The 72,089-nt window shown below is 35.7% G+C and overlaps 1 long non-coding RNA gene across 1 annotated transcript; it reads right to left on the bottom strand.

Moving 5' to 3' along the window:
- Positions 1-16,292: 16,292 nt before the first annotated feature.
- Positions 16,293-47,788, bottom strand: LOC140503057 (uncharacterized). The gene is made up of 4 exons (XR_011966692.1): positions 47,736-47,788; positions 38,207-38,277; positions 37,188-37,220; positions 16,293-17,912 (listed from the first exon to the last, which is right to left on the bottom strand). It is a non-coding gene; the product is annotated as an uncharacterized lncRNA (long non-coding RNA).
- Positions 47,789-72,089: the final 24,301 nt, after the last annotated feature.

Below are 72,089 nucleotides of genomic sequence, written 5' to 3'. Positions count from 1 at the left end.
GACATTAATGCACTGTTGGTGGAGTTGTGAAGTGACTCAACCATTCTATAGAGTAATCTAGAACCATACCTAAAAAGCTATAAAACCATCTATACCCTTTGGCCTAGCAATACCTATCAATCAGTTCTGTGTCCCAAAAAGGATTTTTTTTTTAAAAAAAAAAAAAGGGGGAAAGGACCTACATGTACAAAATTATTTATAGCAACTTTTTTTCTGGGGGTAAAGAATTAGAAATTGAGGGGATGTCCATCAATTGGGAATGACTAAACAATTTGTTGTATTTCATTATGGTAGAATACTATTTTACTATAAGAAATGATGAACAACATACTCTCAGAAAAACCTGGGTTGTCTTGAGTACAGAATACAGAGTACAGAGTAACGACAATGGTGTGGGATGATAAGCTGTGAATGACTTAGTTATTCTCTCAGTACAATGATCCAAGATAATTGTGAAGAACTTATGACAAAAAAAAAAATGCTACCTATCCCCAGAGAAAAAACTGATGGTGTCTGAATACAGATTGAAACAAATTTTTTTTTTTAATTTATTTATTTATTTCACTTTTAACATTCATTTTTACAGAATTTTTGGGCTCCAAATTTTCTCCCCCCTTGTCCCCTCCCCCCACCCCAAAACACCGAGCATTCCAATTGCCCCCATCACCACTCTGCTCTCTCCTCCATCATTCCTCTCTGCCCTTGTCTCCATCCTCTCTTCTGTCCTGTTGGGCCAAATAACTTTCTGTACCACTTTACCTTTCTTATTTCCTAGCGGCAAGAACAGTACTTGACAGTTATTCCTAAAACTTTGAGTTCCAACTTCTTTTCCTCCCTCCCTCTCCACTCCCTCCCTTTGGAAGGCAAGCAATTCAATATAGGCCAAATCTGTGTAGTTTTGCAAATGACTTCCATAATAGTCATGTTGTATAAGACTAACTATATTTCCCTCCATCCTATCCTGCCTCCAATTACTTCTATTCTCTCTTTTGATCCTGTCCCTCCCCGTGAGTGTCGACCTCAAATTGTACCCTCCTCCCCATGCCCTCCCTTCCATCGTCCCCCCCATCGTTTATCCCCTTGTCCCCCACCTTCCTGTATTGTAAGATAGGTTTTCATACCAAAATGAGTGTGCATTTTATTCCTTCCTTTAGTGGAATGTGATGCGAGTAAACTTCATGTTTTTCTCTCACCTCCCCTCTTTTTCCCCAAACTAAAAAAAATCTTTTGCCTGCCTCTTTTATGAGAGATAATTTGTCCCATTCCATTTCTCCCTTTCTCCTCCCATATATTTCTCTCTCACTGATTGATTTCATTTTTTTTAAGATATGATCCCATCCTATTCAATTCACTCTGCGCACTCTGTCTCTATGAGTGTGTGCGTGTGCATGTGTGTGTGTGTAATCCCATCAAGTACCCAGATACTGAATAGTTTCAAGAGTTATTAATACTGTCTTTCCATGTAGAGATGTAAACAGTTCAACTTTTATAAGTCCCTTATGACTTCTCTTTGCTGTTTACCGTTTCATGCTTCTCTTCATTCTTGTGTTTGAAAGTCAAATTTTCTTTTTAGCTCTGGTTTTTTCATCAAGAATGCTTGAAAGTCCTCTATTTCATTGAAAGACCAATTTTTCCCTTGAAGTATTATACTCAGTTTTTCTGGGTAGGTGATTCTTGGTTTTAGTCCTAGTTCCTTTGACTTCTGGAATATCCTATTCCATGCCCTTCGATCCCTTAATGTAGAAGCTGCTAGAACTTGTGTTATCCTGATTGTATTTCCACAGTACTTGAATTGTTTCTTTCTAGCTGCTTGCAATATTTTCTCCTTGACCTGGGAATTCTGGAATTTGGCCACAATATTCCTAGGAGTTTCTCCTTTTGGATCTTTTTCAGGTGGTGATCGGTGGATTCTTTCAATATTTATTTTGCCCTCTGGTTCTAGAATATTAGGGCAGTTTTCCTTGATAATTTCATGAAAGATGATGTCTAGGCTCTTTTTTTGATCATGGCTTTCAGGTAGTGCCATCATTTTTAAATTGTCTCTCCTAGATCTATTTTCCAGGTCAGTTGTTTTTCCAGTGAGGTATTTCACATTATCTTCCATTTTTTCATTCTTTTGGTTTTGTTTTGTGATTTCTTGGTTTCTCATAAAGTCATTAGCCTCCATCTGTTCCATTCTAATTTTGAAAGAACTATTTTCTTCAGTGAGCTTTTGACTCTCCTTTTCCATTTGGCTAATTCTGCCTTTGAAAGTATTCTTCTCCTCCTTGGCTTCTTGAACCTCCTTTGCCAGTTGAGTTAGCCTATTTTTTAGGGTGTTATTTTCTTCAGCATTTTTTTGGGTCTCCTTTAGCAGGGTGCTGATCTGTTGTTCATACTTTGCTTGCAAGTCTTTTATTGCTCTTCCCAGTTTTTCCTCCACCTCTCTAACATAATTTTGAAAATTTTTTGAGCTCTTTATGAGCTTTTCCCAGGTCTGATCCCATTGAGTGGGCTGGGATGTAGAAGCACTGACTTCCGTGTCTTTCCCTGATGGTGAGCACCACTCTTCCTCATCAGAAAGGAGGAGAGGAGAAACCTGCTCACCAAGAAAGTAACCCTCTATAGTCTTGGGTTTTTTTTCCCTTTTCTGGGCATTTTCCCAGCCAGTGACTTGACCTCTGAATATTCTCCTCACACTCACCTCCTCTCCAGATCCTCCCAGCCAGCGCTTGGGGTCTGAGACTCAAATGTTGCTTCCCAGCCACAGACATTTGGGTGGGGGCAGGGCTGCTATTCAGTGTGATATCAAGTTCAGCTGCTCAGGTTGGGGCAGGGTCACCTCATGGGCTCAGTTCCCTCAGGGGGTTTATGTAGAGACCTTGGACAATGGATCTGGGCTCCTGCCTGCTTGGAAAGCCCCAGTCTGCTCCCACCTCCGCTGGTGCCTCCCGAGGGGGCCTGAGTCATGGGGGATTCCCACTCCCCTCTTGACCCACCGAAGAGACCCTCTCACCGACCCTTGTCACCTGTGGGTGTAGGGACCCACACGGCTGCTGGAGATTCTGTCCCTGAAGCCTGCTCGGATCTGCTCAATGCTCGGATCTGCTCCCCACTCGGATCTGCTCCTCTCGGCCTGGCTGGCCGCAGCAGGGCTGTTCTCGGCTCCCAGTCTGCTGTGCCAAGAAACTTTTGCGAGTGGTTTTCAGGCTTTCTGGAACAGAAATCTTATCTGCTCCGCTGTTATGTGGCTTCTCCTGCTCCTGAATTTATTGGCAGCTCTTTACTACAGATATTTCCTGGGCTCTGGTTTCAGAGCTAGCATATTTGTGTGTTTCTACTCCGCCATCTTGGCTCCGCCCCCCAAACTTTTTCTTTTACTTTATATTTCTTGAGGTTTTTTTTGAGTCTGTCTTCTTTTACAACATGTTTATTACGGATATGTTTTGCAAGACTACACATATATAAACACATATAAGAAACCTATTTTAAATTGCTTCCATTCTCAATGAGGAGCAATGGTGAGGGAGAAAGGAAGAGAATTCTGCACACAAAGCTTTCAAAACAAATTTTAAAAATTCTTTTACATGTAACTGGGAAAAATTAAATACTGATTTAATTTTAATGCCCCTTCAAAAAGTGACCAACTATCTATTTTGCTATGCTGCTTCTTATAATATATTAAAACTTTAAAACTCATATTAAGTCTACTTAGTCATTAGTAGATATGAAAAAGGTACTTTTACATTTTGATACATTGAAGATTAAATATATTGCTAATGGTATTTGGCAAGGTCACACAGTGTATAGAGCACTGGGCTTGGAATCAGGAAGGTTTATCTTCCTGAGTTCAAATCTGGCATCAGACAGTTACTAGCTGTGTGACCCTGGGGGTGATTTATAATTGATTTATAATATAAATATAATATAATTTTAATTAGTTAATTTAATTAATTTAATTAAATTAATATAATTTATAATATAATATAGATTGATTTATAATCTGCCTCAGTTCCTTATTTGTATAATGGGCTGGAGAAGGAAATGTGAAAACACTCCAATATCTGTGCCAAGAAAGCCCCAAATAAGGTCACAAAGTGTTGAACAGAACTAAACAACAATCACCATCACCACAGCAAAGCATGTAATAAATGCTTGTTTACTTAAGAACAGGAGTGTTAGAGCAGATTGTGGTGACAAAAAATAAAATTCGCATATCTAATAATTTTACAAAAATATGTAACTTTACATAGTTTATGTAATATCTTTTTCTTTAAAAAAAATGCAACCAACATATTTCATCTGTTAAGAAGATTGGATCTCAGAAAATGCTTTAAGAGGCCATTCCATTAAACAGAAGGGTTTAGATGATTTACTCTCATTCACAATTATTTGCCAAATTGATTGGATTTGAGTTATGTTTCTTCACAGAAGAACAAGGAGACTCTGAACTAGAGATGAAGACAGCTTTCAACCTGGGTCACTTACCCCAGATAACTTCAGAGCCATGAAATATCTACGTCATACCTCTCTCCTTTTTTCCTCAGTGGTTCTCAATCTTCTTTAAAAATTGTTATATGTAATGTAACTGACCAGAACAATTTCTATATCACTCAAATAAATTCTCTTCTTCAGTCAAATGATTCCTTTTGTATCCAATTGCTACTCAAAGAAGGTATGATTTTGATACATGTTGAAATGACTAACCAAAAATAAAAAAAAAATACTAAGCAAAGTTCAATATGTTTTCTGTCATTCTTCCCTTTTCACTCTAAAAGAAAAAAAGAAAATTGATCTGCTTTTATAATTAGGATAAGGGCACATAGTACTATTAGTAATAGTCTATATACATGCACATATATACATATATGTGTGTATATGTATGTACAAAAACACATATGTGTGTATATATGTGCATATATGCATATTATATTTGCAAATGTGTGTGTATAAAACTTGGCTAATTGGATATATGTTTTTCATGATTCTACACACGTAACATATAGCACATTTCTTGCTTTCATTTCAATATTCTGGGGAGGGTTCAAATCTAAATTACTCAAAATGTAAAGTAAAAATATTGTTAAAAATAAATAATAAATTTCCAATAAAGAAGTCTAACAAAATAAAAAAAATGATCCCACTACAAGTTTTGCATACCTCTTTACATATATTTTCTCATTTCATAATTGCTTGAGAGGTGTGAGTTACTATTACCCCTATTTTAAATATGAGCAAATTGATGCTGAAGAAGACTGTGGCTTCACTAGGGTCACAGTAAGTATTGTCTGAAATAGGAATTAATATCATCTCTTCCTGACTTAGAGTCCAGGACTTTATCCACTACTATGCCACCTACCTTCCTAATGAAATATAACACATACAAAAAAGTACAAGCAAGAGTAATGCCAATTTAGAAAGAGGAGTGAGAAAAGAAAAAGGGAACAAGAGAGGGGTTATGAAAATGAGAAACAAAATAATAGCATTTTCCAAATATATATAATTGTATAATTTAAAATGGTTTCTTCATAGCAGCATTCTGAAATAGATAGCTTAAATATTATTATCACCATTAGACAGGTGGAGAAATGGAGATTCAGAGATTAAGAGGATTACCACAGTTACATTCCAGTAATTATAAGTGCTGCATAGGAAGTAAACATTGAAGTTCATGTTTAAACATAAGTATTACAATTCCAAGCCACATTAGATTTACAAAAGGGGAGATAGATACTTAGGGAGAAAAAATTAAGGAAGAAAGAGACATAAGGACAAAATTAAAGATGGTCAGAGAAGTAAAAGATAAGAGGGTTAATATTCTTTCTGTAGACATTCTGATAAAAATACATTCATAATATTATGTTCAGTTTTATATGTCAAATTTGAGGAAAGACATTGAAAAACTGGAAAATTTCCAGAGGAAAGTGACTATAACAATTGAGAAAAATGAAATAATTTCAGACAAAAGTTGAATGAAGGAATAGGAGATATTTGTCAAGAAAAGGCATGGAATCAATATGACTATCATCAAATATTAAATAATTTAAAATTTGAAAAAAAAGATTGGAATCTTTGTATCTGTCACCCAAAAGCTACATCAAACCCAGTGAGTGAAATTTACAAGGAAAATTGTCTAAACATGTTGATCTGACAAAGTAGAAAGGGAGACCTTCCATGGTAGTGAGGTATTCTTCAAATAGAGTTTGCATGATGAAAGATGTAGTAAGGGAGATACCTATTCAGTTATGGTCTGGATTAGATAACCTTTGAGGACCCTTCTAAATATGAGAATATGTATACATTGTCTAATGCTCTACTTAACCAGAGGATGGGAGGAAGAGATAACAAATCCAGGGAATGAGGCACTAGCTTGAAACCTCATGTCCCATACATAAAGCTTTAGTTGCTGAGGCAATGATGTTGGTCTCCCCTAGCAAAATTCAAGGTTGAAGGGGGGAAAACAGTGAAAAAAGGAACACCTTTCAGAGATAAGAAAGTCAAGGTAAGATGTCTGTATGAAATCCTTATAATCAGCAAAGCACTATATTAAGTTCTAGAGAAACAAAGAAATACTAAATCAGTACCTAGTCTCAATGAGATCACAATCTAACTGACAAAACAACACAAAAATAACTGTATGTAGATAAAATGTATACAGTGTACATTGACTCAGAAAAGTTTCTTGGAAAAAGTGAGTTTTAGCTGAGACTTGAAAGAATTCTGGGAAACCAGGAGGAGACAAAAAGGGAGAAAAAAATAGTCTTAGGCAAAAACCATTGAACATGTACAGAGTTGGGAAATGAAGTGTTTTTTGAGAGGGACAACAAAGAAACTCATGTCATTGGATAATACAGTTTGCAGAGTGAAGTGAGAGAACACTGAAAACATAGGGAGGGACTGCATTGTGATGGTCTCTAAAAGTCAAACACAGGATTACTTATTCAGTCCTGGAGTTTAGGGCATTTATTGAATAGGAGAATAAAAAAATCAAACATACACCTTAGGAAGAACAATTTGACATCTGAGTATGGCATGAACTTGAAGGGATAGAAACTTGAGATTAGGAAGCCAGTGAGAAAGTTAATACAATGGTTCAGTGATGATGTGACTAGCACCTGAACTAGGATAATTGTGCTAAAGAAGAAAAGAACATATAGGAAAACTTTAAGAATAAAATTGACAAGAGTTTACAGCAAATTAGTTTAGAATTGAAAGTGAGGATTTGAGAATGACTCTTATGACATCAGTTTTCATGTCTGGAAGGATAATGCCTTCAACAGTATTAAGGAACTGAGGATGAGGAGAGGTTTAGAAGGGAAGAAAAGTTAAATTTTGTACACATTGAGTTTAAGATGTCTATGAGGCCACTCCTTAAAGAGGGTCTGAAACTTGAATAGCTCAATTTCATATGAAAAATCAGCAGAAACAATGAACTTGCCCCAAGGGTACAAAATGGACTAATGTGTGTGTGTGTATGTATGTATGTATGTATGTGTGTGTATATATATATATATATATATATATATATATATATATATATATATATATATATATATATATATATATATATATATATATTTCCTTAGCTACTGGGAAATATAAGTTGGATGCCTATTAATACTAAAGATTGAGTTCTTCAATGAGAAAAGCTAGTCTGATATAGGAAAATATTCTTAGAGTGAAAAGTCTTTGAGCTAAGGACTCCAAGAGATTGAAATAGTTCATTATGAGAATTGGGGTGGCTTTATTTTCATCTTTGGCTATCTCAAATTAGATTTAAATAGCTAAGGGAATATGAAAGAAGTCATCGCTAACCTGCATTTAAATCCTCTGTAATAAGAATAAAATGAATAGATGAAGTGTCTACAATCCACTTTCTTACTCCACAGAAAACCAACAAAACGCTCATAATTAATTTTGAAATTTAATAGATTATTCTATAAAGGAAGAACAAAAAGGTCTTATCTCATCAAAGGACCAGACTAAGACACTTTAGAAGTTCAAGTATATCTCTCTGATTAAACTGGCAATTTTAAGAACAGGGTCTTCCTGGAAAGGTCATCAGTGCTAAAATGTTGCCACCACAAACATCCATAGTAAGCAATAAATGAATCATTATACATTTGGTGAACCCATCACTTTTCTCTATATGCTGTCTTCTGACCAATCAGGGTCAGAAAGAAATAACTTTCTAGGTAAGATGTTTGTTTGTTTGTTTGTTTGTTTGTTTTTAAGGAAGTCCAGTGTGTTCAAGCTGAATTGAAAGTATTTAAGGGAAAACCATTTCATCAATGAAAATATTCTATATTCTCTTTTTATGCCTTAGAGCCTAAGATTGTTAACAAAAGTAAAAATGAATCCCTTATCTTAATACGTTCCATGGAGGAAAATGTCTCTCTGTGATAGTTGAATAAAAGCAGAGAGATCAATATAAGATTGTAATCTTGAAAATGGGAACCATACAGGACAATTTGATAACTTATATATTAAAGTCAAGGAAAAGAGCACATTTAAGTGGAGTGTATGTTATACACCTAAGTAAGAACTCGATTCAATGAAGTGAATGTTCTCTTTGAATGCTAAATACTAAGTGCCTCATGTAAAGTGCTCTGTTTCAATACCTATATCAAGCTGTCAAAGTAGCTCTCAACAGATTATTTTGCTGCTTGTATACCATTTAAACTGATGGGAGGGAAAGACAGAGAGAGAGAGAGAGAGAGAGAGAGAGAGAGAGAGAGAGAGAGAGAGAGAGAGAGAGAGAGAGAGAGAGAGAAGGAGAAGAAGAAGAAGAAGAAGAAGAAGAAGAAGAAGAAGAAGAGATTTCACATTTTAAAAGAAAAGTAGAAATGCTCATCATCCCATAAGCACAATGCACCAGTCATACTGGCATTCCTAATAGAATGACATTAGCAACTGGTAAGAGAAAAAAGAACAAAGCTCGTTAGACTATGTAATTCAGTTTCTATAAACCAGGTAGTTAAAGTGAAGGGTACTCTGCTAGGCATTGGACAGAAAGAGTTGGATATCCATCATAAACCTTATAGTCAAAAGAGGTGGTAGACCCATACAAAAACAGGTAAAATATAAAATGATTCATGATATGTATATAAGATACGGAAATAGTTCTATCAAGATTGACAATCTCCTGACTTGAGGAATATCACTGCTTTGGATATTATTTAGTACAAATTGGTCAATGATATTTTCAGGGGTTATTTGTTGAAGGATTTTTGTAGCAGAACTATAGTTATAAAAATTTGAAATTCATTTAAATATCCAACAATAACAAGTTGGTTAAATCGATTGTGGTTAATTAGTGAAGCAGAATGTGATGATGGAATTAGAATTATAGTGTGAGGGATTGAAATTTTCTTTTTAAAATCTGGCAAAATTCAATGTGAATAAAAGCAGAATCAAGAAAAAGACTAATCACTTAATAATTGATAGGAAAAGTATATGGAAAAAGAATGAAGAAAAACTCCTATAAAAACTTGAAGGGAGTTATTTTAAAAGTTCATATAATTGTAATGACACTATAGTAATTTTCAATCAACATACAGTAAACAAATGACCGAATTATCCTAATAATAGGATGTCAAGAAGTTCTTTAATCAACTTGATGAGATATAGAGTATTTGTAATTTTTGAAGGAAATTCATAAAACAAAAGGAATTTCTAGTGATAAGTTGAAGGTATCAGTGCTGTCCTTTGGACCTTTGTAAAAATCAAGTTAGATATGCCTGGAGGGAGCTTTCTGTACATCAACAAGAGTTTGGAGAAAAATATTCTGTTCTTGACTATATTTTTCAGTTTTTCACTTGTATCTCTTCCAGAGCAAAGGAAAGGGGAAGTATATTTCTCTTTCATGCCCTCTGTTTATCAATGTTATCTCACAGCAAATAGTAGCTCTAAGTTGTCATGCAAGTTGAAGACTTTGGTCAAGAGTTTGACTTCTGGAAATAGTATTCTGTTTAAAAGAAGATAGTCCTCAGATTGAGATTTTAACTGGTCATAAGCCATAAACACTAATTCTTTCTGAAAACTTTCTGAAAATAAGAAATACCTTATAAAATTATGTAAGCTGCACACAGTGTTGAGTACTATCAAGAAGTAAAGTAGCATCCAGAAGAGATTCAAAGTTTAAGGAAATCAACAACCCGCAGCCCCTGGAAACTAGAATAGCTCTTTCTTGCATGTACTTTGGCTACCTAAATTTCTTATATATGGACATCTCCATTTGTGAACTTTACTCTCAAAGTTAAGAGGTAAGTACATTTGTAGTATGCTACTCTTCATGTTCTTCCATTTTAGTAAATGCCTTTTGTCTTGGGCTAGTTGCATCCTTTTGTTTACTAGAGTAAAAGATCAACATACTACCAGGTGTTCATGAGCTGCAGTTTCAGTTTTAAGGACAAACAAAGTCCCTTGAATTTGGAGCAGCAGTCTACTGGGGGACCGAATTTGAGAGGGCTAATTGGGTGGATAGCTCATAAGAAGACTTACATGATATTTCATTCATTGAAAATAATTTTGAGTTAAAATAGTGAGAAAGCACATTTAGTTGACTATTTTGTTTTCAATGTCAGACTTTTTGCAAGAAATCACTGTGCAATAAATGAATAAAATGTGTTATTATTTCATAGGAAGTCAGTCCTTATTTGGCTTTCATCTTATAAATAATGAAAAGTGGACATTAAATAATAGAAGTTGAAAGCTGGAAGCTTTCATTATTTACATTTCTATGTAAGGAGTATACTCTTCTTCAGTAACCCTTACTATCTTTGCCCAATGGAATTATCCCCTTTCCCATATTAATTGCCCTCCATGTGAACAATTCACTTCAGAATATAAATTTTGGGGGTGGAACAAAGATGGTGGAGTAGAAAGATGAGTATGCTCTAGCTCTTCTCCCACAGCACATAAAATACCTGTGTATTTTACGTGAGTGCCTCTCAACAAATTCTAGAACAGTAGAAGCCAAAGAAAGACAAAGTAGAGGAGACTTTCAGTCCAGGGTGACCTAGAAGGCCAATGGGAAAGGTCTATCACACCTCACACTGAGCTGAGCCCAGGCCAACCTTGACCAAGCAGCACAGGGAGGAGGATTAGAGCAGGCCTCCAGGGTGGAATCCCCAGTGGCAGCAGTGGTGGTTGACAGATCCCTTAACCCACAGGTGCCAAAGGTCACTAAGAGGGTTTTTTCAGCTGGCCAAGAAAGGAGCAGGGTCTCCCCCATAGCTTCAGACTCAGGCAGAAGCTGCAGAGATCTCAGTTGGCAGCAGTGGCTCCCACAACAGGCAGCAGCCAGCATCCATTGTTGAAGGCCTTATTGTAAAGCCCCTGGTAGAATTGAGCAGTTGATCTGAACCTCAGTCCTGAGTGCTGGGCTGGTGGAACTGGCAGTGTGGCTGTTGTGGAGAGGAAATACTACCTACTCACAGATTCTGGGCACAAAAGTTTCTGGTTGCTCCCAGATGAGTATGCAGGCTTTATTATGCCACCTTGGAGGAACTGAGATGTTACAGGTCCTCAGAGAATAGCCTGCTCTTGACAAAGAACCCAAAAGTCAAGTAATTGAATGGGAAAACGCACAAAAAAGGGGAAAAAATAAGACTATAGAAGGTTGCTTTTTTGATGAACAAGTATGTTCTCCCATCCTTTCAGGATGAGGAAGAACAATATTCACCACCAGGGAAAGACATAAAAGTCAAGGCTTCTGTATCCCAAATATACAAAATAAATATTCAGTGGTCTCAGCCCATGGAAGAGCTCAAAAAGGATTTTGAAAATCAAGTTAGAGAGATGAAGGAAAAATTGGGAAGAGAAATGAGAAAGATGCAAGAAAATCATGAAAAACAAGTCAATAGCTTGCTAAAGGAGACCCCCAAAATACTGAAGAGAATAATACTTTTAAAAATAAACTAACTCAATTGGCAAAAAAGGTTGAAAAATCAAGTGAAGAGAAAAATGCTTTACAAAGCAGAATTAGACAAATTGAAAAGGAGGTTCAAAAGTTCACTGAAGAAAATAGTTCTTTCAAAATTAGAATGGAGCAGATGGAAGCTAATGACTTTATGAGAAACCAAGAAATCACAAAACAAAACCAAAAGAATGAACAAATGGAAAATAATGTGAAATACCTAATTGGAAATACAACTGACCTCGAAAATAGATCCAGGAGAGACAATTTAAAAATTATGAGACTACCTGAAAGCCATGATCAAAAAAAGAGACTAGACATCATCTTTCATGAAATTATCAAGAAAAACTACCCTGATATTCTAAAACCAGAGGACAAAATTAATATTGAAAGAATCTACCAATCACCTCCTGAAAGAGATCCAAAATGAGAAAGTCCTAAGAACATTGTAAACAGATTTCAGAGTTTCCAGTTCAGTGAGAAAATACTGCAAGCAGCTAGGAAGGAGCAACTCGAGTATGGTGGAAGTACAATCAGGATAACAGAAGATCTAGCATGTTCTACATTAAAGAATAGAGGGACATGGAATATGATATTCCAAAAGTCAAAGGAACTAGAATTAAAACCAAGAATCACCTACCCATCAAAACTGAATATAATACTTCAGGGGGAAAATGGTCTTTCAATGAAATAGAAGGCTTTCAAGTATTATTGATGAAAAGACCAGAGCTGCAAAGAAAAGTTGACTTTCAAGCAAAAGAATCAAGAGAACCATGAAAAGGTAATTGGAAAAAAGAAATCATAAGGGACTTACTAAAGTTGAACTGTTTACATTCCTACATGAAAAGATAATATTTGTAACTCTTGAAATTTTTCTCAGTATCTTGGTAGTTGTTGGGAATACACACAGACACATATAATGTATATATATAGAGAGAGACAGACAGACAGATAGACAGACTGACAGAGCACAAGGTGAGTAGAATAGGAAGGGATCATATGTAAAATAATAAAATTAAGAGGTGAGAGAGCAATATTTTGGAAGGAGAAAGGGAGAAATGGAATGGGGAAAATTATCTCTCATAAAAGAGAGAAGAGAAAGTCTGTTCAATGGAACGAAAGAAGGGGGAAGTGAGAGGGAAAAAGTAAAGTTTACTCTCATCACATTTGGCTCAAGGAAGGAATAACATACACACTGGATTTGGTATGAAAACCTATCTTACAATACAGGCAAGTAGGGGAGAAGGGGATAACCAGGTTGGGAGGGTTAATGGAAGAGAGGGCAAATGGGAGGAGGAAGCAATTAGAAGTAAACACTCTTGGGGAGGGACAGGATCAAAAGCGAGAATAGAAGAAGTGAGGAGCAGGATAGAATGGAGGGAAATATAGTCTTATACAGCATGATTATTATGGTAGTCATTTGCAAAACTACATATACGTAGACTATATTGAATTGCTTGCCTTCTGAGTGGTGATGGGTGGGGACGGAGGAAGGAAGATAAGTCGGAACTAAAAGTTTTAGGAACAAATGTTGAGTATTGTTCCTGCATACAACTGAGAAACAAAAAATACAGGTAATGAGGTACAGAAATTTATTGTGCTCTACAGGACTAAAGAGAAGATGGGGATAAGGGGAGGGGGGGATGTAAGAAGAGAGGGCAGCTTGGTGGAAGGGATAACCAGAATGCTTGGCATTTTGGGGTGGAGGAGGAGAGAGATGGGGAGAAAATTTGGAGTTCAAAATTTTGTGGAAATGAATGTTGAAAACTTAAAATAAATTAATAAAAAATTTAAAAAAGAACATAACTTTTGCTTATACAATATCTTTTCTCCCTCTTCAATTGGAACCTTAACTATGTAGTATTACTGGCAGTTCATTTTGATAAGAAAAATTTAAGATGCATTTGGTCTTCATTTACTTAATGTAATTAACGTAATACACTAGAAAAAGAATCTTCTCATATACTTTAAATGGTTTTAATAGAGAAATTAAAGTTGTGGGGAACTAAAGAAAAAAAGTCATTTCAAATGAAACAACTTTTTATAGCAGGAGAAATAATATTAGAAAATATTAACTCTGCAGGGAACTTGAAAAGTACTCAGATAAGTTGCTTGAAAATTTAGGTATTAATATTTTGCAGTTTTCTTTCCATTTAAACACAGAATGCTTCAATAAATTTAGTGTGCAAAAGCTGTCGCTGGAAATTGGTTTAAGTGTGATTAGTAATTTTTTCCATTAGAATAAAAATCACTAATAATTTCATTTCCAACTAACTGTCTTAAAACATAATAATATGTTTCAAATAATTGCTGAAATTAAGAAGCTAGAACCATATATAAAGAAAACTCTCCTGAAGAGGATATAAAAAAATTTCAAGAAAAAAAAAACTTAGGAAAAATGAGAGAGAGAAATGTCTTGAAAATAAATTATGATAATCTAGAATTTACTTGATGAAATAAGAGCACTACTTTTTTACACAAACCATAAAGCATGAAATGTCCTTTGTCAAACTTTGAAGCTACATGCCCAATTTATTGATCTTTATCTCTGTTTTATTCATGTAGGCATTCAAAGATATAAAACTTCCCCTAAGAACTGTTTTTGAAGTATCCCATAAAATTTGGTAGGCTGTCTCATTATTGTCATTCTCTTGAATGAAGTTGTTCATTGTTTCTATGATCTGTTGTTTAACACACCCATTCTTTTGGATTAGATTGTTAAATTCCCAATTAGCTTTTGGTTTATATTTCCATGGTCTTTGATTACATACAAGTTTTATTGCATTATGATCTGAGAAGAATACATTAACTGTTTCAGCCTTTCTTCATTGGATTGTGAGGTTTTTATGACCTAGTACATGGTCAATTTTTGTATATGGGCCATTTACCTCTGAGAAAAAGGTATATTCCTTTATATTCCCATTCAATTTGCTTCAGATATCTATCATATCTACCTTATTCAGTGTTCTCTTCACCTCCTTAAGTTCTTTCTTATTTATTGTGAGGTTAGAATTATCAAGTTCTGAGAAGGGTAGGTTGAGGTGCTCCACTAGTATAGCTTTGCTACTTATTTCTTCCTGTAACTCCCTTAACTTCACCTCTAAGGATCTGGATACTATACCAATTGGAGCATATATGTTTAGTAATGAAATTGCTCCATTGTCTATGGTGACTTTCAGCAGGATATAATTTCCTTCCTTATCTCTTTTGATTAGATGTATTTCTTCTTTAGCTTTGTCTGAGATTAGGATTGCTATCCCTGCTTTTTTTATGTCAGCTGAAGCACAAAATATTCTGTTCCAACCTTTTACCTTTACCTTGTATGTATGCCCCTTTGCAAAATGTGCTTCTTATAAAGAACATATTGTTGTATTATGGTTTTTAATCTATTCTGCTATCCTTCTCTGTTTTATGGGAGAGTTCATCCCATTCACATTCACAGTTATGATTACTATCTGTGTCTTTCCCTGTATTCCCTTTCCCCTTGTTTATGCTGTTAATTCTCTCTTCTCCCTTTCCCTCCACAATATAGTTTTAATTTTTTGACCACTGCCTCTCTCAGTCTTTCCTCCCTTCTTTCACTCCCCTCCCTTTTAATCCCCTTTTCCCTTACTAATACTTCTCTCCCTTTTAGCCTCCCCTCCCTTTTCTTTCCCTCTTCTCCTCCTACTGCCTATAGAGCTAATTGTATTTCTATACTTAACTGAGTTTGATGTACCCTCCTTGAATCCAATCAGATGAGAGTTCTCAAACAATTCTCATCTCCCTCCCTGCTGGGGATGGAAGCTCAATTCCATGTGGACAGTCTCGGGCGGGTAAAGGTGGGAACTTCTAAATCTTAGAGTTCTCACGAGGACCCCCAGGAAACGGCTGGGAATCGAGGTGAACCGAGCGATCTCGTGTATTTCCGCTTCTTCCTGTGAGAAACGTGATGGGAGAGAGCTCTCCCCGCCCTCGAGACTGTCCCGGGTCTGGGCACACCTATTGTTATCTAACAGGCACGGTATTCAGGTGCAAACTATGTGGCTGGAGAGCTTAATTAGGATCAGGAAAGCCTGAAAGCGCTCTTAGCTTGGGAGGGGTCGTTACAGGACAAAAGGCCTCTCCTCCCTTTCCCTCTCTTCGCTCTTCCCTCCCCCTCTCTTCCCACTTACACTTCTACTTCCAATCTCTTATTATAAGATCTTTGCCTCCTTGGGAGATTCCTCACTCCCTCCTAAGGAAGAATTCCCCCTGCACTTGTAACCAGAACCCTGAATAAAAGCTTAACCCTTGTTCGACTCTGGGAGGTCTCTTCTCTCATATGACTATCCGGTTTGGCCAGCCGAAGACCTGCGAGAGGTAAGGTAAGAAGACTCGGGTAGCCCTCAGGCCTTTAGGCCTGGCACCTCCCCTCTTTCCCTCTATTGTAACAAATTTTTGTGCCTCTTCCTGTGATGGAATTTATTTTTTCTGCCTCCATATTTTCACATTTCCCATTACAATCCCTTCACACCCTTAAATCACATTTGTTATCATCACATCATTTAATTTACACCTACTCCCTCTATTTATGTATATCCCTTTTACTTTTCTTAATAAATATACAGTTCTCAAGATTAACAAGTACCATCTTCCCTTATATGGATCTAAATAGTTTGCTCATATTGGGTAACAAGCTTTTTTTACCCTTTTTACCTTTTTATGCCTCTCTTGAGACCTGCATTTGAAGATCAGATTTTCTATGGAGTTCTGGCCTTTTCACCAGGAAGGTCTGGAAATCCTTTATTTCATTGATTGTGCATCACCTTGCCTGAAATATTATGTGCGACCTTGCTGGCTAATTAATTCCTGGTTGTAGTCTCAGCTCCTTTGCCTTACAGAACATCATATTTCAGTTTCTTTGGTCTTTTAATGTACAAGTTGAAAGGTTTTAATGTACAAGTTGTATCTGTTCTTCAATATTTGAATTGTTTCTCTCTGGCTGCCTACAGTATTTTCTCCTTCACTTGATAGTTCTGGAATTTGGGAATGATATTCTTTAGAGTTTTTTAGTTTGGAGTCCCTTTCAGGAGGTGAACGGTAAATTCTTTAGATGACTATTTTGCCCTCTGGGGGTAGTACTTCTTGATAATTTTCCTTGATTATTTCTTGGATCATATTATCCAGGCTCTTTTTCTTCATCATGGCTTTCTGATAGACTAATAATGCTTAGATTTTCTCTCCTGGATCTATTTTCCAGGCCAGTTGTATTTCCAGTTTACATTTTCTTCTATCTTTTCATTGTTTAGATTCTGTTTGACTGATTCTTGATATCTCATTGATTCATTAGCTTCTACTTACCTGATTCTATTTTTTTTTATCAAATTGTATTCTTCAGTTAATTTTTTCATCTCCTTTTCCAGCTGTGCAATTGTTCCTTCTAAGGAGTTATTTTAACCAGTTAATTTTGTTCTTCCTTTTCCATTTCTCCAATTTGACCTTTTAAGGAGCTGTTCTCTTCAGTGAATTTTTTTTCATATTTTAAAATCAGTCGCCAGTTTTTCTTCTATTTCTTTAATTTTGTTTTAAAAATCCTTCCTGAGCTCTTCCAAGAAGGATCTTTGTGTTTCAGACCAGTCCATATATCCTTCTGAAATTTCAGATGCGAGTACAGTCTCAATGCTTACCTCTTTGGTATTTGTGTTTTGTTTCTTGTCCCCATAGAAAAATTCTATGGTCTTTTCCTTCCTGCTTTGCTTCTTACTCATGATAACAACCCTTTTCCTGACTTGTAAAGTAGATCTCTGTGTCTGTGGCACAGCGAGCTCTGTCCCACATTGCTTATGCCTAAAACTTGAGACTTTGTGAATTGTGGCCTCTGGTTCTTTCAGGTAGAAACTAAAATGCTGCAGCTTACCTGGTGCTGAGCTAGCTGGTGTTTGAAAGCAGAGACAAGGTGTGGTCCTTTTGGGTTTTCCCCACAGTTATCCTGGAGACAGCTGGTTAAGTGTGGGAGAGGGGTGGTCTGGACATCAGACTCTCTTCTGTTGAGCTACAGCATAAGTAAGCAGAGCAACACGAACCCTCCTTAGTGATCTTTCTAGCCTCATGGGCTGAGAGTCTGTTTACCCCTTCTGCTGCTCCCACTCTTCTAAAGGTTTTTTTTTTTGTTTTTTTGTTTTTTTCCCAGGGAGATATTCTCCACACTCGTCAAGGACAACAATGAGAAGGGAGATAGCAATTACCACTCACTTCACAATCTTGGCTCCCAGAAGCAGAAATCAAATTGAAAATCCCCAAGTAAATAGCAAATTAGAAATACTGAAAACCAAAGAAGAGATTAATAAAATTGACATTAAGAGAACTATTGAACTGATAAATAAAACTAGGAGTTGGTTTTATGAAAAAAAAGTGATAAAACTTTGGTCAATTTGATTAAAAAAAGAAAGAAGAATCTCAAATTACCAATATCAAAAATAAAAAAGGATGAATTCACCTCCAATGAGGAGGAAATTAAAACAATAATTATAAGAAATTATTTTGCTGAACTTTATGCCTATATATTCAATAATTTAAATGAGATGGATGATTATTTTAAAAGATATAAATTGCTCAGATTAACAGAAGAGGAAGTTGAACAGTTAAACAATCCCATCTCAGACAAAGAAATTGAACAATCCATCAATGAACTACCTAGGAAAAAATCTCCAGGGCCAGATGAATTCACAAATGAATTCTATCAAACATTTAAAGAACAATTAATTCCAATACTATATAGACCATTTGGGAACATTGGGGAAGAAGGAGTCCTCCCAAATGTACAGAAGAACACATCATTCCCCAACTGATAAATAGTCAAAGGATATGAATAGGCAGTTTTCAGAGGAAAAAGTTAAAGATATCTATAGTCATATGAAAAAAGGCTCTAAATCACTATTGATTAGAGAGATGCGAAATCAAACAACTGAGATACTATATCACACCTATCAAATGGGCTAACATGACAAAACAGAAAAATGACAAATTTTTGAGAAGACATGAGAGAGTTGGAACACTAATTCATTGTTGGCGGAGCTGTGAGCTGATACAGTCATTTTGGAGAATAATTTGGAACTATGCCCAAAGGCCCACAAAAATATGCATACCCTTTACACCAGCAATATTGCCTCAAAGGTGGTATCTTCAAGGGATTATAAAAATGAGAAGGGGTTCCACATGTACAGAAATAATTATAGCAGCATTCTTTGTGTGGACCACAAACTGGAAATCAAGGGGATGCCCACCAAATGACTGAATTAACTGTGGTATATGAATGTTATGGAATATCATTGTGCTATAAGAAATGATGAACAGGAAGACTTCACAGAGGCTTGGAAAGAGTTGTATGAACTGATGATGAGTGAAAGGAGCAGAACTAGGAGAACTTTGTTCACGGCAACAACCACAGTGTGCGAGAATTTTTTCTGGTAGACTTAGAACATCATTGCAATGCAAGGACTTCAAAAATCCCTGATGGTCTCTTAAGGCAAAATGCCTTCCACATTCACAGAAAGAACTATGGAATTCCATTAGAGAATGTAGCAGATTATTTTTTTTTTGTATTATGTTTTGGTTTATTTTATTATTTCTCCCATTCTTTTTTAAATTCTTTTATGCAATATTACTAATGTGAAACTGTATCCAATAGAAATGTGTGTGCAGAACCTATATAAAATTGTATGCTGTCTTAGGGAGTGATGGGGGAGAGAATTAAGAAGGAGGAAGGCAGAGAGAAAAAAATCTAAGTTACATGGAAGTGATTGTAGAACACTGAAAACAAATAAAATTAAAAAAAAAATCTAAAAAAGAATGTCCTTTGGCGCTCACCCCACACTCTTTTGTAAAAGACAGAGCCAATGTAAGGAAGCAATAGAAGGTAAATTTAATTAATATGATGACTTGATTATTCAAAACTGACTAAGTCTTTTGTAAAAAATGTCACTGGTATGGAGGAAATCTTTTCTCGGTGAAAATCTACAGATAGTAATATAGTCCCTCCTACCCACCCACCACACACACACACACACACACACACACACACACACACACACACACATATACACACACCCTGCATGGTTATGGAGTTACCCGTACCTTGATTATACTTTTGATTTACTAATAGAGGTATCTGGAGCCTTCTGTGTTTGCAAATAGCAGACACAAGTTGCATAAGCTGAAGACTTTGGTCAAGAGGTGAGGTCAGGGTGAAACTCTATTCTTCCAGTATGAACATATCATTTAGTACACTAGATTTATAAATTTAAAATTATTGAGAACAGTCAAATAGATTTATTCGATATTGGAAATGAGTAGGTAATTCAAAGACTTTTATGAACCTAAAATTTTAATAAGTTACAGCATATTATAGTGGAAATTAAGTCAGCCTTAGAGTCAAGACAGAGATATAACTTGTGTCTTTGACACAGGCTAGGAATATATACATGGGTAAGTCACTTAGCCTCTTTGTTCCTGAAGGACAGTTGAACACTATTATTCATAGTTAAGTAGAGTCAACATAATAAAAATGACAATCTGACCTAACCTAATTCATATATTCAATGCCATTCCAATTAAATAACCAAAAACTCTTAATTTTACTTAATTAGAAAAAATGAGGAACTTCATTTAGAAGAACAAAAAGTCAAAAATATTAAAGGAAATAGGAAAAATTTAAGAGAAGAAGGTTTGCCAGTACCTGATCCAACTATATCATAAGGCTGTAATCGTCTCACCTATCTGGTACTGACTACTAAACAGAAAGAATGGAATGGAGTAGACATGCAATTTATACCAGCAAGTAAATATAGTAACCTTGTGTTTGACAAATGTGAAGACAAGATTTGGGGATAAAAATGCATTATTTAGTAAAAATTGTTGGGAAAATTGAAAACCAGTGTGGCAGAAATGGGGATAGACCAATATCTCATACCTTTAATCAAGATAAGGTAAAAAATGGATACATGACCTAGATATAAAGAGAGATATTATAAGAAAATTGGAAGAATATGAAACATTTTATCTGTCTGACTTATGGATAAGTCTGTGTGTGTTCATCCTTCATTGCTGAAGAAGACCACGTCATCAGAGAAACAATGACATGACTTACACTTACTTGACTTTATTTTGAGTGAGGGAGGGCTGTGTAGGTCACCAGCCTCACTTCTCCTCCAGAGCCATCTGAATCCAGTGGCCATATATTCCTCAAGATGACTAGAGATGACCCAGGATGAGGCAATTGGGGTCAAGTGACTTGCCCAAGGTCACACAGGTAGTGAGTGTCAAGTGTCTGAGGTGAGATTTGTACTCAGGTCCTCCTGACTCTGGCACTGGTGCTTTTATGGATAGGTGAATAATTTATGAATGAACAAGAGATAGAGAGCAAAGTGAGATATAAAACGAATAATTTTCAATACATTGAATTAAAAAGTTTTCGTACAAATAAAACAGATGTAGCCAGGGTCAGACAGGAAGCAGAAAATTGGAGAAAAAGTTAAAAGAACTTCTCATATATCTCAAAAATATGAAGAATTGCCAAATTTATGAAAATATTATTCATTCATCAATTGATAAATACTCAAAGGATTTGGATAGGCAATTTTCTGACAAAAAAATCAAAACAATTCATAGTCATACAAAAATTATCTAAATCTTTTTGTTTAGAGAAATGCAGATTAAAACAAGCTTGATGTGTCATTTTAAGCCTACTAGATGGTTAAAATAATTGAAGGGAAAAGTTGCAAATGTTGGAGGGAATGTGGAAACATGGGACACTAATTCATTGTTTGTGGAATTGTGAACTGATCCAACCATTTTAGAAAGCAATCTGGAATTATGCTTAAAGAGTTATTAAAGAGACCATACACTTTGACCCAGTAATGTCACTACTAGGTGTATTTCCAAAGATGATTAGGGGAAAATGAAAGGGGCTTATACATTCTAAAATATTTGCATCAAGTTTCGTTGTGGTGGCAAGAAATTGGAAATTAGAGGGAATCCCATCAGTTAGGGAATGGATGAACAAGGTGTGGTATATGATTGTGATGGGATATCACCGTACACTAAGAAAGGATGAGCTTGATGATCTTAGAAAAACATAAATAGACTTGTGTGAAATGATGAATACCAGAACCTCAGGTCCAGGAGCACAAAGTCAGTGACTAGTCCCCAGGCCCCCAGTACAAGAAAGTTGTAACATTGCCCCTGTTACCCAGGAGCAGAGTTGAACTTTTAAAAAAATGAGCAAAAAACAGAAAAGAGTCTTGATGATAGAAAGCTATTACGGTGAGAGAGAAAATTAAAAAAAATCTTAGAAGAAAACAACAATATCAAAATGCCTACATGAGAGGCTCAAAAGGGAAGACACATTTCTCTCAAGCCCAAAAAGCCTTCTAGGCATAGCACAAAAAGGATTTTTAAAAATCAAGTAAGACAAGTAGAAGATAAATTGGAAAAAGAAATGAGAGGTATGAAAGAGAGAGTCAACAGCTTAGAAAAAGAAGAATAAAAATTGACCAAAGAAGACAAATACTTATAAAATACAACTTCCCAAATGGGGAAAAAAAATCCACTGAAGAAAGCAGCTCCTTTAAAAATAAGAACTGGCCAAATGGAAAAGTAGGTACAAAAGCTAACTAAAAAAATAATTCCTTAAAAATCAGAACTGGAAAAGTAGAAGCTCCTGACTCTATGAAACATCAAGAATTCGTGACACAAAATCAAAAGAATAGAAAAAAAGCTATAAAATGCCTCACTGAAGAAACAACTGACCTTGAAAATAGAACCAGGAGAGAAAATTCCACAATTATTGAACTACCTGCCAGTCATAATAATAATAATAATAATAATAATAATAATAATAATAATAATAATAATAATAATAATAATAATAATAGTAATAATAATAATAATAAAAAGATCCTGGAAAGCTTCTTTCAACAAATTATACAGGAAAACTATTACATTCTAGAACCACAGGTTAAAATAGTTATTGAAAGAATCCACTGATAAAATTTCATGAAATTTCAAAGTGAAAACTACAAATATTGTAGACAAATTCCAAAATTATCAGGTGAAGAAGAAAATTCTGCAAGTAGCCAGAAATAAACAATTTAAATATCATGTCACCACAGTAAGGATTAGGCAGCACCTAGAAGCTTCTACATTAAAGGATCTAAGGGCTTGCAATATGATGTTCTGGAAGGCAAAGGAGCTTGGATTACAACAAACAATCAACTACCCAGCAAAAGTGGGCATAATCTTTCAGGGGAAAAGATGCATGTTCAATGCCATAGGGTGTTTTCAGACTTTCTTGATGAAAAAGAAACAGACTTGAACAAAAAATTTGATCTCAAAATATGAGATTCAAAGCAAAAGTAGGGGAAGGAGAGAGAGAGAGAGAGAGAGAGAGAGAGAGAGAGAGAGAGAGAGAGAGAGAGAGAGAGAGAGAGAGAGAGAGAGAGAGAGAGAGAGAGAGAGAATAAACAGAAGAAAGTGGGATAGAGGGAAATCCACAGGGAGTAATCATAATGGTGAATATGAAATGGATGAGTTCATTTATAGAAGAGAAAAAGATCATGGAATAGATTAGGAACAAGAGTGAAACAATATATAGTCTACAAGAGACAGTCTTGAAAAAGAAATGCACACAAAGTTAAAATAAAGCTTTAGAACAAAATCGCATTTGTTTCAGTTGAAGTAAAAAAAGAAAGGCAGGAATAACAATCCAGATGTAAGTTAAAATAAAACAAAAAATAGGCAGTTTACTTTTTAAATGTGTAAAATGTATATATGTCTAAGACTGACAGTAATTGGGTTGTTTGTAAGAAAGATTAGAGTAGACTTGAGTATGATATGACTTTAAAAAGTAAAATCAAATCAGGAATGGGTAAAAGGAATAATTATTTTATATAAATGAGGTGCATGAGGAAGAACTGATTCAGAGGAATTTGATAGGGAGGAAGGGCTGGTATTTATGGTAACCTACTTTCTTTGCAAATGCATATAAGATGGAACTACACACGCACACACACATATATGTATATATGTATATACATATTCACGTGTATGTATGCACGTACATATAAGTATATGTATGTATGTACATACGTATATGTATGTGTATGTATATATGTATATATACACACATATATGTGCATATACACATACACTATACATGCATGTGAATGTATATTTATATATACATATACAAATAAAAGAAAATAAAAATATTATAAATTCAGGAGATATAAAACAGTAAGGGGATAGAGAGATGGCAGAGGATAAGAGAGGGATCTCTAGAGGAGCAGAGGAGGGAACAGGTTATAGGGGGCTACAGAAGGGTATTTAGATTTATGGGAGTGGGAGAAGGGACTCTTGGAGCCGGGTAGGCTAAGTAATAGGAGGGTAAGGTAGAAGTAGCAGAGTTGGGAGGAATGGGAAACAAGATATTTGCACAAACCTAAAAACAAAGATCAGGAGTAGAATTTATTAGGGAAAATGTGTCTATATAAGTATATGTGTGATTATGTACATGGTTAAGGGTGAAAAAAGAACAAAGTAAAAATGCATAGCAGAGAACAAAGGAAAATTTACAAGGAAGCAAAGTATAGCTCTCAACATAATATGTAGTAGTAATCATACAGGCTTTCTTAAAATGAAAATTTGTCATTATATATTTTGAATCCTCTCTTATGCTCTACTATGAACGTAATAAGCTTTTCTTTCATTACTTTGTATTTAAGTTCCAATATTTAAGTATATATTATATTCCCCCCCCGCTTCTGTATTTGTGTTCTGGTGTTTATAAAAACAAAAAACTGCATGCCCTTTGTCTCAGCAATTCTACTACTAGGTCTGTATCACAAAGAGATCAAAGAAAAAGGGAGAGTCCATATATGTAGAAAAATATTAATAGCAACTTTCTTTTGAGGAAGCATAGAATTGAAAATTGAGGTGAAACTCATCATTTGAGGAATGACTAAGGTATAGGATTGTGATGGATTATTATTGTACTTTAAGAAATGGGCAGGAGGGTGGTTTCAGAAAAAGAAAATCCCAAGAACTATGCGAAGTAAGGCAAAGTGAAGTTAGAATTGGGGCATTATTGCACTCAGTAAAAATAATGTTGTAGTGCTGAACTGTGGAAAAACTTGGTTATTTTGATCACGTTGTTTTAAGACAATTCCAAAGTACTCATGATGAAAAAGTGCTATCCACCTCCAAGGAGAGAACTGATGATCTCTGAGTGCAAAGCTGTGAGGTGTGATTTCCCACTTTTTTTTTTCTCTTCTTGTACTATGGCTAATATGGAAATGTGTTTTTCATTACTTCATATATATAATTGCTATGATATTGGTTGTCTTCTGAGTTGGTTGGGAAGACAGAAGGAACTAGGAGAGTTTTCAGAAGGAGGGAGGAAGATAATTTGGAGCACAAAATATAAAAATAAAAAAATATTAAATATAAAAAAATAATATTTTTAAAAAGAAAAATGTTTTGGGGCAAAACAATAAAAGAAAATATTAAAGTAATGTAGAAAACATTGAAATAATTCCCTGTAAGTGAAAAGTAAAATGAGTAAATGAACCAAGTGAAATGAAGTAAGAAACAAGTGAAAAATTAGCTTCACCCCTTTGATGTGGTTTCTAGATTTCTGAAAAATTGAAGTCCTTTGTCACTACAGCAATCTTTTGGCCAGGCTTTGATCTCTTAGGGAAATTCCTTATCAACTTTATTTTTCTCATTAATTGGTCTATATGGATAACTATGTGAGGTGTTTAGGTTACAAGTATGGTCAGATATCAAATCCGAAACAAACTAGGTGTTGTGAGATAAGTAACTTTTCATTCACCTCAGGTATTTATTTTAATATTTTCTACATTCCTTTAGTACTTCCTCTTTTATTGTTGTGTTGCTGTCATGATATAAATAATTTTGATTTGTGTATGTATTGTTGTTTTGTTGCTGTTTAATGCTAGACATGATGAATGTCTTCTGACTTTATTCTTGATGACAACGTTTTTTATATAAATTCTCCTAAGTAGTCAGTATTTGACCAATTCCCTTTCTCAATACTAAAACAGATTTTCCAAAAGATTTTTCAAACTTCTTCTGTGCTCAATTTTTCCTAAAATCATGAAGTGTGATTTCGGTGCATTTATTTGGTTGTGATATGTGTGTGTGTGTGTGTGTGTGTGTGTGTGTGTGTGTATATATATGTATGTATGTATGTATGTATGTATCACACACACGTACTATGTGAGATGAACAAGGATCTCACGAACAGATTTTTTTTTTTGGAACCTTGGGCACATATTCAAACAAAACCTACTAAATTCTCTTTTTTGTCTCTCACATGTGAATCTATTATACATTTCTTCTTTGATAAGAATCTGCAACTCTCTATAGAGAAGTATTTAATTTTGTCATCATTTCTTTATATCTTCTGTTTTCATTTATGGTGTGAATTATAATAATGATATGGTTCATTTCTACTAAAAACTTGACTACTTTCTCACTGGTCATTAAGACTAGTGACTTAAGGTTAGAGATTTATTATTTTGATCAAATTTTGCAAATAGCCTAACAATATGGAATTATTAGCACATTCTATCCAAATTTCTATTTCTCTGCTACCATAAGTATTGGAATGGAAATCGATCACCACAAAGAAGCATTTCATCTTTTTCTTTGTTTTGTAGGTTGACATGGAAAAAGGAGTAAATTTTAAATAGTTGGTGTATTAATGATAAGCTTCTCTAATTTGTTTAGCCTACTCTTCAGAAAACTAACACAGTGTGCCAGCAGTGTACTCAAAGGATAGCTACTTTCATAAAATATTCAGGAGATTGCTGTCCACCAACATACAGTTCAAAAACCCAGGATCATATGTTTGCTATGAAGAAATACTGGAGAAATTTTTTTTCCCAATTTATTCATTTCTTTTTAGTTTTCAACATTCATTTCCACGAGTTTCAAATTTTATCCCCATCTCCCTCTTCACCCACCCCAAAACACCTTGCATTCTGATTATCCCTTTCCCCAATCTACCCTCCCTTCTATTAAACACCTCCTTTCTCTTATCCCCATCTTCTCTTTTTTCTTGTAGGGCAAGATAGATTTCTATACTCTGTTACCTGTATTTCTTATTTCCCAGTTACATGCAAAAACAATTCTCAACATTCATTCCTAAAACTTTGAGTTCTACCTTCTCTGCCTTCTTCCCTCCCCACCCATCCCCAATGACAAGACAAGCAATTCAATATAGATAGGTTTCCATACCAAAGTGATTGTGCATTTTACTCCTTCCTTGAGTGAAATGTGATGACAGTAAGATTCATGTTTTCTCTCTCACCTCTCCACTTTTACCCTCCATTGAAAAGTCTTTTTCTTGCCTCTTTTATGGAGATAATTTGCCCCATTCCATTTCTCCCTTTCTCCTCCCAATATATTCCTATCTCACTCTTTAATTTCATTTTTGTAGATATGATCCCATCCTATTCAACTCACTCTGTGCATGTGTGTGTGTATGTGTGTGTGTGTGTGTGTGTGTGTGTGTAATCCCATCAACTACCCAGATACTGAAAAAAGTTTCAAGAGTTACACATATTGTTTTTCCATGTAGGAATGGAAACAGTTCTACTTTAGTAAATCCCCTGTGATTTCTCTTTCCTGTTTTCCTTTTCATGCTTCTCTTGATTTTTGTGTTTGAATGTGAAATTTTCTTTTCAGCTCTGATCTTTTCATCAAAAATATGTGAAAATCTTCTATTTCATTGAATGACCTTTTTTCCCTTTCAAGTATTATACTTAGTTTTGCTGGGTAGGTGATTCTTGGTTTTATTTCTAGTTCCTTTGACTTCTGAAATATCATATTCCAAGTCCTTCAGTCCCTTAATATAGAAGCTGCCAGATCCTGTGTTATCCAGATTGCATACCTACAATACTCGAATTGTTTCTTTCTGACTGCTTGCAATATTTTCTCATTGAACTGGGAACTTTGGAATTTGGCTACAATATTCTTGGGAGTTTTCTTTTAGAATTTCTTTCAGGAAGTGATTGGTGAATTCTTTTAATATTTATTTGACCCTCTGGTTCCAGAATATCAGGGCAGACTTCCTTGATAATTTCATGAAAGATGATGTCCAGGATCATTTTTTGATCATGGCTTTCAGGTAGTCCCATAATTTTTAAATTGTCTCTGCTGGATCTTTTATCCAGGTCAGTTGGTTTTCCAGTGAGATATTTCACATTGTCTTGCATTTTATCATTCTTTTGGTATGTTTTGTAATTTGTTGGTATCTTGTAGAGTCATTAGCTTCCATCTACTCCATTCTAATTTAAAAAAAAAATATTTACTTCAGTGAGCTTTTGAACCTCCTTTTCCATTTTGCTAATTCTGCTCTTTAAAGCATCCTTCTTCTCACTGGCTTTTTGGGGCTCTTTTACCATTTGAATTAGTCTATTTTTAAAGGTGTTAATTTTTTCAGCATTTTTTATGTCTCCTTTAGCAAGCTGTTGGCTTGCTCTCATGATTTTCTTGCATTGCCCTCATTTCTCTTCCCAATTTTTCCTCCACCTATTTTCCTTGATTTTTAAAATCCTTTGTGAGCTCTTCCATGGCCTGAGACTATTACTTATTTATTTATTTGGGGGTTTTGGATGCAGAAGACTTGACATTTAGGTCTTCCTCTGAAGATTCCTCTTCATTCAAAAGGATGGAAGAAAATACCTGCTCATCAAGAAAGTAACCTTCTATTGTCTTATTCTTTTTTTCATTTTTTGGACATTTTTCCAGCCAGTTACTTGACTTTTGAGTTCTTTGTCAAGGGAATGGTACACCCCGGGGGGCCTGTAAGTTCTCATTTCCTCCAAGGTGGCACAATCAAGTGAGAAGAGTTTACTTCTCTCCTGGCCTGTGCTCTGGTCTGTGAGTAGGATTCCCTCTCCAGAACCTCCAGCAGCTCCACCATGCCAGCCATCACTCCTCCTCACCCCAAGGCCACCACTCAGGGCTGAGATCCAGATCAACTGCTCAATTCATTCAGGGGCTTTAGGCCAGGGCTCCAAAAATGGAAGCTGTCACTGCCTGGGGCCAGGGGTAGACTACTGCTTTCCCTCCTCAACCAGGTGAAAGATCTTTCCCACTGACCTTGGAAGCTGTCTTTAGTCTTTGTTAGTTGAGTAATCTGGGACCTGTAGGTGGTGCCTTGAAGACTGCTTCAGTCCTTTCCTTGCCATGGCATGGGCCATGCTGTGCTATGCTCTGCTCTGAACCCAGAGTGATAGAGCTTTCCTGTCAACCTTCCAGGCTACCTAGGGCTGGAAATCCATTTCACCCTGTCTTTTGTGACTTTTGCTGCTCTAGAATTTGTTTGGAGTCATTTTTTTTCAGGCATTTTATTGGCTGTGGAAGGAAAGCTTCTAGAAATGTATCCTTCTACTCTACCATCTTGGTTTTGAACCCCCTGGAGTAGGGTTTTTATAGAGGATGATTATGTACTTTTTTTAATCCAGTTCTCATGATGAATATATAATGTTGTATGGTTTTAAAATAACTTAGTATTTAATATACTTTAAACAAGAGGTGTCAAATTTGTTGGCCACAAAATTCTCAAGGAAGGCTCAAAACAGAATAAAATGTAATTGGGAAATGTTTAGCAAAATAATTAAAAGCACAATATAGATAATATTAATTTGTGGCATAATACACATACACTACAGCACAGGGATCAATTTCTGTTTGACTATAACACTACTTTAAACAAAGTCTGGAAATAAATTAATTCATATCTATTTGGCTTCTACATACTTTTCCAATTTTACTTCACCTTACTTCCTTTTAGAGCCAAACTGACCTACTAGAAGTTCCTGAAAAAGGATTTCATTTCTCACCTTTCTACCTTCCTATAGTTTTGCCTATGATTAAAATACACTCACTCCCTCTCATCTTTGCCTTTTAAAATCTTTGCCTCTATTTAAGGCTCAGTTGCTATTACCTTCGTGAAACATTTTGACTTGTCTAGGTGTCAAGGTCCTCTCTCTGTTCAAATTATCTTTTGGTTTATTTGCTTTGTTTCTTCTGTGGGCATATTATAGGTACCCAAACAGATTCATTCCCTCCCTTCAGGGCAAGGACAATTTTGCTTTGTTTTTTTATCCCCAGCATTTAGGAGAGTGGCTAGTACATAAGCAGTGATTTAAAATGCTTGTTGAATTGAATTGAATGATACTCTGGCAATATATGCATCTGAAGAAAGTGTTGTCATCTTTAAAAAAAATTAAAGTATTGAATTGGCAAATGTTTATTCTATATAAATAAAATGAATGAAATTGTCAACTTAAAAACACAGCTAGTGCAGGTTATAAAAAATGATCATACCTATTTACACATATGCATATATATAAAATCGCTTGTGTGTATAACATGTATAGGTATGTATGCACAAAATTTATGGACTTTTGTGTGTATGAGTGTATACTTATGTGCATACAGACATATATATGTGCATGGATAAATAGGTAGATAGATAGTTATTCACTCATGCCTAATTTCTTATGAAGCCATTTGGCTTTTTTTTTTTTTTTTGGCAAAGATACTGAACTAATTTGCTATTTCCTTCTCTAGCTTATTTAACATATGAGGAAAATTTGGCAAATATTGTAATACTGATATGGTAGTATCCATTGAATTTCTAGTAAACATCTAGTACATACATGAAATACCTGTAAACCTCTAAAATAGAAAGTAAGTAAATATCTAAAGCCAGATTTGAACTCAGGAAGAAGAGTTTTTTGACTGTAGACCTGGCACTCCAACTATTTTGCCACCTAGCTGTCCATATCTGCATATCTGTATATGCATACATAGATATATTCATATATATGTACATACATAATACATAAATTGACATATTTATGCACATATATATATATATATATAAATTATGGCTTACTTATAGAAACAGATGCAAATGAAATTATTTCTTTTCCATACCAAAGACAATACTGTAGTGTAGTTGATTGGACTCTACTTGGTGTCTAAGCTTAACCCAAACTACTTTTCCAACCATATCGCTCATCCCTTTCCACCAAGTATAAACTCTGTTATTTTTTTAAAAATCACTTTTCTTGACATCTTTTGTTTTTATCATACCAAATTTTCCAGAATATCCCTCTTCCTCTCCTCTCATATAATATTATAAAAATAATATTTTAAGAAAGAAAAAAGAAGATTAATGTGGGAAAATAATCAACAGCAGTGAAATAAGCTAAAAATCTTACCCCTTTACTGACTATATTTCACTTTCCCACCTCTAAGGTTTTGTTCTGGAGGCCATCACTCCAAATGGTTATCCTCCTTCCCCACTAATGAAATCTAGATTAATTTCTCAAAAAAACTAGATCAATCTTATGAAAATGAATACCTTGATATGCTTCATCCCCCAATTACTCAGGCAACCAGGAAGGGCTGTATAAGGTGAAAACACAGAACAGCTTCATGTACCAACAATCCATTGGGGTGACAGATAGTAAACCCAACTGAATATACAGAAAATCAGCAACTCTGAGGCCAATTAAGCTCACACCAACCTTGTAGCAGACTCTGAGCCATTTTATGGTTCATGGATCTTCATGAGATATCCTTATCTTCAGAGAGTACTCTAAGTGTTGGTTATGGAGCTCTTAGGCACATTTTGTTTTATGGTTTTCAGAGAGATGTCCTTAACTTATTGTTTGTGCTCAAGCTTTGAACTGTCAGACTGATTTGTTTTTCAAAGTGACATAGCTCTGACACCTGGAATCCTTCACTCCTCATCTTGGAACCCTCCCTTCCCTTGGAGGATCCTCACATTTCTCCACCAATCCTGTATCTTCCTTTCTTTGAAAATCATATATATCTCACTCTTTCCAAGTGATCTTGGAACAGTGAGTTTGTGTTCTATCCTGTTCCACCCTGAAAGCTTCTTCTTCTCAGGCAATAAATGCATTTATAATCTGTGTAAACTGTGGTCAGGCTCTGGTTCATTCCAGGTTTCCATTTTTGGGGCATGGGGTTTCTTCTTAACTGTTCACAGGGGTTTTTCTTTAATGATTTTTACCTACTTGGCAAAGACCTCAAGGAGCACTTAAGTCTATGTGAGGGCTCCCACAATACTTTTCTTCTGTTCCAGTCATTTGGCATTTATCATATCTTAATTTATATTGCAATAAAATGTCTTGTTCTATACATTGGAAACTACTGGAAGACAGAATTTGTGTCTTACCTTTTGCCTTTGTCCTGGCCCTTTAAATATTATGGTCATCTATTTAGGCGATATTTTTTTTTAATTCTCCCTTTTGTAGCTTCTATGTTCCAGTCAACGTTGTCTGCTTGATGTTTCTTGTATTTGTAATATCCCATCTCCTCCTTTCATGCCTTTGAGCAGACATAACACCATATGTAGCATGTTCTTTCTCTTTACTCCTACTTCTTTCCCCTTGTAATACCTTTATTCCTTCAATGTTTAGCCCAAATATACCTCTTATATAACTCTGTTCTACTTTTCTTAATTCAATGCTGCAATTTTGTCTATAGGCAAATCAATTCATCTTTTTCAGCTTAGTTTCCTCATTTGTAAGATGGGGATACCCCACCTCAGAAGACCACGGGATAGTGCCTATCTAGCATTATTATGCCAGTCTTTCAGAGTTATATAAAAAGCAGATATGCTTTGTTACTGGTGGACCCCTCATGAAATTCAAATAGTTAAGTGAAAGAAGAAAAACGCATTCAAATTCTTTAGCATTAATTTTATAAAATTATGATTTACTGAATACATTATTTTGTTGCAGGAAAATCCGCCACTTTCTTTCCAAAAAAAAAAAAAAACCAAAACAACCAGCCAATGAAGAAACAGATATTTTATAATATTTTTGAGATATAAAGCCAATGAGTTTTCTATATTCACATAATTCATGTCTTAGTAACATTTCTTAGATTGTGATTCTCTATTTTCCTCAGATACCAAATAATAAAAAAAGATTTTGGCTTTCTCTATTTCTTTATTTTATTTTGCTTGCATAGTAAAATTACTGTATTTCAAAGAAGCAAACTAGATTTTGTGAGAGGAATTTTTTTCCTTTTAAAGACTATAGATGGAGATAGAAAGGCCTCATAGTGAAGCCCCCCCTCTGAGGTTTAAAGAGCTTGAAAAATTTGTCCAGTGTCACAGAGATAGTCCCTGACTGATTGAAACTTTGAACCCCAACTTTTGAAAACAGATTCAGCAATCTTTCCACTGTACCATAGTGCCTCCAATCTGAGGCAACCATAATTGCACAAAGGAGAGATCAAAGTATTTTAACAAGTTATGTATAAGGCAATTTTATAAAGACAATAAATCAATTAATATAGAAGTATCATTTAAATGCATATAAGCATTTAAGAAATACATCTGTCTACCTCTCTGTTTCTGTCTATACATGCATGTGTATGTGTATGTAAATGTAATATATGTGTTTTTATGCATATATAGTGTGTATATACATACATATATACATGTATGCATTTATATGTATACACACATACATAAACATAAATATAGAGTAGCTAATGAAAAATATAGAAAAGATTTTAACATGATTTATCTAGACTTCTAGGAGCCAAAATGGTGGACTAAGCAGTCAATCACCGTGACTCTTTTACTTTCGCCTCCAAACAACCATAAAATAGAGCCCAAAATCAAATCTTGGAATAGTGGAACCAGTAAAAAGATGGAGTGAAACAGTCTTTGAGCCCAAGAAAATGAGAGAATTGACAAGAGAGGTCCATCGCTCTGAGGTGAAAAGGGATCACAGACCAGAATGGAAATATCCCATTAAGTCAGCAGCAAGCCCCACCTCAACAACTAGTGGAGGATTCTGAGCCTTATTCTGGTGGAGCAGGCAAATATCAACACCAGAAGCCACCTTAGCATAGCTAAGGGAACTGGCAACTGCAGGTCCAAGAACCAACAGATACTTCAGTGTAGCCCCACAAAAAAAAATATCAGTCATCCTTCAGAGGTTAGACCTCCAAATACTACAGCAAAGATGGAGGCAAACATATAGATACCGATGCCATGTGTACCTAAGCAAACACACAGCCTCCAGAGACCATGTTGCCACATGCTTCAGTGTAGCCATAGGGAAACAAAGAAACACCTAATCTGGCTTGAGTACATGCCAGACACCACCAGTAGGACCCCCTGTTCAGCAACAGGTAAGCTGCCAGACTACTAAAGCCTCCAAGAGCACCATTCACCCTCATCCTAACACTTAAGTGAAGCACCAGACATGAGGGTTCCACATGGGTGTCAGGGCAACATCAGCAGAGCACCAGCTAGGGCATGCAACCACTAATACAAGAAGTTCAAGACCATGGCCCTTCAACCCTTGGAACAGAGCTCAAATTTAAAAGAAAGGAAAAAGACCAAAAAATGAGCAAAAAAATAAAACCCCAACAACATCAAAAAAAAAAGTTTGTCCATAAAAAGTTATCATGGTGACAAGAAAGATCAACACACAAACTCAGAAGAGGATAACTATGTCAAAACATCTGTGGGAAAAACTTCAAAGTAAAATGGGAAACGGTCTCAAATCCAGAAAAAAGAAACTCATAGAAGAGCTCAAAAAGGAACTTAAAAATCAAATAAGAAGGTAGAAGAAAATTGGGAAAGGAAATGAGAGTGAAGTCTGAGGATTAAATAAAAAGGAGTCAGTAGTTTAGAAAAGTGCTTTAAAAGTAGAACTGGTCAAATGGAAAGGATATGCAAAAGTCCACTAAAGAAAGCAACTCCTTAAAGAGTACAATTGACCAAATGGAAGAGAAAATACTAGAGCTAATTGAGGAAAACAACACCTTGGCAGCTGTGACGTTAAGGAATATGAGGTCATGAAACATGATATTCCTAAAGACATAGGAGCTGGGACTACAACCAAGAATCACTTACTCAGCAAAAATATGCATAGTACATCAAAAGAAAAAATGGTTATTCAATGAAATAGATGGAGTTCAAGCCTGGATAAGGAGAAGACCAGAACCAAACCAACAATTTACCCTCCAATATCAAGACCCAAAAGAAGCACAAACAGATAAAAATGGAAAATAAACAACCAAAGGTTTCAATAGAACTAAACCATTTATATCCTTACACAGGAAGATAAAATTTATAATTCTTATTATATCACTATATATCACATATAACACTAACAGTAAAGATAGAAGGAATATACATAGACAGAGAGTATGGGTACGAGGTAAATTTGGAGGAATGATGTTAAAAAGTTAAAGGAGGAGATAGAGGAGTACAATGGGTACAGAAGGAAGGTAGATATAGAATGGGGTAAATCATCTCACATGAAGAGAAGAGACGTTTTACAATGGAGGGGAAGAAGGGAGGGTAGACCATGAATATTCACTGAAACTTTCTGTCATCAGTATTGGTTCAAAAAGGAAACAATATAAATAATCAGTTAAATACAGAAACCTGTTTTACACAACAAGGAAGTAGGAGTGTAGGAGAATAAGTTGAAGGGGTGCGAGATTGAAAGAAGGGAGGGCAGATCAGGGGAAGTGGCAGACAGAAGCAAACCATTGCTGAGGAGGAAAAGGGTGAGGAGAGAGAGGACAAACAGCAGGAAGAATAGGTTGGAGAGGAGTACACACACAATTATCCTAACTGTAAATTTTATTAGTATGACCCAAAGTGGAAGTGAATAGGAGAGTGAATCAAAAAACAGAATCCTACAAAAAGTTCCTTCAACAGAATCAAGAAACACACTTGAAGGAGAGACACAGAGTAAAAGTAAGGGGCAGGAGAATAATCTATTATGCTTCTGCTGAAGTTAAAAAAAAAAAAAAAGCAGGGGTAGCAGTCCTGACCTTAGACAAAATAAAAGTAAAAATAAACCTAATTAAAAGAGATAAAGAAGGAAACTAGATCTTTCCAAAAGGTATCATAGACAATACAGAGTCCAAATTAGAAGGGTAAAGAACTGTCTTCCTGTCAGATATATGGAGAGGGGAAGAATCTGTACCAAAAGAATAGATAGAGAGCATAATATATAGTATAGAGTATAGAATAGATCATTTTTATTTATATTAAATTAAAAAGGGATTGAATAAACAAACCCAATGCAATCAAGATTGGAAGGAAAACAGAAATCTGGGAAAGAATCTTTACAGCAAGTGTGTCTGATAATGGTCTTATTTCTCAAATATATAGCGAACTGAGTAAAATTTATGAGAAGAAAGGCCATTCCTCAATTGATAAATGATCAATGGATATGAACGGGCAGTTTTCAGATGAAAAAAAAATCAGATGAATATAAGGGTATGAACAATGATCTAAATTAATTTTGATTAGAGAAATACAAATTAAAATAACTATGAAATACCACCTCATACCAAAAATACTGGTTAATATCACAGATGAAGGAAAATGATTAGTTGGAGAGGATGTGGGAAAATTGGGACACTAATGCACTGCTGGTGGAGTCATTAATTAATTCTGAAGAACAATTTGGAATTACTCCCAAAGGCATATGACGCCCAGACTTTTAGATGCAGCATTACCACTATTATTTCTGTGTCCCAAAGGGTTCATAAAAAAGGAAAAGGATTCAAATGTGCAAAAATATTTATAGAAACACTATTCATGGTGGCAAAATGGGAATGCCCATCAACTGAGGAGCAGCTAAACAAGATGTCTTATATGAATGTAATTGAATACTATTATGCAATAAGAAATTATGAGCAAGCAGACTTCAGAAGAACCTGGAAAACTTATATGAACTGATGCCATGTGAAAGGAGAAGAAAGGAAAACATTGTAAATAGTATCAGCAACATCATGTGATAATTAATTAGGTCTGATTTAGTTTTTCTTATCAGTGTTCCAAAACAGTTCCTAAGGACTCATGAAGGAAAACATTATCCAGTTATGCAGATGAATAATGGATAAACTCTGAATGCAGACTGAAGAATATGTTTTCACGTATTTATTCCTTTTGATCTATTTCTTCTTTCGTAAATCTGATGAATACTGAAATGCTTTACATTTGTATAAACTATGTAAAAATGCCTAGCATTTTTGGAAGACAAGAGGGTAGGGAGTAAAGAAGAGAGAAAACTTTGGAACTCAAAATCTTGTAAAAATTAATGATAAAATTGCTCTTAATATTTAATTGGGGAAAAAATAAAATACTCTTAGAAAAAAAGATTATAACATATCCAAGTTTATAAGTCAGAAGAAAAAAGTTATCACTCACCTTTGTGAGAGAGAAAGAGGAACTCAGAGAAACCTGAAAAGTAAACAAAAAGGCTAGGCATCTTGTTTTTTCTGTCATCATCTAAAAATAGTTGAATCTTATAGTGTTTTTTCTTGTCAAATACAGATTAAGTTTTAGTTGTTGCCTTACATTTTCATGGATATTATATTTTAATTTTTAATAATTTTGTTTTCTCTTAAGCATGGTTTTGTGAGCTTCTTGAGAGAAGGTAGTGTTTTTGTTTTCCTTTGTACTTCCAGTTGCATTTATTAAGTGTCTACTACATGCCAGGTTTGGTAAGCACTAAAGTTATAAAAATGAAAGAGAAAGTCCTTTACCTTAAGTAGCTTACAATCTAGTGAGGAAAGGCCACGTGCAAAAGGAAGCTGAAATGCAGGGTGGGAGAAGAACAATATCAGGATTCTCGTATTGTCAATATACAGGAATTGTTTAATAAATACTTGTTACATTAACTTTACTAGAGTTACTTCTTTAGTGTACTTAAAATGCAACTACATAATGATGATTTTCTGTGACCTTTCATCTGAAGAAATCCTTCCTTCTCTACCAAAAATACCCTGCTATTCCTTTCCATTGTGAAGATTTCTTGATGGAAGTGTTCACCAAATTTATCACTCTTGGTACTTAGTCTTTCTAGGCATAAATCAAAATACGCATTCAAGAAATTAATATTCAATGATAATCATAGACTTTGAAAATATTATCGATGATTTCTTAGTAATTTTATCTCCTCCTTCTGGCTTGCTTAAAGTCTCAGTTAAAATCATATTATCTATAGGAAGACTTTTCTAATTCATTTTAAACCTGGTGTCTTTCCTCTGTCAATTATTGCAAGTTTATCCTGTATTTAGCTTGTTTGTACACATTGTTTTGCATGTTGTTACTGCATCCCCATAGTTAGACTGTGAGCTATTTGAGAACAGGGATTATCTCTTTTTTTGCATCCTCAGTGAATAACACAGAGTAAGACACATAGTAAATCTTTAATAACTACTTACTGAGTGATTTTGTGTTTTGACATAGTATAAAAGAATAATCCAAGAAGATTTCATTGAATTTTTTCAACCTCCTTCAAGAAAAAAAAAACATGCATTAAGTCCTCATATTAAGTAATTTATATTAAAATTCCTCTATTTTTCAATAATGGTGAATGATAAAGAATTTGGAATAAAAATAGACATAAAACACAAAGAAATTCCCATTTGATAAAATGAATGTAGATCAGTGTGATTCAAGCATAACAATGACATTTAACAGCATCAAATATTTTACCTGCTATTACATTTATTCTCATTAGCTGTACCTGATTTTGATTGTTATGGCTTACCTCATAGTTACAATTCTTATTGATATATGAATTTTTATCCTTACTCCAGGGCTAAGTAATGGACCACATTTCTACTATTGCTGATTTTGCAACCATTGTTGTTATTATTAATTATATTTATTATAACTGCAAGTGCAGCAAACATTTTAGGGGACTTCTCTCCTAAGAAGAAGAAGATATTTTGAAATTAATTTTGGTTTATTAGAGTTCTTTTGTTTGTATGTTAAAAATCAAATAGTTTCACTGAAGCATAGCCTCTTTTATCCTCATAAATTTGCCTGTCAAAATAGCAACAGGTGTACACACGCGCACACACACACTCACACACAAACACAAACTTATCTCTCCTAATTTCTACAAAATGATTTGCTTCTTTCTTCCCTCATCAGGGTAACAGTATTTCTTGTCAAAACCATTTTAAAGATATTTTTTATTATCCCAGATGAACAGTCTGCCCATCATGAAATAACTGTCACTTTCCAATGTCACTGATCATATATCATCTTTAGGTTAATTCTGAAAAGTAATAAATCTTGTTTCCCACATGCAACAAGCACCCATTTGAGGCCACTGAAGGTAAGAAACTAAACATGGACATGGAAAAGGATTGCTCACAAGCTCAGGTCAGGCAGCTGGCCAATTAGTATTCATGAATCTTCAAGAACACTTAGAGAGCAAAGGGCCTCACTTATAAAGATTGACATGAGAAGAGGAAATTTTCTATTATACAAAAAGGAGCAATCCCGGCTCAGATGATATCTTTCTTGAAGACATCCTGAAATCTATTAAAAGTTATCAATTTTAATTATTAAAGCTCTTGTAAGACCTTATTACAGAAAATATGCAGAAGCCTGGGCTAAATAATTTAAAATGCACAAACCAATTTTAGTATTCTAAAATAAACATATTGAAGGAAATTAAAATTTCTAATTTGTGGAAAGAATGGTGGTACACTATAAGTTCACAATTGTTAGTAGAATTTGTTGTCAAATACTATACTAAGTGTTCTCATACTTCAAAAATAAGTCACGGAATGGATCCAAGATGGCAGAGTAGAAGCATGGACCTTCTCTAACTCACCCCCAAAGCCCTTAAAGTACCTGTAAAATGACTCTAAACAAATTCTAGAGCAACAGAAGTCATGAAATGACAAAGTGAAACAGATTTCCAGTCCAAGACAATCTGAAAGGCCAACAGAAAGAGTCTATAACAAGTGGTTTGGAGGTAAGCACAGACCAGTGTGGCCCACACCATCACAGATAGGACTGGAGCACCATCAAGGTGCTGAATTATGGGTGACTGATGAGGTTTCCAGATTTCTCAACCCACAAACACCAAATACAGATTCAAAGTTCAGTGAGAAAGAGCTTTCCCCAGGGTAAGAGGAGAACTTGATAGGCCCCATGGCTATGGCAGCCACTGCATCAGGACCATCGACTTCTGAAGTTCTTGGTCTATAGACAGTGGGAGAATTGAGCAGTTCATCTGGGTCTCAGTCCTGAATGGTGGTCCTGGGTGAGGAAGATTGCTGGTGTGGTGGAACTGGTGCCAGCTGTGGAGAGGGAATCCTCCTTGCAGTTCCAGGGCAGAAAAGAATGCTTTTGCTTGCTCACAAGCCAAAGCACAGGACAGGAGAAGATTAAACTTCTCTCTCTTGATTGTGTCATCTGGGAGGAACTGAAAACTTATAGGTTTCGAGAGAATTTACAGATAACAGCTGCACAAAACCTCTGAAGTCTGGGGTAGTATACTCTCCAAGTCACAAAGGACTTGAAAGTCAAGTAATTAGCTGGGGATATGTTCCAAAAGGGAGAAAAATGAAAGTATAGAAGGTTACTTTCTTAGTGAAGTGGTATTTTCTTCCATCCTTTCAGATGAGGAAGAGTAAAGCATACAATAAGAGTAAGACCAAAGCATACAACTGTAGGAAGACAGCAAGGTCAAGACTCTTACAACCAAAGCTTCCAAAAAATTTGCAATGTTCTCAGGCCATGGAAGAACCCAAAAATGATTTTGAAACTCAAGTAAGAGAGGTGGAGGAAAAATTGGAAAGAGAAATGAGAACAATGCAAGGAAATCATGAAAAATGAACCAACAGTTTACTAAAGGAGACACAAAAAAATGCTGAAGAAAATAACAATTTTAGAAATAGACTAACCCAAATGGCAAAAGAGGTCCAAAAAGCCAATTAGGAGAATGATTTAAAAAGCAGAATGAGCCAACTGGAAAACAAGGTTTGAAAGCTCACTGTAGAAAATAGTTCTTTTTTTATTATTATTATTTTTTAATGTTTAACAATCACTGTCATACAATTGAGATTTTATCCCCCTCACACCTACCCCCCACTCCCCCCTCCCTCCCCACGACTGCATACAATTCTGTACAGAATTGTTTCTATTCTATTCTAACAGAATTCTGTTTCTATTGAGTATATTTTCACTATAGTCATGCTATGTAGTCAGACTAAAATAAATGAAAGAAATCATATAACAAATCAAAACATGATACACAAACACATACACATACACAAACATGATCTGCTACATTTTGTGAATGACTTCCATATTTCAGAAAACAGTTCTTTAAAATTCAGACTGGAGCAGATAGAGGTTAATGACTTTGTGAGAAACCAAGAAATTATATATAAAAAAAAAAACTAAAAAAATGAAAAAAAAATAAATGACAATATGAAACATCTCATTGAAAAAAAAACAACTGACCTGGAAAATAGATCTAGGAAAGATAATTTAAAAATTACTGGTGTACCTGAAACCCATGATCAAAAAAAGAGTCTAGACATCATCTTCCAAGAAATTATCAAGGAAAACTATCCTGATATTCTAGAACCAGAGGGTAAAATAGAAATGGAAAGAATTCACTGACCAGCTCCTGAAAGAGATCTCAAAAGGAAAACTCTTAGGAATACTGTGGCCAAATTCCAGAGTTCCCAGGTCAAGGAGAAAATATTACAAGTAGCCAGAAAGACACAATTCAAATACTGTGGAAATACAATTAGGATAACACAGGACTTAGCAGTTTCTACACTAAAGGATAAAAGGGCTTCGAAAATGATATTCCAGGGGTCAAAGGAGATAGAATTAAAACCAAGAATCACCCAGCAAAACTGAATATTATACTTCAGGGAAAATAATGGAATTTCAGTGAAACCAAAGACTTCCAAACATTTTTTTGAAAAAAACAAAAAACAACAGAGCTGAATACAAAATTTTACTTTCAATACAAGAATCAAAGAAAACATGAAAAGGCAAATAGGAGAGAAGCCTTAAGAAATTCATTAAAGTTGAACTGTTTATATCCCTACATGGAAAGATGATAGTTGTAATTCATGAGGCCTTTTTCAGTATTAGAGTACTTAGAGGGAATATGTTTGTGTGTGTCTGGGTATATAATTATATGTATAATATATGTGTAGGAATGCATATGCACATGGATGTATGTGTGTATACACACATAGTACATGTGTATACACCCACACACATGTACACATGTGTATATACACCCATACATATATGTACACATGTATATGTGTACACACATATGTATATGTGTGTATACACACATACAAATAGATGGAGGGCACAGGGTGAGCTGAATATGAAGAGAAAATACCTAAAAATAAAATTTACTGTTGAGTCGAATGTACTAGGAGTAAGAGAAAGGCAGAGGTAGAATGGATCAAATCATATCACATAAAAGAGGCAAGAAAGAGCTTTTACAGTGGAGGGGAAGAGGGGAAATGAAAGGAAATAAGTGGGCCTTATTCTCATGAGATTAGACTTAAGGAGGGAATAAGATACAGTCAGTTGGATATAGAAATCTATTTTACCCTACTGGAGGGCAGAGGGGAAGGGGACAAAAGAGGGAGGATAATACAAGGGACAGAAAATTCAGCAAAGGGATAATCTGAAGCAAACTCTATTGTGGGAAGACCTGTCAAAGGTAAGAATGGAATAAATGGAAGGCACCATAGGACAGAGTGAAATTTGCTGTTTAAGGTAAAAGGCATTTGGGAACATAACTATTTCTGTTTTGAGTTTGAATTTGGGTATAGTTGTTTGCATTAAATCAGTATCTGAGAGAAATATCACAAGTTACTCAGAGGGAATGTGATCCTGTGCTGTTAAAAGGTGAAGTTTGCATCTGGAAAGGAAACACTGTGGGGACAATTCTAGACTCAAGCTAGGATGGGATCCTCCTGGTCAGTTTCCCCATTGTGTTCCTTCAAAAAGGAATGTTTCCCACTTGACTATTCCCGAGTCTGGCTATAAAACAGATACTTTGTGTTTGGAGAATTTTACTCTTATCTGAATTCAAACAGAGTCAAGGATGTTTTATCCTGTCATGTCTGGTATGTCACATGTCCCTACTTTTTCCTTCTATAGGAAATGTCTATGATCAGTAGCAAATGAACAGCAAAATATGTGAGCCCTTTTGTGTAATCTTACTGGGAAATCTAATATTATTTTAATCTGAAAGTAGAACATGTTCAGAAATTTATGTAACCTACTTAAGACTGACCTTGAGATGTCACCATTGTTTAAAAAGATTTTAAAAGCAGTCATGTTTTTTCTGTAATCAGTCTCTTACTGTTACCAATGTGAGATTCCATTGTACATTTTTGACTAAAGCATTTTGTGATATCTAGGAATTCCACAAGAGCTAAGAATTTAGTCTATGATACTTAGGGAATTCATATTACTTAAGGACATTTTTATACCAACTAAGCTATAATGAATTTTAATTTTAAAGGATTTATTTTTATTTCAAAGTGAAAAGAGAACAATTATTTTAAAAGTTTTCAACTAATTTTCTTTATAAAAGTTTAGCGACTCTGTTAACACCAGGATAAATTTTTAACTGTTTTAAAAGAAATATTTTTAGAAGAAATATTTTTTTTCAAAAAAAGGGGGGATAAAGCCTACTAAATTTTCATTTTCAAGATAATGTATTGCTAAATTAATATGTAATTATATATACATATATGCTGTTTTGATATGAATTTGTAATCATTCCATGGTCTAAGCAAAAATTAAAATTAGTGTTTAAACTTATTAATGATTTATTTTCTAAAGTTTTTCTTCCAGAGTGAATATAATCAGAAAAGAATGAACAAGCCTGTGAAACAACAATGAACATGTATTCAGTCGAGAGGTTAAAGTTAGAAACCTCTTTTGTTTAAGACAATACAGCCATGCTACTGAAGAGTAATAACTTGGGAGTTATCCAGTATGTGGTAGAAATATAAAGGAAAGTGAAGCAGTCTGAATAATGGGTTCAAGAGACTTTTAAAGTTAAATAAAGGTTTGATCAAAAATATGGAAGGCAAATAAGAAGGTTGGGGATAAGTGGGGGTCATCCAAGCAACTCCTATCCCCAGATAGTTGTTCTGGATACCTTTGTACCGGTCTCAGATGGAAGTATGTTGAGAGAGTGTGAGGAAGCATTTTCAGAAGACAGAAAAGAAGATGCAACTTGATTTGATAATTAATACCTAATCATATTTGAGATGACCCTACCTAAAGGATATAAACCCATATTTAACCCCTTCTGGTCATTTTTTGACCTTTGTTTGCTTAACCTCCTTGCTAGATTTGTCTCCTCCAGGTTGAGTGCCCTCCACTTGCAGATGACCGTTCTGGCTGTATATCATCCTCTGTCTGAGACCATTACACATCACCATCTGGGCCATGTTCCTGATACTGAGTAAAGAACCAACCCCTTGAATGGAACCTCTCAAGATAGGGACAACTCTATGTCCAATCTCAGCAGGAATCAGTTTCAGAAGCCAAGACCTTCATCCCCTGCCTTAAAAGATTTTGGGTCCCATCTGTTTAAAGGTGGGGAATGATGTGGTGCCTGGGTGCATGTACTTGGGCTCCAATTCCAATTCTAAAATCACATTTCTCTTTAAAAGCCTTGTCAAACTACATCAATTTCTTGTCAAGATGAGTACAGACCTACATGGACTAAAATTACTTGCAAAGAAAAAAAGAGGAGATGTAGAGGACCAGTACTGATGGAATGTGAGGTAATGTCCAGGTTTTGCTTGAGACTTGTACTAGCATAAAGGCTGATGTTCTCAGGAAATCTCTCTCTTGATAAGCAAGGTTGAGATCATCCTGATCCTGATTGTGCACCCCAAAGTTGTTACACAGAAGGAACTAAGATAAGGAAGTACAAGACATAAACTAAAAATGTTCTCATGGGAATAGCCTTGCTTGCTTCTTGGTTAAAAGAGTATATAAATCTTGACCCTCATATCAATAAACCAGTAATGTACAGATGGTACAGGTTTGCCTAGGCCCCGCTGCTGTCATCTCTTTCTTTTCTATAACCTCAGCACCTCTGATCCTCCAGTTGCTGGCAGTTTTGCATGGTCACACACGTATGACCTATATTGAATTGCTTGCTTTCTCAATGAGGGTGGGTCAGGAGATAGGAAAGGAGAGAATATGAAACTCAAAGCTTTAATAATGAATGTTAAAATCATTTTAGTATGAAACTAGGAAATGGGATATATAGGCAATGGGCTACAGAAATCAATTTTGCCCTACAGGGAAATAAAGGGGAGGGGGGTGAAAGAAGAGGGTTAATAGAAGGGTGGACAGCCTGGAGGAAACAATGGATAGGATGTGTGCTCTCCTGGAGTGAAGGATGGGGAGAGATGGAAAGCATATTCTGAATTCAAATTCCTGCGGAAGTGAATGTTGAGAACTGAAAATCCCTGTTCCTCAATAATATATGACACAATCTAAATATACATCATTCTCTTCAACCTATGGTGACTAAAATTATTTTCACCTATAAACCAACCTTCTGTGAATTACAATTGTCAAGTGTTGCCTATCATCAATTAGTTTAGAAGAGGCTTTGGATGGTAGATATATACTTTGTTATGGGAGTTTTGCTGTGTTAGGTGCGTCTGCCAAAGCTAATATCACATTGACAGATTTTGAAAACCTGGAGTCACTTTTACTTAACTATGAGGCACCAGAATATTTTTTAGTAGAAAAATTCCCAAAGAAAATGTGAATACTTAGATATATGTATATATGTGGTATCTAAATATATAAATGGACCACTCAGTTGGCATGAATTGATATTATCTGAGGTTCAGCTTGTCAGTCATAAGAGTGGGAACCATCTACTCAATCTGTACAGCTAGCTATCTAGAAGTATAGGGAGGATTCAGGTTCCTTTAATGTCCAAGGGGGATTGGGGTCTATGTATATGTGTGTTTATGCATGTGTTTGTGTGTATGTGTGTGTGTGTGTATGTAATTACCTTTTCAATATAGTCAAGAGGAAATATTTTAGGGGTTCAGAACAAAAACCACTTCCTTGATTCCTCTCAAGTGAAATAAGGAAATCATGTATCTAAATTTCCACTTGCTAATTTCGACCTTTTCTACCCCTTGGTGGTTGGTTACATGAAATCCTATAAAAAAACATCAATGTAAATGCATTAACTGTAGCAAAACAGTAGCCAGAAATTGGAGTTCTGTAGATCAAAATGTGAAATACCAAAGGAATACAAGAAAGCAAAAAAAGTCAGTAAAATTTTCAGGTGGGATCAAGGCAAATTCTCAGCCCAAAGCGGAAGAGAAAACAACATCAACCAAGGGAGATACTCTCTCAATAGTCTCTGGCGTTACCAGCCTCAGAGGAGAAGGAGCATGATAGTGCCAGCAGAAATGTATATAAGCAGCAACTGGAGTTTAATTCCAGTCCATCATTCAAATGTTTCTGTTTCTTTCTTTCTCACTCTGATTCTCTTTTTTCTCTGTCTATCTATCTCTGTCTTTTTTTTATCTATTTCTATCTCTCTGTATCCTTATCTCTCTGTGTTTTGTTGTCTCTCTGTCACTTTTTGTGTCCCTCTCTATCTCTGTGTCTCTATTTCTCTCTGTGTCTGCCTGTCTCTGTCCATCTCTCTCTCTCTCTCTCTCTCTCTCTCTCTCTCTCTCTCTCTCTCTCTCTCTCTCTCTCTCTCTCTCTTTCCCTCTGTGTGTGTATGTGTGTGTGTGCCCGTGTCTCTGTGTTTGTTTCTCTGTGTCTTTGTCTCTTTTTCTTCTGTCCCTCAATACATATGTTCCTGACTCTTCCTCTCTGTAAAAAACTGAAGACCCTTATGCATCACAGTTTTGCAGTTAGCTTTCCCACAATCATGCTTCCCTCCTATTATTCATGATGCATCATAAATACATCCCTCAATAAAATTAACCTAGGCTTTCTGAAAGCAGTGCTGCATGGACAATAGTTATAATATGAGCTGGGAAAATAGAAAATTGATATGGTATATCTGAATTAGTGTACTTACAACAGAGTTGCTACTTTTAGCCACACCATAATTGCATTTCCAGCATTTTACTGGACAGATTGGACAGGGATAAATAGATGATAAAAATAGAGATTCAATAATAAAAGAAAAATTCAAACAGTGCAATTGTTGTCTTAATCATTTCGCACTCTCAAAAAAAAAAATGAATTACTGTAAAATGTCCAAAACAGGCAATAAAATGGAATTGCTGAGAAAATGTGATTCTATAAGGATTTTGATCAGGTACAAGTGAATTCAGACCTAGACCATTTTTTCTTCCTTTCCCACTTTTGTACTCGTTGTGGAATGTGTGGGTAGTCAATGAAGACATATGAGGGCCCTTGCTTACATTCAAAAGTAAAAAAAAAAGGAGAACATATCCATTCAACACAAGTTCTAATTTTCATTGAGAAGAGAAATATCAGAACTAAGCAACAGAAAATTCAAAATTGTGTTTATAGGTGAAATGACTCAGCCCATGAGCTTAAGTAAGACTACCATAGTCCTCACTCCTAGCAGCATTATCTAATGACTGCTGCATTCTTTCATGTATGTTTATATGTGTATACATTCATATGTATGTGTGGATATTTTCCTAATTGATATTTTTGCACACCAATGTGTTCTGAATATCCACAATAATCCTTTTTCCAAAGCTTGTCTTTTAAGAAAGCAAGTCATTACAAAAACTGAGAGTTTAATTTCTTTCAAGAATGAGTAGAGAAATCATTGGTGAATTAGGACTGTAGGTTAAAGTGTTCTAGTACAATAAGAGTTAAAAAAGTATCTTCAGAGGAGCCAAGATGGTGGAGTAGAAAGATACACATATGCTAGCTCCTAACCCACAGCCCATAAAATACCTGTAAAGAAGAACTCCCAACAAATTCTGGAGCAGCAGAAGCCACAGAACAACAGAGTGGAGGATATTTCTGTTCCAGAGAGACCTGAAAAACTGACACCAAAGGTCCATCGTGCACTGGACCTGGAGCACAGCCCAGCCCAGCCTTGGCCACACAGCACCAAGAGGAGCAGATCAGAGCAGCCTTCAGGGACAGAATCTCCAGCAGCCGTGCAGGTACCTCCACCCACAGGCGCCAAAGGTCATTGAGAGGGTCTTTTCAGCTCCCTGAGAGGGGAGTGGGGTGTCCCCATAACTCAGGCCCCCTCAGGAGGCAGCAGCAGAGAGGGGCTCCCAAAGCAAGCAGGACCTCTGATCCATTGTTGAAAGTCTCCTTGTAAACCCCATGAGGGAAGTGAGCACCCTGTGGTGACCCTGCCCTAACCCGAGCACCTGAAATTAATCTCACACTGAATAGAAGCCCCACCCCACCCAAAGCCCTGAGGCTGGAAAGCAACATTTGAATCTCAGACCCCAAGGGCTGGCTGGGAGGATCTGGAGGAGAGGTGGGTGGAGAGGAAACTCAGAAGTAAAGTAACTGGCTGGGAAAATGCCCAGAAAAAGGGGGGAAAATAAGACGACAGAAGGTCATTTTCTTCGTGAACAGATATCTTCTTCTATCCTTTTGGATGAGGAAGAACAATGCTTACGATCAGGGAAAGACATAAAAGTCAGGGCTTGTGTATCCCAAACATCGAAAATATATATTCAAGGGTCTCAGGCCATGGAAGAGCTCAAAAAGGATTTTGAAAATCAAGTTAGAGAGGTGGAGGAAAAACTGGGAAAAGAAATGAGAGAGATCCAGGAAAAGCATGAAAAGCAGGTCAACACCTTGCTAAAGGAGACCCAAAAAAATGCTGAAGATAATAACACCTTGAAAAATAAGCTAAATCAATTTGCAAAAGAGGGTCAAAAAGCCAATGAGGAGAAGAATGTTTTCAAAAGCAGAATTAGTCAAATGGAAAAGGAAGTCAAAAAGCTCATTGAAGAAAATAGTTCTTTAAAAATTAAAATGGAACAGATGAAGGCTAATGACTTTGTGAGAAACCAAGAAATCACAAAACAAAACCAAAAGAATGAAAAAATGGAAGATAATGTGAAATATCTCCTTGGAAAAACAATTGACCTGGAAAATAGATCCAGGAGAGACAATTTAAAAATTATGGGACTACCTGAAAGCCATGATCAAAAAAAAAAAGCCTAAACATCATCTTTCGTGAAATTATCAAGGAAAACTGCCCTGAGATTCTAGAACCAGAGGGCAAAATAATTATTGAAGGAATCCACCAATCACATCCTGAAAGAGATTCAAAAAGAGAAACTCCTAGGAACACTGTGGTCAAATTCCAGAGTTCCCTGGTCAAGGAGAAAATATTGCAAGCAGCTAGAAAGAAACATTTCAAGTGTTGTGGAAATACAATCAGGATAACACAAAATCTAGCAGCTTCTACATTAAGGGATTGAAGCGCGTGGAATATGATATTGCAGAAGCTGAAGGAACTAGGACTAAAACCAAGAATCACCTACCCAGCAAAACTGAGTATAATACTTCAGGGGAAAAATAGTTTTTCAATGAAATAAAGTACTTTCAAGCATTCTTGATGAAAAGACCAGAGCTGAAAAGAAGATTTGACTTTCAAACACAAGAATGAAGAAAAGCATGAAAAGGTAAATAGCAAACAGAAGTCATAAGGGACTTACTAAAGTTGAACAGTTTACATTCCTACATGGAAAGACAATATTTGTAACTCTTGAAACTTTTCAGTATCTGGATAGTTGGTAGGATTGCAGACACACACACACACACACAGAGCACAGAGTGAATTGAATAGGATATGATCATATCTTTAAAAAAATGAAATTAAGCAGTGAGAGAGAAGTACATTGGGAGGAGAAAGGGAGAAATGGAATGAGGCAAATTATCTCTTATAAAAGAGGCAAGCAAAAGACTTTTTAGTGGAGGGAAAAAGAGGGGAGGTGAGAGAAAAACATGGTTTACTCTCATCACATTCCATTAAAGGAAGGAATAAAATGCACACTCATTTTGGTATGAAAACCTATCTTACAATACATGAAAGTGGTGGAGAAAGGGGTAAGCAGGGTGGGGGGATGATGGAAGGGAGGGCAATGGGAGGAGGGAGCAATTTGAAGTCAACACAGGATCAAAAGAGAGAATAGAAGCAATGGGGGGACAGGATAGGATGGTGGGAAATATAGTTGGTTTTATACAACACAATTATTATGGAAGTCATTTGCAAAACTACACAGATAGGGTCTATATTGAATTGCTTGCCTTCCCCAAGGGAATGGGTGGGGAGGGATAGATGAAGAGAAGTTGGAACTCAGATTTTTAGGAACAACTGTCGAGTACTGTTCTTGCTACTAGGAAATAAGAAATACAGGTAATGGGGTATAGAATCTTATCTGGACCTACAAGCCAAAGAGAAGCTGGGGACAAGGGAAGGGAGGGATGATAGAAGAGAGGGCAGATTGGTGATAGGGGCAATTAGAATGGGGGGTGGGGGAGGGGACAATGCGGAGAAAATTTGGAACCCAAAATTTTGTGAAAATGAATGTTAAAAGTTAAATAAATTAATTAAAAAATATCTTCAGAGAAAAACGAGAGAGAGAGAGAGAGGGAGAGAGAGAGAGAGAGAGAGAGAGAGAGAGAGAGAGAGAGAGAGAGAGAGAGAGAGAGAGAGCAAGACAGGCAAAAAGCAGTAGTAGTGATAGATGAAAATCTTTCCCATGAGATGGACTTAGAGCCTTATATTGGTGGGAACCTTTCCTTTTCTTATTTTGATGCTTGGTTATCTAGCAAAGTGACAATCATAGTTGCTCAGATAAATTGCAGGGGAAAAATGATTAGTATCCTATACACTCTATTTCTCTTTTATTCATTTCGTCCCTTGTACAATGATAGGCATAATAGAAAAGTATTTTATGTTGGCTTTGCTATTTTTATATTTTGCTCATTGCTTATTTACATTTTAACATTGCTTTTCTAGATAAAGATAAGATAATATTAACCACATCCTGGGTTTGTAGTTTTGATGTAAGAATGTGAGAAAGAGAAGAAAAATCTAGCGATAATCCATTGCATTCAGTTGACATGGAGAGGAGATCATCCTCTTGCCTTGCCAATCAGCAGATTGCCTGGGGACTCAAAGCATTTTATTATTTTTTTTTAACTTGATATTCTCGTTTGTTTGTGTTTTAAGATTTGCTGAAAAAGGAAAATGTAACAATCTGAAACTCTGACATTGGACTAAAACCCTCCTAAACTATTCTCACTAATTCTAAACAGAGGTGCTTGGCACCCTGTGGTTTCAGGTTTTCCTCCATTTTCTGAATGGGGGAAGTAGAATCATCAAGAAAAAGTCACCCCTTGAGGCAGTTACTGTGACCTTTGCCAGGAAGCAAATGTATAATCACAACAGATAAAGAGCTGATCTTAGACTCAGAAATACTAGAGTTCAAATCTGGCCTCTCATATATAATGTCCGTGTGACCCTGGACAAGTTATTTAGCTTCTCATTGCTCCCAGGCATCTGATATTATAAACTGAAAATGTGTATTTACATGGTAAAATAATTTCTTACAAGGAGTTCTCAAAGCCAGTGAAGTCACAGATCCATATGTATATGAATATGTGTATATGTTTCATGTGTGCATGCACAATATGCATATGCACATTCATATATATACATATACACAGACATACATGTATAGATGCAGTGCATATATGTGTATATACATATGCATACACACATGTATAGAGATGTATGTGTATGCACGTATATGTATATGTGTTGTACATTGTGCGTATATTTACATGTGTGTGTGCATACACATGTATGCATTTGTGTACATGTAGGTGCATTGTATGTGTGCATCTGTGTACATGTGCGTCTGTGTATTGTATATAAGTGTATATGTATATGTGCGCACATACATGTATGTGCATATGTACAATATGTGTGTGCATGTGTGTATATGCATAAAACATATGTATACACTTAATCACATGTTATACACTGAAAGTATGTATATTCACAAAGCACAGATAAGTGCAGGCATTTATAACAATACAAATTCAAAGCCACAGTGATTTTCATGAACCTTTTTTCATATTTATCTTTAAAATTATTTTATTAAGCATAAGAACAATTGTCCCTATTCCATTCTTATATGGCACAGGGTAGAGAGTTTTAATTGAATTTATTGCTACTCTACTTTCTTTTGAAATTTTCTCCTTGCATTCTTTTGTTTGAACACCTAATTTTCTTTCTTACTCATTCCCATAGTCTTCATATTGTAGGAATACTTGACCTGAGTACATGAACTTAATTTGAATATTTTATACCATCCTTAAATATATTTTGTTTCATTTATAATTCTATGTATTTTGTTGAATGCATTTAAAATATTATGATAATATAGGCTTCACCAGAATTCCAAGACATATACGGAACAAAAAATAAATTAAGAATCTCTGTTCTATTATTGCTGTTGTTATTTTATGTAGAGGTTTCTTTGACTGGACTTCTCCTTTTTGTTATCTTTTATTTTTTTTCTTTTTCATTTTGACTGTATGCAGATAATGAAATGTTACTGTGATTAGATACAATATGTCACTCAGCCAGTGACCAAAGGAATCATCTACTAAATTATTAGTTAATAATGGAATGATGTCTCTCAAGAGTAACTATGAAAAAGACTATAGAAAGTATTGAAATAAGAGGAATAATTACTGACCAGTTCATTCTAATAACTGTTCCACTAAGATCCGCAAAACATACCAGACTATGTCCTGGTCATGAAATCTAATGAAAATTTACAGTGAATCATTGTTCTAGCCCAAGCAGGGATAAGGAGACAGAGGTCTACAGAAACTGAGGATATGATGTAGCCAGGAGAATGTTTCATACAGTGTTCTACTCTAGAGATTATATAGGGACCTACAGCCTTGTAATAGAAGGGGTTATGGTTCTAGCACGGAGGAGCCTTATGTTATTCAGACAGAAGGACTGGAAGTCAAATGTAAGCTCTGTCTCTCATACTCAAGAACTGGATCACAAATCCATTATGGACTACACTTTGTGGTGGTAAACCTAAGCCAGGTGTGGAAGTGAGTGGAAGGCTGTGTACTGGGAAAGGAGCAGAAATTGTAGCAAGTGGCATGTAGCTTGTAGTATATAGCATGTAGCTTGTAGTATGTAGGATGTAGCTTGCTGTAAGTAGAAGAGGTGGCTCTCATATGCAGCCCTCAATTAGGTAAACCAAATTAAAAAAGAAAAAAACACTGAAAAGAGCTAGAAAGAATAAATTCATATTTTCCAATAAACCTTCGAGGAGGCCAAAGTTGCCATAGAAAAGACTACACATGATTTAGCAACTACTACTCTTTTGGAGTGGATAGTTTAAGTGGAGTCAAAATGGAAAAGGGAAAGAAATTTCCAAGAAGAAATTGCACACATACACACATAGGTCCTGGACACACCTTTTACTGTATTTAAAGAAAACCAACAGCAGGGATGGGGAAAAAAGAGCAAGAAAGTAAAAGTCCCTAATAAATAAAGTAATACTACGGGGTTAAAAAAAATGTCAGGAGGATATTCAATATGAAGAAAATAATTCTCCAACAATATACCTAACTGAGAGTAAAGAATAGTCTCAAGATCCTCTGGAGTGGGTGAAAAAACAAATAAAAGAAAGAGATGAGTGATATTTAAAATTTTTTAAGTGAAAAACACAAAGGGAGTTTCCCTTTCATTCCCCTCCAAACAATTTTAAAATAAAGTGTTAAATCAAACTCTAGAGCAGCATAGACAACACAAGGTTAGGGTTAGGCATTTTTTCAACCCAAAACAACTTAGGAAATCATAAGCACTTATGATTAAGGGAAGATCTTATGCCCATTTAAGAAATAGAGAAGATCATGGGAAGTATAATGTATAATTTTAATCATATGAAATTAAAATATTTTATACAAGCAAAATGAGAGAGAGGGAGAGGGAGAGAGAGAGAGAGAGAGAGAGAGAGAGAGAGAGAGAGAGAGAGAGAGAGAGAGAGAGAGAGAGAGAGAGAGGAGAACTAGCCCTTTGTAGTTATATTTTGATTTTTTTGAGGGAATGTCTTCTTATACTCCACTCTGTGACTGACCTTACACACTTTTGCTTCCCTATCACAGTTCCACCCCTTATTTATTAATTATATTTCTACTACACATTGCCAGCTCAGATAAAGGTAAATTTATGAGGTTCCCTCTACACAACCCCAATTTTCATCTTTAACACTTCAATTTAAAGGAATATTGAAGTTTTTGCCAACTTCATTTTTATTCCTCTAAAGTAGTAAAGCAAGATGATTGAAGGAGGAGTTATGCTTAGGCACAGGTTCTCTCAAGCTCTAAAGTAGTAAAGATTTTTGTACCATTTTATTGCAGAAATTATCCCTCTTTTTTCCTCTTAAATACAATAAAATAAAAATTCCTAAATTCCCCCCCCCACCTTACTAAATTAACATAATGGGCCACCACTTGTCACTTTTGGAAAGGTCAGAATTTTCAAGTTTTCTTTATATGTCATTTTTTTCTCAAAATGAATCTTTGAAGTCATTTACTATTTTAAAAATGTTCTAAGTTATGCTCAATTAGAAAGATGTTATGCTTGAGTACAAATCATGATTTTTTTTTTTTTGAGTATAATCTTCTAGTCTTTCAATTTTTGATGTTTTCTTATGGTAACTACTTCTAAGTAATTCTATCTGGGATTGCTTGGTATGTGATGTGTCTTTTCCTGGTCACTTTAAATATCTTTACTTTCAATTGTGAGATCTAGAACTTGGCAACATTTCTACATTGAATTAAATATGAGGGGTCCCATCTTCTCTGGTGATTTCCTTTGAATTTTACCAATCTGAACTTCATCCTTTGGTTCTAAAAGTTACAGATGATTTTTTAAAAAAATGTATATGATTTACTAAGTTATGGAATTATGAATTATTTATTTATTTTCCCACAGGAGGTAAATGATTGTGAGATTGTTTCTTTGATCCCTGCCTGTTTTTCCTTGGTCTATTGTCTTTTGGTGTAGCTATCTGACTTGCAGGTCTGATTTTTCTTGTCTTTTTCTTTTGACTCAGTCATTCTTATTTTGTCACTAATTATTACTCTTTCTCTACCATTCTTTTTGTTTCAGGGCTTCTACTGTTTTGTTAAAGGTTTCTAGAGTCTATGTTAAATCATAGCTCCCTTTTGTGTTTTTCATTAAAAATCTTGGGTATCACTCACCTCCTTTCATTTGGATTTCCTCCCACTCCAGAAGATCTTGAGACCATTCTTTTCTCTTAGTGAGATGTGTTGTTGCAGGAGTACTTTCTTCTTATTGAGTATCCTACTGACTTTTTTTAATCCTATAACATTACTTTTTTTATTAGGGAATTCTGTTTGCTCGTTCATTTTCTTAATCCCTGCTGTTGTTTTTCTTGTGTGCAAAAGGCATATGTGTGCATGTGTATATGTGCGTAATTTCCTCTTGGAAATTTATTTTCCCTTTTTAGCTATTGCTTTTTTATGATTTTTTTGGTACATTTCCAGCTGTTTTAAGGTGATGAAAAGGAGTTGTGCTTGTGCTTGTGCATCTTGATTGGAAATCTTAAAATCCATAAACTCAAAAAACTTATTCTTAGTTCTTCTTACATCCTACCTCTCAAATCCTTAGCTCCTATTCTCCATTGAGTTATCTGCAGAGGATGAAACTGCCAAAATTATATACTTTAAACAATTTACTAGTCCTATATGTATCTGGGTCAGGAAACACTTTATCAGACTGGTGTCTCTATTGCTCTGACAGATCTCTCTGCCTTGCGTTTTGTTTCACTTCATACCATAATATTCACACTTCAAAATTATTCTCAATAAAATTTTATGAGAATCATCAAATTTAAAGCTTGAAGAAATCAGAATCTAGTTACTTTATTTCAAAATTCATGCCCAGTGAAACTGATCCCTAATGTCACATTAGTAGTATGCAGCAAAACCAAATCAATCATTTCAGATACTTCCCCATCGAAAACATGTCTATGAGCTCCTATTGCTTTCAGGATAAAGTTCCACCTCCTCAATCTGACATTCAATGGTTTCCATCATGCCTGTCCAGTTATCCTTTATACCACATATGTACTACTCTTCACAAATCCTTTTGTTCAGCCCTGGTTAGTCTAGTACTTTTTAAAATTTATTATGTTATATAGAAATTATTTGTTTTTGTTATTATTAAAGAGTTAGCATTTATTTCACACTTACTATGTGCCAGGCAATGGGATAAATGTTTTATAAATATTATTTAATCTGATCCTTACCACTATTATTATCCTCATTATACAGATGAAAGACCTGAGGCAGACAGAGGTTAAGTGAATCTCCCAGAATCACATTGCTAATAGGTATCTGAAGTAGAATTTGAACTTGGATTTTTCTGGCTCCAAGACTGGTTGTCTGTGCATTGTACTACTCAGTTACCTCAGTTAGAAATATTACTGTAACTGTTGCAATTATCAGTATTATTCTTATTATTGTTTCAACTGAGTTCCAAATATACATGATAATTGCTACGTTTCCAAAATTTACTCTCTGGAATTCTTTTCTCTCTCCATTCTCCTCATCAGTATTCTACTTCAAATTTCATATGAAGTTCCACCTGTTCCATTTCCATTTCCATGGAAATTTACCCAAACACTCTTCTCTCACATTCTATCTCAATTTCTCTCTCCTTGAATACTTACAGTACTTACTTCTTTCTTTCTCACAGATTTAGAGTTATTTGATTGATATAGAGTTTCCAAACTTAAGTTTTGATGGTGAAGTCACTATCTTATTTTGTCTTTGTAAATGCCACAGCCTTCTTAGTAGCATATCAACTCCCCTCATAGATAAGATTTCTACCTTATTTTATCTTTATTCCTACACTGACTAGCACATTGCCATTTGTGTGGTTAGTGATTAACCAGTATTTCCCTAATTGGATTGAATTAAAAATAGTACTTTGTAAACCCATTATAACTATCACCTAGTAGATAACGGTTGCTGAATTATTCATTGTCCCCTGTGTTTGCTCAATATTCACCCTCAAATTTCGTAGTTGAGCAACATAGCACATTGCATCGACAAGAACTAGAGTCTCACTTTGATGTTCCATAAGTACTTAGTTCCACTGCCATTGTTAGTCACAAGAATAAACCTCAAAACCTAAAGTAGTTTGAGAAAGAATTTCATAAGGTCATTTAACAAAAGAGAGAGTCAAAAAAAGGTTTGATTCACCCCATTCTTTAAAAGATTACGTTATATAGAGTTCAGACAAGAGCATAAGGACATTTGCCTGATTGGCCACAATTTTCAGAGGAGGGAAGTTTGAAATGTTGAGCACACACACACACACACACACACACACCTATATATGTATGTGTGTAGATAGATAGATGGATGGATGGATGGATGGAGAGAGAGAGGGAGGGAGGAAGAGAGAGAGAGAGAGAGAATCTCCTGGCAAGTAGAAACATCCATATTTGGGAAATCCTAAACACAAGCTTTGAGCAGACTCAAAACAAGACCTGGTTGGCACCTAAGCATTCCCTACAGCCATAGCTTTTTCCTAGCTTAGGGAAGGGTAACCTATGGCCTCAAGGCTACATGTAGCCCTCCAGGTCCTCAAGTGCAGCCCTTGACTGAATTCAAATTTCACAAAACAAATCTCCTTAATAAAAGGATTTATTCTGTAAAACTTTAACTCAGTCAAAAAGCCATACCCAAAGTCTTGGAAGGCCATATATGACCTCAAGGGGGGGGAGATTTCCCACCTCTGCCTTAAACTCTCTGAGGTCAGTCTGATCTCTATTATAAGCTTTGAGTTAGAAATTTTTCTAGACATATAAAACAAAGTTCAGCCAACAAAATAACTAATGATGCTTTCCAAACAATATAATAAAATATTTCCCCACATCATAGCTCATAGTCAGCTGTCTGATAAATGTGTCATTGGTTATAATGGAGACTGGGCAGGAAAGTGACAAAATTATGACAGATTCATCACAATTACTAGAAAAATAACTCCTGTGGCTATACTATTGTTGGAAAGAATAAAAGTTTCATCTCTCTCTTCTCTGTCTCTGTTTCTGTCTCTGTCTCTGTCTCTCTCTGTCTTTCTTCTCTCTTTCTTCTCTCTCTCTGTCTCTCTCTGTCTCTCTGTCTCTCTCTGTCTCTCCCCTCTGTCTCTGTCTCTGTCTGTCTCTGTCTGTCTGTCTGTCTGTCTGTCTCTCTCTCTCTCTCTCTCTCTCTCTCTCTCTCTCTCTCTCTCTCTCTCTCTCATAAATAGGGCAAGTGGTAGGAGGATTGAAGAATAACATCAATGGCAACTGTCAGAGTAGATGTAATAACTGGGAGTAAGAAAGACCTGAATTTTAATCCTGCCTCAGACTCTTGTCTTTATGATCCTATGTAAGTCCATTAAGTTTTTCAGACTCAGTTTCCTCATCTATAAAATGTGGATAATAATATTACCTACCACCTAAGAGTTCTTGTGAGGATCAAAGAAGTTAATATATGCAAAACTTTGAAAGTGTGATATAAATGCTAGTTGTTATTATTAACAAATAAACTTCTATTACAATACCTTATAAGACATTTAGAATGAAGATAATTCTTCTTTTGATGAAAGTAGAGAAATGACAACTCAAAAGAGAGCTAAACTGGGTTTTTAAATCTTTTTTTCTCTGTTTCTCATCATAGAATTTTTACAAGAAGTAAGAAATCATGCAGTACAAACTTGGCATTAACAGTAGAAAAAAATGAATATAAGAAAAGTTGGCCTACTTATTCAAGGTCACAAAACTATTCAGTGGTAAGACTAGGAATCTGTCTTTTCTACTACAGTTCACGTTCCACTTTAGTACAATCTCCCTACTTTTTTTTTTTTTTAAAGAAAACTTGGTACTTCTAAAATGTTCTACTTTTTACTCTTTCTTCCTGCTTGGTCCTCGTTTTTTCCACTTACATGTAGTTAATGATCAGTGAGCAAGTTCTGGCCCAAGGGAATATCAGTCCAATGATTTGTGTAGGAACAATGGAAATTCTTGCAGCATGAATAAATAGAAAAAGACCTTAGAGAGATAGATAGATAGACAGACATGAGCATATTCACTTCAAAATTATTGTTAGAGCTAAACAGTTAACCCAGCCAAGCCAATATAGTATACTATATAGAGCCTAAAATAAAACTTTATCTTAAGTTCGATCAGTGAGTTGATAGTAATATTAGCTGGCAGCATATAGTACTTTAAGTTATGTCAAGAATTTTACTTACATTATAGCATTTTTGGTCTCCTTAAAGCATTCCTGGGAGATAGAGTATATCATTATCCCTGTTTTGCAGATGATAGCATGGAGGCTCAGAGAAGTTAAATGATTTGCCTACGTCACCTAGCTAGTAAGTAACAGCCCTAATTTGATCCCACGTTCCAGACTTCAAACATTTTATCCACTATGACATGCTTTCATTGATATTAATGGGCTAAGTACTTAAGAATCATATATATATATATATATATATATATATATATATATATATATATATTCCTACATAATTTAACTGTTTTTATTATTAGAAAAAAAGGTATATAAATGTAAGAATGCTTAAGTAAGTCAATGAAGTAACTTTCCCTACCTTCACTTAAAACAAATAAGAAGCCCAATAAATCAATAAATGAATCATAAGTTGTTTTTTTGTTTTAATAAGTGAGAAAAGTTCTTCAAGCTAAAGTGAATTACCAATAAACAGCAACATCATAGGGCAAGGACACTTAACCATGCCATAGTGGCCATGCATAAACCTGTGATCAACTAATTTGGAACTAAACACGGAGCAAGTATAACTCCATGGCTACATATTAACAGACTCAGGAGCAACTAGGGGGTAGGAGGGACTACAGGGGGAGGAAGCTTAGACTTTAGTCTTTGACCTAGGTTTCTTTACTGCCCCACCTCCACTCCCCCTTTCCTCAACTCCTTTTGTCCAAGGAGCACTTTTGAACTTTGAAGCAATTCTCAATGGTATTCCCAGAGTAACTGATAGCAGAACCTACATTGGGAGCCTTGGAGACTGAACAGACTCAAGGCTATACCAACAACCTGTCAAAGAAGCTAAACCATGTCTAAAGAAAAATCTCTAAGCATCCTTAAAAGGGGAAAAAAACATTTCAGAAACTAATAACGGTGTTTTAAGCCTTTGTTACATGTATGTTCTAAGCTCAAACCCACTTCTTCTAAGATTGTGTTTAATCGTGGGAGAATGCATTATAGACTTTTGTTGGAGGATATTTTGTACCAAAATTAATTTTTAAAAAAGCCCTTTCTGGAAGATACTTAAGTATGAGTAACCAAAATAATCTCAACTGATAATAAGGGTCAATGGAGGGTGAGTGGAAAGATGGGAGAAACACACTGGTGAGGCTAATAATGTTAATTTTGTCATGTACTGCATTTGTCACACTGTTGAAATCTATGGATTCTTTGTCAGACTAGCAATTATTGTCTATATTAATGCTTGATGGAAATGATAAATTTCAGTAGAGATTATTGGAAATAAACATAAATTTTCCCATCCAAGTTCATTGATTCCCTGAAAATCATCCACGGATCCACAGACCTCCAGTTTTTAAGAGCTACATTAGAAAATTGCTCCTGAATCCTCATAAATTCCCTTAGCATATTGAAGAGTAGATATAGCCTGACTCTGGGACCTGAGAATCATCTATTAGTATTAGAGTTGGGATAAGGATCCTCAAAGTATAGATAGGCAACATAAATATTTAAGTAAGGAATTCCAAGTCATGACATTTTCGCATCTAACAGTAATGAGAGTTCACAGTGCCACAGAGCAATTTAGAAGAGTTTTTATGAAAGAAACAAAATGAGTAAGAAACAAGATCTTGAGAGATATGCAAAGTAAATCTTACTATCACCATTTCCCAGATGTGGAAATGGGCTTGGAATGATTAGGGTTACATCCAGTATCAATTTGTTAACAGATGACGGAGCATGAACTCAAGCTACAAAGTTGCCTAGAAAGAAAAAAAAAATACCAAAAGCAAATTTATGAAGTTTATTATAATTGCTAACTGCACAAGTTTCATTAAACAATATAACTCAATTTTCTAAGAAGAATGAATTAATTTCCTTATGGAATTTTTACAATTTATAGCCCAGATTAGAATGTATCTTTTTATCTATATTAACATTTCCAGTTGTTTATCAATGAAACCAACATTTCTAATTAGGTCTTTTACTTCTACCTCTTCAGAGCATCATATTTTCCCCCATTAGTATTCAAGCGATGCTGTCAAATGTAGGCTTTAAAAAAAATTAGGTTTCCTTTCTCCTCTTGGTTATTAGTAAAGTTCATTTTGAGAGGCAAAAATACCTTCCTATCTTATATGTCAATCCTTTACTATGTCAAAGCTCTACATTGGGCTTGAACAGTGTGAAATGAAATGGATTTGAAATCAGAGGACCTAAGTTTGAGTCCTACTACTGATACCTCCTGCATCATCATCAGCAATTAACTTAATCATCTGTGCTTCATTTTCCTTACCAGTAAACTGAGGGTGTTGAATTATGTGACACTTAAGATCCCATTCAACTCTAAATCCATGATTTTATACATTAATATTTTAAGAGAACATTTGCTTACTTATTCCCCCCCTAAAAATATCCTATTAATTCATATTATTGTGTTGTTATAAATGAAGAAAGGGACAGTTTCAGAGAAAGTCTACAAGACATGTATAAATGAAATGCTTACCAGTATGATCAAAAGTAAACTTCATATAAAACCCAACAAGCATAGCAATTCAAAAGATTTATAAGTATCATCTTCCCATGTAGGGATGTAAGAAGTTGGTTGTTATTGAATAAGGCTTCTTTTATTTTTCTTTTTTCCTGTTTACCATTCCATGGCTCCTTTGAGTCTTGTATTTGAAGATTAAATTTTCCATTGAGCTCTGGTTTTTTCATCAGGAATTTCTGGAATTCCCTTATTTCACTGAATGTCTATCTCTTTGCTTATTCAGTTGTGCTGGGTTGTAATGCAAGCTCATTTAACTTATGTAATATCATATTCCAAGCCTCTGATATTTTATTATAAAAGCTTCAAGATCCTGTGGGATTATGACTGTGGTTCCAAGATACGTGAATTGTTTCTTTCTGGCAGCTTGCAGTATTTTCTCTTTGATCTGATGGTTCTGGGATTTGGCTACAATATTTCTTGGTGTTTTCCATTTGAGATCTCTTTCAAGAGATGGTTGGTGGCTTCTTTCAATAATGATTTTGCCTTCTGGTTCTAAGACCTCAGGGAAATTTTACTTGATGATTTCTTGGAAGAAACTGTCCAGTCTCTCTTTTTCATCATGTTTTTCTGGGAGATTAGTTATTCTTAAATTATCTCTCGGAGCTATTTTCCAGAACAGTTGTTTTTCAATGAAATGTTTTGTGTTTTCTTTCCCTTTTTTTTTTTGATCTTTTGCTTTTGTTTGATGGAACCTTGATGCCTTATGGAATCATTTGCTTCTACTTGTCCAATTCTAATTTTTATTTATTTATTTTGTTTTTTTTTTTAATTTTTTAATTATTTGTTTTTAGCTTTCAAAATTCATTTCCACAAAATTTTGAGTTCCAAATTTTATCCCCATCTCTCCCATTTCCCCACGCCATAACACCTAGCATTCTGATCATTGCTTAACTCAATATGCTCTCCATTCTATGACATTCCTCCTTTCCCTTATCCCCTTCTTCTCTCTTTTCTTTTAGGGCAAGATAGACTTCTATACCCCATTACCTGTATTTCTTATTTCCCAGTTGCATGCAAAAGCAATTCTCAACATTTGTTCCTAACACTTTGAGTTCTAACTTTTCTCTCTTCTTCCTTTCCCACTCATGCTCACTGAGAAGGTAAACAATTCAATATAGTCTATATATGTGTAGTTTTGCAAAAGACTTCCATAATAGTCATGTTGTGAAAGAATAACTATATTCCCTCTATCCTATCATGCTCTCATTTATTCTATTCTGTCTTTTGAACTTGTCTCTCTCCCAAAGTGCTTCCTTCTAATTACTCTCTCTGCATTTGCCCTCCCTTCTATCATCTCCCCCACCTCACTTGTCCCCTTCTCCCCTACTTTCCTGTAGTGTAAGATAGATTTTTATACCATATTGAGTGAGCATGTTATTCCCTCTTTAAGCCAATGTGAAGAGAGGAGGCTTCACTTTTCCCCCTCACCTCCTCCCTTTTCTCCTCCATTGCAAAAGATTTTTTCTTGCCCCTTTCATGCGAGATAATTTGCCCTTTTCCATTTCTTTCTTTCTCCTCCTATTATATTCCTCTCTCACCCCTTAATTTTATATTTTTAGATATCATCCCTTCTTATTCAACTCACTTTATGCTCTCATTCTCTCTCTCTCTCTCTCTCTCTCTCTCTCTCTCTCTCTCTCTCTCTCTCTCTCTCTCTCTCTCTCTTTCTCTCTCTCTCTCCCCCCCCTCTCTCTCTATACATATATGTGTGTGTGTGTGTGTTTGTGTGTGCGTGTTTGTGTGTGTGTGTGTATAATCCCTCCAACTACCCAAATACTGAGAAAAGTCTCAAGAATCGCAAATATTATCTTTCCATGTAGGAATGTAAAAAGTTCAACTTAATTTCTCTTTCCTGTTTACCTTTTATTCTTCTCTTGATTCTTGTGTTTTAAAGTCAAATTTTCTATTCAGTTCTGGTGTTTTCATCAAGAATGCTTGAAATTCCTCCATTTCACTGAATGATCATTTCTTCCCCTGAATTATTATACTCAGTTTTGCTGAGTAGGTGATTCTTGGTTTAATCCCAGTTCTTTTGACTTTTGGAATATTATATTCCAAGCCCTTCAATTCCTTAATGTAGAAGCTGCCAAATATCGTGCTATTCTGATTGTATTTCCACTATACTCAAATTGTTTCTTTCTAGCTGCTTGCAATATTTTCTCCTTGACCTGGGAACGCTGGAATTTGGCTACAATCTTCCTAGGAGTTTCTCTTTTCAGATCTCTTTCAGGAGGTGATTGGTGGATTATTTCAATATTTATTTCACCCTCTAGTTCTAGAATATCAGGGCAGTTTTGCTTGATAATTTCATTAAAGATGATGTCTAGGCTCTTTTTTTGATCATGGCTTTCAAGTAGTCCCATCATTTTTGAATTGTTTCTCTTGTATCTGTTTTCCAGGTTAGTTGGTTTTCCAGTGAGATATTTCACATTTTCTTCCATTTTTTATTTGCTTGGGGTTTTTTTGTTTGGAAGTTCATGGTTTCTCATAAAATCATTAGCTTTCATCTGCTCTGTTCTAATTTTTAAAGAACTATTTTCTTCAGTGAGCTTTGGAACTTCCTTTTCCATTTGACTAATTCTGTTCTTTAAAACTTTCTTCTCCTCGTTGGCTTTTTGGGCCTCTTTTGCCATGAGTTCGTCTGGTTTTTTTAAGGTGTTAATTTCTTCAGCATTTTTTGGGAGTGCTCTGTCCCAGGCTTCTTGTACTGGAGTCTACAGGCCTGGTTACTACTGGTTTTGTGTGCTGTGTCCTCTGGTTGTGTCAGCTGGAAACTACATTGTGCTCTAGCTTATCCACAGCTGGAGCCAGCTGGTATGTGCTGAGGCCATGTGTGGTCTTTCTGTGTTTCCACAGGATTTCACTGAAGCTGGAAGCATGAGATGTGGGGGAGGGGTCATCTGGATACTGGAAGTCTCCTCCCTTAGGGCTGTGCTAGAACAAAGGTAGGCTCAGGAACTGGTGGACATCTATCTGTACCACAGTCTTCCAATTTTCCTGGCTATGCAAAGGCATGCTGGGGATGGTGTCTTGGTATTGGCACTTCCAAGTTCCACCACCCTGGGGCTCAGGATCGCCCTCTGGTCTGCTGAGGTAAGGCTTATTGCTGTCTTGCTGGGATGCCTCCTGCCAGAGCCAGAGGGACCTTTCCTGCCAATTCCCTTAGCTGCCTGAGCTAAAAGACTGTCATAAAATATCTTTCTGCTTGCTCCACTATTCCAGGAATTTTCCTGTGTCAATATTCTCTGGGTTTTTTAAGGTCAACAAAGAAGAGTGAGAACATTTACTGTATACTCTCCAATCTTGGCTCCCAGAAGTTTAAATAATTGACTTTCAGACATCCAGTCTGTGTACTGATAGCATCAGGAGTAACTGCTGTCCTTGGAACAGGCCCTGCTCAAGACTATGATTCTCTCTCACCCAGTTCTGACAGACGCCCCTCCTGCACTGAGAGTTTCATAAATCACCACTCCTGCCAATGATTCAGTCCATTGAAGTCTGTTCCAGCTCGGTTATGATTGAGACTACACTGGGGCAGCCTGAAATGCTAGACTGTGCTGCTTTCCCAACCCCATACAACAGATCTTACCTGTCAACTTTCTAGGTTGTCTTGGGCTGGAAATCTGTCACATTCTGTCTCTTTGTGAATTCTATGGCTGTATAATTTGTTCAAATTCACATTTTAGAGGTATTTGAAGGAGATTTTGGAAGAGCTCACATGACTCCACTTTTTCACTCCTTTGTGTTGGTTTCACCAACATAGTAGTTTTTAAATTTATTTATTTTTAGTTTTCCACATTGATTTCCACAAGATTTTGAGTTCTAGCTTTTCTCCCTATCTCTCCCCTCCCATCAACCCAATATAATGTATATTCTGATTACCCCTTCCCCCAGCCTACCCTCCTTTTTATTAGCCTCCCTTTTATGCCCTCCACTCTTATCACCTTGTAGAGCAATATAGGTTTCTATACCCAATTGCCTATACATACATACATACATATATATATACACACATGCATACATATGTATATATATATATATATATATATATATATATATATATATATATATATATATATATATATATATATATATATATATATATATATATATATATATCTTTTTTCCCAGTTGTGCGAAAAAACTCTTTTTCACATTTGTTTTTAAAACTTTGAGTTCCAAATTCTCCTTCTTTCCAACCCGCACACCCTCTTTGAGAAGGCAAGCAATTTAGCCTAGATTAAACATGTGAAGTTTTGCAAAACACTTCCATAACAGTCATGCTGTGAAAAACTAACTATATTTCCCTCCATCCAATCCTCTCCAATTATTCTCTTTTTGAACTTTGATCCTGTCTCTTTTCAAAAGTATTTGCTTCTTACTACCCCCTTCCCCAGTATGCCCTCCCTTCTATCATACCCCCAATGCACTCCCCCACTTACTTTTTGTGTAGGGTGGAGAGGAGGCAAGATAGTGGAGTACAAAGACACACATATGCTAGCTCCTAAACCACAGCCCATAAAATACCTGTAAAGAAGAACTCCCAACAAATTCTGGAGCAGCAGAAGCCACAGAACAACAGAGTGGAGGAGATTTCTGTTCCAGAGAGACCTGAAAAACCAACACCAAAGGTCTGTCATGCACGGACCCAGAGTGGAGCCCAGCCCTGCCTTGGCCACGTGGCACTGAGAGGAGCAGATCAAGAACGCTTCAGGGACAGAATCTCCAGCAGCAGCACAAGTCCCTCCACCCACAGGCGCCAAAGGTCAGTGAGAGGGTCTTTTCAGCTAGCTGAGAGGGGGGTGGGGTATCCCCATGACTCAGTCCCCCTCGGGAGGCAGCAGCAGAGGCAGCAGCAAACAAGGCCTTCCAAAACAGGCAGAAGCTCAGATCCATTGTTGAAAGTCTCTGCATAAAGCCCCTGAGGGAACTGAACCTCATGTAGCGACCCTGCCCCGACCTGAGCAGCTGAACTTAATTTCACACTGAATAGCTGCCCCACCCCTGCTAAAAGCCGTGAGGCTGGGAAGCTGCATTTGAATCTCAGCCCCTAAGCACTGGGCAGATCTGGAGGGAAGGTGGGTGGGGAGAGGAAACTCAGAAGTCAAGTAACTGGCTGGAAAAATGCCCAGAAAAGGGGGAAAATAAGTAAGACCATAGAAGGTTGCTTTCTTGGGGAACAGGTGTTTCCCCCTATCCTATTGGATGAGGAAGAACAAGGCATACTGCCAGAGGAAGTCAAAGGCAGACTCCCTCAAAGGGGACTTAAACTTAGCCCAGGCAATAGAAGACCTTAAAAATCAAGTTAGCAGCTTACTAAAGGAGAACCAAATAAACACTGAGGAAAAGAGCACCTTTAAAAAGAAACTAACTCAATTGGAAAAAGAGGTCCAAAAAGCCAACAAGGAGAAGGAGGTTTTAAAAAGCAGAACTAGTCAAATGGAGGAGAAGGTTCAAAAGCTCACTGAACAAAATAATTCACTGAAAGAGAGAATTGAGTCCAGGGAAAAGAATGACTATGAGTTAAACCAAGAAGTTAGTAAACAAAACCAAAAACTTAAAAAAAATAAAAGATGAGGTGAAAGAACTCACTGAAAAAACAGCTGACCTGGAAAATAGATCCAGGAGAAATAATTTAAAAATTATTGGGCTACCTGAAAGCCATGATCAAAAAAAGAACCTAGACATTGTTTTCCATGAAATTATCAAAGAAAACTGCCCTGATGTTATAGAATCAGAGGGCAAAATGGATATTGAAAAAATTCATCAATCACCCCCTGAAAAAAACCCAAATAGAGAAACTCCTAGGAATATTGTGGCCAAATTTCAGAGTTCCCAGATCAAGGAGAAAATACTGCAAATAGCTAGAAAGAAACAATTTGATTATGTAGGGTAAATTATCCAATTGAATGTGTATGTTATTCCCTCTTTAAGCTAAAATCTGATGAGAGTATGTTTATCCCATTCTCTCTCATCTCCCCCCTCTTCTCCTCCATTGTAAAATCTTTTTCTTGCCTCTTTTATGTGAGATAATTTATCCCAGTCTATCTCTCCCTTTCTTCTTCTCCCAAATATAATCCTCTTACCCCTTAATTTTATTTTTTTAGGTGTTGTCCCTTCATATTCAACTCACCCTATGCAATCTCTCTCTCTCTCTCTCTCTCTCTCTCTCTCTCTCTCTCTCTCTCTCTCTCTCTCTCTCTCTCTTTCTCTCTCTCTCTCTGTTTCTCTCTTTGTCTCTCTGTCTCTCTCTCTGTCTCTGTCTCTCTCTCTCTTTTTCCTTCATTGTCTCTCTCTTGCCTTCACCAAGTCTAATATTGAGCAAGGTCTCATGAGTTACAAATATCATCTTTTCATGTGGGAATGTTGACAGTTGAACTTTAATAAGCCTCTTTTGCTTTCTCTTTCCTGTATACCTTTTCATGCTTCTCTTGATTCTAGTATTTGAAAGTCAAATTTTCTGTTCAGTTCTGGTCCTTTCAGCAAGAATGTTTGAAAGTCCTTCATTTCATTGAAATTCTATTTTTTCCTCATGAAGTATGATACTCAGTTTTGCTGGGTAGGTGATTCTTGGTTTTGATCCTAGTTTCGATGACCTCCAGAATATCATATTCCAAACCTTTTGTTCCCTTAATGTAGAAGCTGCTAGATCTTGTGTTATCCTGACTGTGTTTCCACAATACCTGAACTGTTTCTTTCTTGGAACTTGGAATTTGGGTACACCATTCCTAGGAGTTTTCCTTAAGGGGTATCTTTCCTGAGGTAATCATTGGTTTCTTTCCATTTCTATTTTACCCTCTGGTTCTAGAATATCAGGGTAGTTTTCCTTCATAATTTTTTTTTAAAGATGATATGTAGGCTCTTTTTTTGATCATGTCTTTCAGGTAGTCCAATAAATTATCTCTTCTGGATCTATTTTCTAGGTCAGTGTTTTGTTTTGTTTTTTCCAGTGAGACATTTCACATTGACTTCTCTTTTTATTGTTTTAGTTCTGTTTTATAATTTCTTGATTTCTCATAAAGTCATTAGCTTCCATTTGTTCTGTTCTAATTTTTAAGGTATTATTTTCTTGAATGAGCTTTTAGACCTCTTTTTCCATTTGGCCAATCCTGCTTTTAAAGGAATTCTTCTCCTCATCAACCATTTGGACCTCTTTAGTCATTTGGGTTCATCTATTTTTGAAGGTGTTATTTTATTCAGTTTCTTTGGGGGGGAGGTGTCTCCTTTAGCAATCAATTCACTTGTTTTTCATGATTTTCTTGCATCACTCTCATTTATCTTCCCGATATTTCCTCTTCTTCTCTTACTTGATTTTCAAAATGTTTTTTGAGCTCTTCCATGGCCTAAGACTAATTCATATTTTTGTAGAACCTTTTGATGTAGGAACTTTAACTTTGTTGTCTTCTTCTGGCTGTATGTTTTAATCTTCTTTGTTACCAAAGGTTTTATAATCTGAGGTTTTCTGCTTTGTTTTGTTTACCTTATTAACTTTTGTTCCCAGCCAGATACTTGACTTTCTAACTCTTTGTCAAGATAAGATTCTACTTCCAGTGGGGTGGCATTAGATAGCAGATGTACTGTCCCAAACATCAGAATTTTTGTATCCATCACTCAATGCCCCACTATCTGTGGGTATAGAGCTCCAGAAACAGCAACAGCAGCAGCAGCTGCTGCTGCTTTTGCTTCTACTTTTGCTGCCTTTGCCTGTGACAATTCTTCCTCCACCTCAGGGCTGGGGCTGAACGCCAGCAGATCAGGTCCCGCAGAATTTTTTCACTGACCTTCTATGCTCTGTTTGGTGTTTGTGGGTTGTGAAGTCTGGAAACTACCACACCTGCCAATGACTCAATTCCCTGAGACCTGCTCTGACCCTGTCTGTGCTGGAACCACCTGTGCTGGATTTTGCTCCACTCTATTCCGCTCCCACCCTGGTATAATAGATGCTTCCTCTTGATATTCCAGACTATCTTAGGATGGAGAATTGTTTTACTCAATCATTTTGTGGATTCTGCAGTTCTAGAATTTGTTACAGGTATTTGGAGGAGTTTGAGGGGAGAGGTCAAGCAAGTCTCTCCTTTACTGTGCTACTTTGGCTCCACTCCCAAATAATAGTTTTAAAACTGCTTTGCAAATCATGAAGTGTTAGGTAAATTCTAATTAATTTATATTTTTAAAAACACAAGTTATAAGTAATAGAGATTTCACATATCATCTTTTTCTATTCTACTTTGTATGTAGAACTGTTCTCTCTTTGTGTTTGTGCTCATTAAATACACATTATGAAAATAAACAGTGTTCCACTAAGTGTGAAATATTTTCTATTATTTTTGCAATAATCCTCCTCAAACATTATGGTAGGGTAGTGATCACCTGAAGAGCACATATTCTCCTTAGCTATACCAAGATAGAACAGCTTAATATATGACCCCAAGCACAGACTATATCTGTCATGAATCAATCTTTCTTCAAATACAGAATCTTAACACCAGAATGCCTATCTGAAGGTGATAAATTTTTCAACCTTGGTGAGTTATAAAATGTGGAAGCTTCAAGTTCAGCCTTGAGAGGTTGTGTGACTTAATGAATAGGATACTAATCCTACACATTAGTTAGGAAAATCTTGCTCAAGTCCTGCTTATGATGCTTAAGAGTTAATAAACAATTAGCTGAAACTCATAAAGCCTCAGTTATCTCATTTGAAAAATGTTCATAATAATAGTTGTAATATCTACCTAATCAATGCTAGATTTAAAGTTGTGCAGTCTGCTTCATCTCATCATATGTCTCTAATTGCCATCTGGGTGACATTCGTTTTTAATTCTTAGGAGGCTATAATGTTCCATGAATTAAAAACATGCCACACATATAATATCACCCAGAAATCTATTGGTTTTAATGCAACACATTGAAAAAATTACAAAGTAAAATCAGAGTTAAAATTGCCTTCAATGAAATATTATAGGGAAAAAAGAAGATAAAAAGAAAATATGCCTTCTGAGAGCAAGAATCAACTACCTAATAACCTGAGGGATGCTCCTTTGGTACCTATGTGATAAGAAGATGAAAAAGAGAAGTTCCCTAGCACATTGGATGAACTTCCTGAGGTAAGACATGGACAGGAATTGGAGAGTACAAATAAAAATGAATAGGTTGTAGACCACATGATTGGAGACATATTCTCTTGAATGAGATGAGAGTCACATTTGAGTACATGCTTCATAAGATTTTCATAAGGTTCACATAAGATTATTATTAACCAGCATTTATTAAATGCCTTCTGTATGTAAGGAGGATTTTGTTATCCTTTTAGAGTTTAGTTTCTCAGGATTCATGGCCATGACAATGTCTAGTTTCTAGGTGTTAGATAATAACTCCCAGAATAACTTCAAGAATTCGAATTACTAATTCCTAGAAATCATAGTGACAGACAGTCCTATGCCCCAGAAGATATAGGGGTGACATAATTAGTATTTTCTATGCTTATGTAGAATGACAGTATTCTAAATTTAACTTTTGAGGTTAAATGTTGGCAAGATATCTTCTTTGTTTGTTATCCTATAAAGCAAATGGACACTGGTCAATGGAAAGAGGGGAGACCATGAGGAACCCATAGGGGAATCTGTGTGTGCCTTTACCTGTACTCATTAAGGCTTGAGGGCATTTAGGGGAGTGCACAAGTTATGCCAATATCAATTGACCCCATCGAAACATAGGGATAGTTGCTCCCTCCTCTCACCAGTCTATGTAAGAAGGGTGATTAGAGAATGCTGTAGTAGTTGGTTCTTCCATTATCAGCAACCTTTCTGAGAAGATTAGACTAGGACAAAGTAAGATTATTAACCCCCCCAAAAAGGGCCTACTTGTCTGATCAGATCAAGAGTGAACCTGTTAGAGGCTGGAGTCCAATATCTCCAGTGACTCCAATCTCTTATCTGTGAAATACCTCCTAAGTAAAATCGTCTTTGCTCTCTTGGAGCTAATATTTGATTGCTATGTATACACATATAAGAAAGTTTTATATATGAATATGGAGGGAGAATGGGGGTAGAAAGAGAGAGAAAGACTGATTGGCTGGAATTTACAAGTAATACAATACAGTAATATAATGCAACTATAGTGTAATGGGGAACTGTGCTTAATAATCCTGGAAAGGTAGGTTGGAGGCAAATTGTAAAATTTTTAAATGCCAACCTGAGGAGATCTTATTTTATCCAAAGGGTCTTGGGGAGCCACTAGAACCTTTTGAGAGGGACAGTCACATAGTACAATTTAGATTCAGTGTTTGTATGTCTTAAAGCCTTATATAAATTTTAATTGCTATGATTATAAATTGTGGAAGGAAAACCTCCGCTGAAGTGGTAATGAAATTTCCTTTTGAAAATAACATAATTTCTATTGAAAACTTGTGTTAGTTA

This window comes from Notamacropus eugenii, chromosome 5 (genome assembly GCF_028372415.1).
Source record: "Notamacropus eugenii isolate mMacEug1 chromosome 5, mMacEug1.pri_v2, whole genome shotgun sequence".
In the NCBI taxonomy this organism is placed as follows: Eukaryota; Metazoa; Chordata; class Mammalia; order Diprotodontia; family Macropodidae; genus Notamacropus; species Notamacropus eugenii.
The sequence above is the reverse complement of the archived record's forward strand: the minus strand, read 5'-3'. Positions and strand labels throughout refer to the sequence as shown.